The following is a 52,079-nucleotide window of genomic DNA, read 5'->3' on the forward strand; positions in this document are numbered from 1 at the left end:
GTGTGTGTGTGTGTTGGGGTGATTCTGGATGTAAGGGCTAAAGAGTGCTTTGGGAGTCGAGCCAGGAGGGATGTTGCAGCAGCCCAGGCGGGATGACTAAAGCATGAAAGGAGGGTTGGGTAGAGTCCCTTGCGAGGCAGGGAGGGGGCGGGGGTCTGATACAGTGGATGGTGTTGACTGCAAACCTGCAGCAGCACATCCACGATAAAACTGTGGCACAGAGCATATTTAGAACAAAAATCGGCCTCGGTGCAGGGCGAAAACATCCATGAAACAACCACCAACATGCAACCACCTCCTGCATTCGTCTCATATTTTCTATGGCTTAGCTGCCGCCTTCAGATCATTCAAATGCCTCTCTGGTGAATAAAATCCTTCTGCCTTCAAAAAACCCAGCGTTTGTGGAAACACTGAATATTTCAGGCTGTCAGCTGTGCACATTTTCAAACCACATTGAAGCCACAGCATGAGACACATCTTCATTTATTTCAATTAAAAGCAGCATTAGTGTTGCAAGTCTATATTAAATGCAGAAAAACATCCAAAATGTTAGAAATTGAAATAATTTCTGTCTCAGTGCAGCCTCTCTGGGAGCTTCCACTGATCATTTACTCTCTTGTTGGACTCTGCTGTGCAGCTGCTTTGAGTATTGGTGCGTGAGAGTGTGTTCTAATGTGTGTGTGCGAGTGTGTGTGTCCATTCCCACACTGCCATCTTCACAGCATGAGCCAAGCTTCTTAAAGAAAACCCCCGACATCAAGCGGTGTTGAGATTTGCTTTGTGTGTGTGAATGTAAGTCGCAGTGTTTGTGTGAAAAAAAAAAAAAAAAGTCCATGTGTATGTGTTTGAGTGTGCACATATGTGTCAGGGTGTATCTACGCATGTGCCTCATTGTGTCTGTGTGGGTTGCTGTGCATGATAGTCATGGGAGTGTGATCCCTTTGATCACGACAGCAGCATGGAGAAACAGATTACCTTTCGCAGCCGTGGTGACAGAAAAAAAAGCGCGCTCTCAGGTTGACAAACATCACCAGCAAATTTAATATCCTTCTCATTTCGCCGACAAACACCGAGCTACAAGGAGTTTTACGTGGAGCTGGATTGAATTTGTTTGTGAGTATAATGCTAAATAGTTCGACAATTTCTGTCTTATTATTCCATCGCTGGAAAATAGAGAATACAGTGCTGTGCTGCACCGCGCTTTGTTGTGCTTTTAAAAAGATTGAACCACTACATTAAATACAGCTGAGAGGAGATTAAAATGGATCCCCAAACTATTGATACAGCACGAGGATTGTTGGCAGGAAAATTATAGTCAACAACAAGGATGCTGGTTATATGATACTACCGAAGCACTGCCAATCCCTTCAAATTAAAACACACCAAAGAAAGTGATAAAAAAATGGTTTAAATCAAAGCTTTCTGTCATCTGTGCTCTGAAAGATTCTGTTTAGCTCATTTAATTCAGTTATTCACAGTTATACATTCAGTGTTTTACCATGAAATGTTTTCTTGTGGTGGAAATATGATCCTTTCTCACACACATACACAAATGAATGCACTCATTAGTTCTGAGGCTCTGCTCAGAAACAGCATCCTCAGCGTCACCTCATGTCACCTCTGCAGCGTCAGGCTCCCTTTAAAACTACATCCTGTCTCTTTAAAGGTCCAGTGTGTAGGATTTCTTTTTTCCCACTTATCCATTTTATTAATTTGTCCAAATAGATGCAGCACCGTCTTATGTAGAAACAGATTCCATTTCCAAATTTTTTGTTCAGCGACACTTGCTGTATTTCCTCTTTAGAGTCCTCGATCAATTAATACTGAAACTAAAACTCCAGTACCATGTATCAAGTAAAGGTAAAAACCGGTCAGGTCTAAGTTCCTAAACAAACTATACTTTGTTTCTCTTCTAGGACGTCATAATCCAGGAGAAATTAAAAATAACTGTAACAAATAAATTGTTCTGGTTGCGGTTTAGCTTGTCCTATGGTTTTTGTTTACGTTCCTCAATTTTACTTCATTACTTTTCGAAGATGTTTCTGGGAATACCTCAAGTAGGTGGGAAATCTAAAGGATTTTCAGCAGAAAATAATTGATTATACACATGGCACGTGTGTAGGAGTTCACCTGAAAATAAGAATTGCTGTGTTTTTGTTAACTTAGAATGAGCCGTTTATATGTGCATTAGTCTCACTCACCAGACCTTTCTCAAGAAAAGTAAGGTCTGGCTGCGCCAACTCCCATTTTAAGATTGGAGAAAAAAACGCCCCCGCTTTTCGTTCTTATCGTTCTTGGCGGTGCCACGCACACGGTGCGCTTGAAAACTGCTACACAACCGGAGGTGGTAGGGCGGGACTTTAGCGGGTGGCTCGTTCTACCCAATGAGAGGCTGATCTATGCAGCGAACTTCCGCCCACTCAGACTATATGTGCATAGGGAGCAGCCATGTTAGACCGCCATGTTTCTACAGTAGCCCCGGATGGACAAACCAAAACTGGCTCTACTTAGGACAATACATGTTTTCGTGTTGGCCTACGTAGTTAGCAGCCCCTCTGCGACGTTGCAAAACACAGATATTTAAAGTAAAACTGCTTTATTCTGTGTTTTTACCAGTGTAAATCACAAGGTACTGCGGACAATTCAGCTCATGGTAAAAACCTACTGGATCAGAAAAAGGTGAGCACACATGCAGCAGGTGCTGCAGCATTGGGCCGAATAGTATAGGAGAAACACTGATTAATAATGTAAAACTGTTTTTTAATCACCTGGGGTCTCATTTATAAAACAATGCATAGGATCCATACTAAAATTGTACGTATGATCTAAAGTCAAAATTGGTGTGTGCCGAATAATATCAAACCATTTCTACTATCAGGCTTCCACCTCACCATCTGCATCGCCAATTTCCTGTCTCCAGAATGTTCGTAAGCAGAGACCCCATGTCTGTTTATTTTGGAGAGGAAGATAATTCAGCTCCTGGTAAAAACCTCCTGAACTAGCAACACTGAAGGAATTCTAATCCTGAAAAGTTTCAGCTGGTTGCAATCTGCATCCTCACCGCTAGACACCACTAAATCGCCCTAACGCTGGGTTCACATTGGAAGCACCACGAAGTGCACCTATTTTCCTTGGTGCGCTGACCACTTGCTTTCGGCATCCATGTTAACTCATGGGGCTGTTCACACTGGGCGCGGTGTAGCGCTGAGCTACAAGCCGTAAATTAATCTGTCAGGAAAACACTGAAAATGTTAAGTAAACGATCTGACTGTAATGAATGACAGAATATGCATCATTTATCGTGGGCAGCTGTGGCTCAGGAGGTCGAACAGGTTGTCCACTGATTGGAAGATCTGCAGTTTGATCCTGGGCTTTACCCTGGGTTAGATAATGAACCCCAAATTGCTCCTGTGATGTGTGAGTGCATATGAATGGTTACTGAGTAGCAGGCGGCACCTTGTGTGGTAGCCTTGGCCACCAGTGTGTGAATGTGTGATTGTTACTTGAGGTGTAAAAAGCACTTTGAGTGGTTATAAGACTGGAAAAGCGCTTTACAAGTACAGTCCATTTACCATGCTTTCACATATTTGTCAGTTGTGTCTAAACAGAGAGCGAGAGAGATGATTTCACACACACACTCACAGACTACCACGCACACATGTATAGACAACAGACAGAGACAGAGCTCTACATGTGGTCTGAACAGAGCAGCGAGCAGAGAAATGCGCTTCTGGTGTGAACTGCCAAGCGACTGCTGACAATTAACAAATTGGGCCGCCTCTGCGTCCAGTGTGAACCCGGCACAAATCTTACACACTGTTCCTTTAATGTGTTATGTGTCCATACATGTTAGGTGATTCATTGTTCTTCAGACAGGCTGGTTGTGTAAGTAAACAGCAATTTTAGCCTGTATAGAGCCAGAATATTTTCACATGTAACTGAATGAATTAAAGGTTTATTTCAACCAAAGCAGAGCTGATGATCGTTGGAACACTCACTCAATGCTGGACCAATCTCTAAATTGTTGTTTACCATTAGACACATAAACATGGGAAAATAGGGTCCAGGTTGAAGTTATCCTTTAATATTAAAATTGAATCCTGGAGTTCAAGAATTATATTTAAGGGTTTTATATGTTTGTGCAATATCCCACTCCCATATCAAGTGAGAAGCTCCCAAATTCCCGCTGGGACAGTAATAACAGTAGCAGCAGTGTGCTGCTGTAACGCCGGCCACCGTGTCGGCTGCTGCGAACTCATAATCTAGTCGAATGTTGGCTTTTGTGCTTAGCGTTTGATTTCTGTCTAATATTGCGGTTTCAAGAATTAATGGTGGGGATCTGAAGATGCATGAACAGTAAACAGCTTATTGTGGCTGTGATTACTCAGCGGGATCATGGGCGACACGGGCGAGTGCTGTAAACACCGTCTGTAAACACACTCTGGACTTCTGGCAACATGAAACTCATCATGGGGTGAGTGTAATCAAAGGTTGGTGGCACTGCTGATCCTGAAATCTGTTGTGGATTTATATGACGCCGGGGTAGAAGATATGAGATGTAAAAAAAGAAGAAAAAAAGCTGCTATCTAAAATCACACACATAAACCAGCACCTTTTGTTATACATTAAACTGAGTGTGAACCCCTGACACATGTTTCGCTCCTATAATGACAGTTTGGACCTGGCATCCGAACCAGCCCTCAACAGCTGCTGATGTCTGATCTTGTCAGCACGGGGGAGGGCTAAGAACTAAATCTGGCAACCCAGAACAGGAACAGGAGGAACTGTGCTGCTCGCTTTTGGATCATTAGTGCAGCTTCCATCAGAGTTTTGTACTTGCTCTGTCTTCACCTGCCAAGTACAATCCTGTCAGACACATTATTCTCTATCTGTGCTCCGTGGCAGCTTTTAACATGTTATCCATTTTTGTACAGTTATTATAAAACACTGAACATTTTACATATTGTCAGACTTCATTAAATTAAAGTTGTATTCTGACACTTCAAGTAAAGAAAAAAAAAACAAAACACGAGCAGCAGCTGCTGTTCCAGATACGATGTTCTGCTCACTGACAGACACTGACAGTGTTTAAGTGACAGCTTGCAAACTGCATTTTGCCAGTATGCCCTGCGTGTTACATACACAGCTAAAAGCAGTGTTTAAGCAGCGTCTCATCAGCTTATGTGATCTTGTAACCAGAATTTTGCCAATTTTAATTCTCAGATGTCGTAGATCAACTTATGCTGTCCTTTAGTATGACGAGCATGTGTGATTCAGAGCTGGGTCCAGGTCATTTTTTTGTCACAAGTCACAAGCAGGGGCGTTGTAGCTGGGGGAAACGTGGTGCTTGTTACCCAGGCTCCAGTGGGAGGAGGGCCCTTTAAAAGCCTGGAATGAAAAGTTTGTCTGAGGATAATTCCACCTTGTGGCTCCTTAGCTAGTTGGTTAGCGCGGCCATGCTAACATCGCTAGTGGCTGTATCTTCCTTAACTCTTGCTCTGCTTTGCAAATTTAGATGCAACACATTCTCACTTTGACCTCGTCACATGTCCACGTTTGGTCATGGACTTTCCACGTCCACATACGACGTGCAAGGTACCCTGGGTGTGTTGGTTGTTGATGTTCTGGGACACGGTGTCAAGTTCTGCCTGTTACATGCATTGTCTTCCTTCAAAATAAACTTCTGTTTTCACAGGAAATTTACTGTTAACATACAGTCTCTTTCAAAATAAATGCATTATGTCAGTACAGCACCGCAAACTGAGTTACTTTTTTCCTTCAACAACTAAAACACGTGGTTAGGTTTAGGAAAAAAGAACAGGGTTTGGCTTTAGAATCTTACGGGATGGGAACACTGCTCTCTCGGGTGAAAGTTGGTGTTTGTTGGACCCATCCACCACCCCTCCCGCCCGCCACACTCGGACTTTTGCCGCCTTAACTTTTGTCCTTGTCCTGCCATTTTACCCTTTGATGTTGCCGGACACGTATCATGCCAATGTTAAAGGACACCTTTTTTCATTGGGGTGGCAGTAGCTCAGTCCATAGGGACTTGGGTTGGGAAACGGAGGGTCGCCTGTTCGAGTCCTCGTCCGGACCAAAATATGGAGCGTGGACTGGTGGCTGCAGAGGTGGCAGTTCACCTCCTGGGCACTGCCGAGGTGCCCTTGAGCAAGGCACCGAACCCCCCAACCGCTCGGGGCGCCTGACCAAAGGGCACTTTGTGCATGTATAGGTCCTGTTTGTGCATGTGTGTGTCTTTCGGACCTGTGTGTAATTGACAAGCAAGAGTGAAAACATTGAATTTCCCCTCAGGGGGATTAATAAAGTAAATAAACTTAAACCTTTTTTCATTGGCTTCTGACACTGCAAGTCACTGCCCAAGCGCCGGATTTCGACGACTTCAGAGTGAGATCGGGCTCTTAGATGACATGTCTTTGGAGTTTGGAGATATTAAGTTGCTTCACAATGATGTTGCTACAGGTCAGAGAGATAAATATGGACTTTGACAAAAGTGAGATTAAAGAAATGGGAATGGAGGGTAAACACTTCTATTCCTCATCTGCCATCTTGTTTCAGCCTTTAAAAAAAAAAAAAAATTCTAAGTAACAAGTGCCATAATGAAATATAGTTTGATTTAAAGACTGAACTTTGTATAAGCATATAAGCAGTGTGGGGAGGAGAGGCCAAGTTTGAATGTTGTGTTAACAAACAGTAAATTAATTCCTGCACAGTTCACCTTTACACCAACATGTTGTTTTGTGAATGTGTGAAACACACAGATTGTCTGTGAGACAGAATTTGCATTTTCTCTGAGTCATGCAAGAATACGTGTCATACATCGCGCAGACGTGCGTGTGTTGTTTTTCCATGTGTCTGTGAGAACATGTGTGCATGTGCCGTACCGTCCCGGGGTGATTCAGTTCTTTGTAATGCACCCAGCCTGAGGGCCGGGGTTGCCAGGTTGTGTAAATAAATTAAAGCAACAAATTATGTTTAAAAGCTTCTCCCTCAGGCCAGGGAAAACTAAGATCCATTATTCATGGCTTTTACTGCCGGGAATCTAAAGGCAGGTGTGTGTGTGTATGTGTGTGTGTATGTGTGTGTGTGTGTGTGTGTGTTCCAGTATTTTTTGTCAATTATTCAAAGATTAACCGCCCTCACCCCATCACATTATCTTGTTGATGAAATTGAATACCATTTACATTTTGATACCAGTAATAAAAAAACACAACAGTGGATGTTGAACCTCGTTTCTTTGTGCCGTAAATGAATTAAGAAAGATTCTTATTGCAAAAATATTTGAAAGTTGGCACAGCAGTTTTTCAATTTGCATCAGCCATCACCTTTCTGTCAACAAAGGATGACAACATGGGGAAAAAAGTAAAAATTATTTTCTAGCATAATATGTTTTTAAGCTTATTTATTATTTTTTGATTATTTTTATGGAGGTTAAATGTAATTTGAGGTGAGTAATCCTTCAGAAGAGAGCTGCAGCAGTCTTTTCCAGGTCAGCTGAGTTATAATTCTGGCAGCACGTCCTGGCCAGTACAAGAATCTCCCCCAGCATGTAGTTATCTCCAACAGGAACCTTCTCTACACATGGCCACACCATCCTGGCCTCTCTCCTCTTTACTGTGAGTCCACGGTGCTAGAGCCAATATTGAAATGGAAATATTCACATGTAATCCATGCGTAAATTTCCTGAGCTTTCACTTTAAAATAATAGTTCAATATTTTGGGAAATTCATGTATTCGAATTTTGAAGTACAAGATGAGAAGATCAATACAGCTCTCGTATTTGTCAGGTAAGTATGAAGCTAATTGCTAATTGCAAGAGGCTGGCTAGCTTAGCTTAGCACAAGGATGGGAAACAGTTAGGCATGGCTCTTTTAGCAGGTAACAAGATCTGCCCTCCAGCTCCTCTAAACGTGTAACAACACATTTATTTAATCTGAGAGACCGTGCAGTCGTCTTGCTTAGATCATCTACTGTCTGCACCAAGGGCGCAGTCTTTAGCATGATCCAGGCAGGGTTTTCTGATACAGTGTTCGTAAGTTTTCATACTCAAAATAATGCACCAAAATTCCTACACATGCTAGTCATGAGCCAGTTATTTGTGTATAACCCATGTATTTGTGAAGGCTGTGTTCAGGTGACCAATGTGCTGATGGGGGTAAAGAATGAAGAAGGACGTGGTCCTGTAAGGAGGCAGGTTGGGGAGTGAATGGTCACAAAACACAGGACTTTCCCCAGGACACGGGTGTTTGGAACTGTGTGAACTTTAACTTTACAACCCAGTCTCACTCCAAAGTCATCAAAATCTGGCATGGGGTCATTGACCCCAGGTTTCAGACACCAAGGAAATGTGGCAGGACAACAACAAGGCCAGTTTCGCCTCCCGTAAGATTGTAAAGTCAAACCCTGTTCTTTCTTCCTAAACCCAACCAAATGTATGGTTGTTTATTTTGAAAGAGACTGTATGTAAACGTTAAATTTCCTGTGAAACTGGAAGTGTATCATGAAAACAAACAGGGCATGTAACAGGCAGAGTTTGACACGGTGTCCCAGAGCATCAACCACCAACGCACCCAGGGTACCTTGCACATTGTATCTCGATGTCCATGACCAAACATTGGAATGTGACAAGGTCGGAGTGAGAATGTGTTGTATCTTAAGGTACGTCATCATCATGTTTCTTTTCCTGAACCTTACCTCCATGACTTTATGTTAAGTATGTAAGTGTCATTGTCACGTATGATGTATTGTCATTGTCAAGAAGCAGCCAAAAATGTAAGAAGAGAATAAAAAGGCCTGAACTGCATTGCAGAAGTTTGAAGGAGCTGAACGGATTATATTTCATGGGAGTTTGTTCCTTGCATGACTTCACCTGACAAATAAATAAAATGATTTATTGATTGATTGAAGTTATGAAGCTACGTTAGCTGTCTCCTGATGCCCTCAGTCTTTGTGCTAAGCTAAGCTAACTGGCTGTTAGCTGTAGACATGGGAGTGGTATCAAGTTCTCCTCATCCAACTCTGTAAAAAGCGAATTTTATCATGTCCCAAAATGATTACTATTCTAAGTGACAGAACAGTGATCATTTCAGTATAAATATGCAAGCTCATTTCCCACACGACATCCGTTTGTTTAATGTTGTTTGTATAATCAAAGCACACAGTTTAATTAAAAATAGTTCATCATTTTACCTTTAATTCAGCACTAAATCATCATCTGGATGCTTCCCAGCCCCCAAACGAACCATTACTGGAGTGAGAGCGGCGTTCATTTGCTTAAACGGTGATGAGATTGTGTAAATTGGAGAGGATGCTGTGTTTGCTTTAACAAATCAAAGACTCTTTTCAGTATCACCTCCACTGAGAAGAATATGCTTATGCAAAGTGATTATATCTTCAAATCTGAGCTGTTGTGTGCTTCTGAAGAGGTTTTTGAACCATTACACTTCACTCTTTCTGAGGTTGATCTTGATGATTTATTTCTGTTTAAATATGTTACTGAACATGGTCTGAACAGATGATAATGTTTAATGTGATTTACAGGATCAACTCCCCGTACAATCATACAGATTCTCTGCTACACTAATATGTTCACTACAATGTGGTTAAAATCCATTAGAGTTGTAATTAAGATATGATTTCATTTTAATTTAATGACAATTTCATTACGCCAGAAACACATTCCCACAATGCTGCTGATTGCGAGCCGACTCATTTTAATTGAACATGAATGCATTCTTATTTACATTTTGTGAATTACATAAATGTTTCCATTTGAGGCTGCAGACAAAGATGAAGATTATCAGAAATGAAGAGGCAGATGCAGATACAAATATCTGTTTAGCAAATGACAACAATTCACTGCTGTTACTGCCTAATCTCCTTTTATTGACAGTACATAGACGCACACTCAGTCTGTCTGCACAACACTAAAAGGCTTTAGTCTCTCTATGTGGCAAGGCAAGTTTATCTATAAAGAATATTTCAGCTACAAGGGAATTCAGCTTGTTCCACATAAAACATGAAAAGAAAATGCTAAAGAAACACTTAAAAAAGACATTTAAATACATTTCAAATCAGTCATTGAAGAGAGAACAGAAATAAATAAAAAGAAGCTGAAACAGAATAAGACAGGTATAAAATATAAGAATAAAAGTTACATTGCCGTCCATCCATCCCTTCTTCCATCCATTGTCATCCGCTTATACGGTGCCAGGTTGCGGGGGTAGCAGGCCAGATGAGACATGTAATCCCTCCAGCATGTTCTGGGTCTGCCCTGGGGCCTCCTACCAGTGGGACGTGCCCAGAACACCCCCAACGAAAGGCGCCCAAGAGGCATTCTGATCAGATGTCCGAACCACCTCAACTGACCCCTTTCAACGCAAAGGAGCAGCGGCTCTACTCCGAGCTCCTTCTGGATGTCCAAGCTCCTCACCCTATCTCTAAGGCTGAGCCCAGACACCCCATTTTTGGAAACTCATTTCCGCCACTCATATCCATGACCTCATTCTTTCGATCACTACCCAGAGCTCATGACCATAGGTGAGGAATGGGACGTAGATGGACCAGTAAATCGAAAGCTTCGCCTTCTGGCTCAGCTCCTTCTTCACCACAATGCTCCAGTGCCCGCATCACTGCAGACGCCATACCAAACTGCCGATCCAGCTCATGCTCCATTCTACCCTCACTCTTGAACAAGACCCCGAGATACTTGAACTCCCTCGCTTGAGGCAGTAACTCTCTTCCAACCTGTTACAGCGCAATGTAAGACATAATTAAAATATTTCAGTTTCGGTTCAGTTTAGATTTGAAGGAAAGTGTTGCAGCAGACCTGCAGATTTTATTGGTAGTTAGTTCCAGATGTATGATGTATCATAATATATATCTGTACTTTTACCTGAGTAAAATGTTTAATACAGGACATTTGTATGTGATACAGTACATCCCCCTGTCATTATTTAAAGTCTTCATAGTATTTCAATAGTAGTATTTTATCATCTATTTACCCTCTGGATTGCTGAAGTTATATCAGGCTACAGTGAGGTACAGTATTCATACATCTTGCTGGTGATCTGATTCTCATGCTCACAGGCCATTTTTCTGATGTTCTCACCTCCTTCATTCAGCCCCATTTTCTTTTAACTGCTGGTCACACTGTCCTCTTTATCTCAAGAAGAATTATGAATTTGCCATTCTGTGTGTTCTCTCTGTCGCCCACCATCATCTACTTCTACTGTCAGAGCTCTCTGCTGGAGTCAACCCAGTCCGATGCCGGAGGGGCCCACTGCAGGCGAGCGGATCCTTATCTCTTCCATGTCGGCTTCCCCCTGGCGTAACTGTTCATCTCTGCCCGGCAGGCTCTTGCTGTTACTGTACCTCATCACTTGGTGTCGACCTGGGTGCTTATTAGCTATTGGTCATCTCCAATTCAGACCCCCTCCTGTGATGACGGATAGAAAGACTGGAGAGGAAGGAAGAGGGGAAATGAAGGGCTGGGTGCACGATATTTCTGTTACAAGAAGGGCCCTCGTAGAAAAGCTTTCCTCAAAACAATGTGTCCAAAGATGTGTATGAGTGTGTCCTATTCAGGGACAAAAACCTGGTAACAACTGACAAGGTGAAGACTTTAGGTTATGACTAGGGTTGGAGTTTGGTTAAGGTGAAGCCCAAGTCAGACCAAAGGTTCGTGATGAGATGAAACAGTTTTAGAACGTTGCAGAGAAAAGCACATCACCTGTTTCAACAGCCAGTCAGCTTGTAGTGAAATCCACTGGTCAAGTCGAAATGACCGCAGACAGTGTGTTCGCTTGTTGCAGCAGGTGCTCTGTCCCCTCTGATCCCTCTGTTTCCATCCTCACAGTGTGCCGGTGTCAGACATCAGTTTGCTGTGGCCTACACTGTTGTGAGCATTTATACTTGTGCGGTGGTGGTACTGTGTCACTCTCCAAAACACTAGTCAGAGTTTCAAGTTTCTGTGAAGTGCTGTAAAGTTTAGTTGATTCAAAACACACATTAAACACACATTAAACATGGCTTAATAGAGACAATATCAAACACAAGTACACAAATCAGCTTCACTATAACTCGCAGCATTCACAGACAAACACTTGTCTTTATCTGGACACATTTTCCCCACAAATACAACATGCTAACGTTATTAGCACAAGCCTATGGCATTTTACATTATGTAAATTAGCCTAGTAGCGGGCGATCTTTTCCTCTTCTCATATGAAGCCAGGGACAATAGCAACATTTAACAAAGGTAACATTACAAAATTAGACTCTATTACAACTCACAAGGTTCAACGACAAAACAACTGTCTTATACTAAACATGTTTTCCAAACATGCTAACGTTATTAGGACAAGCCTATGACATTATACATTGTATAAATTAGCCTAGCAAAGAGCAGCAGTTGCAGCATGGCTACGTGCGTTAGCCTCACCCTCTGCTGTCACAGCTTAAGTTTCTTAGGTCATGTTTTTTATTTCATTCATTCATGTTGTTTCCTGTTTTACTTTGACATATCCTCTCGTTTCAGATCACTTCACTTCCTGCCCCTGTGTGTTTTCCCTCCCTTTTGATGACTTCACCTGTGTCTGACTGTCTGCCCCGCCCTGATTAGCCTCACCTGTGTCTCAATATCCTTCCCCTCACCACAGTATTTAGTGTGTGTCTTGTTTTCTCTCAGTGCCAGTTCATCTTAGCTCCTTGGTGTCTAGCATTTTGGAGTTAGCCTGTTGATTGACTCTGATTCATACCTATTGGATTTGTTTGCCTTTACTGGTCATCCTTCTGTGTACCCAACCAACCTTTTGACCAGTGAAGACTGTTGTTTTACCTGAGCTGTCTCCAGAGTCATACATTTCAGGTCCACTCTCATCTGGTTCATCAGCTGATACATCTGCACTTTCACCGGCTGGCTCTGAGGTGGATGGTGTGTCAGTCTCTTGTTAAAAAAGTTACAAAACGATCCATTGTGGCTCACAAGAATGTCGGTACACTTGGAATAATAATACAGCTAATTAGCCACTATGTAATTGTTAGCTTACCACTTCACCGTGTTGTTATGGATAAGTGCTGCACAGTGATTTAGCATTAGCTAGCACACATGACTGCACAAGGATTCATGGCTAACAGTTAGCCTATCATCAATAGAGTGCCCCAGGGATGACGCTTTTCTGTAGGCCAACACTTAGTGACCATCGCACTTGTTCCTTGTCCTTAGATTATTGCCGAAAAAAACCTCTGTGGCAAGTATTTTTGATTCTTAGACATTTTGCACAGCAAGATAATATCAAATGAACACCACTTTGATTTTCAGTTGCATAAAAAGACCTTAGAGAAACATTGTAATATGCAATTTATCAAACTGTTGATTTAAAAGATGAGTACTGTCTTTAAGAGTAAATCCAGGGTGTGCAGAATAAAGATGTGGTTAAAGACTATAATGGCGTTTGTATAACACTCAGAGAGGAAACCAAAGCCAAGGTATCGAATTGTCAGTTTTTTATTCATCAAATTCCAATTAACAATAGACAGACAGAAACATAACTGTGATAAACTGTACATCCTACATCTTTCTGTTTCCTTACATCCTCTCTTCTACTTCAGACACTCGTCTCTCTTTGCTCTCTCCTTCGTCTCTCTTGTTCTTCATACTTCTTGTCCTCTCTCCACGCTCCTCTCGTTCAGAGCTCCTCAGAGTGGAAAGCTGAAGGCCAGAGGGGAAAATGAGGTGTTCATCAGTCCAAGTTAGTTCATCAATCTCAGTTATTGCAGGTGTAAATATTAAATCCCAACCTGCAGTTTCTTGGCTGATATTACCATACCTTGTGAGCAATAAATATTTCAGTGGAAACAGACAACTTTTCACCGTGTAACATTTCCAAGTGGTGTTATGGTTGGTGCCACTGTCACAAAGACAACTGGATGCACTTGGACACTCAAGCTCCTCTTTACTGTTTGTGTCATTCTTGTTATTGCTTGTTTTGGACTCTAATTTTAAGCATACATTTTATATAGTTTGTTCAACCTAGTCTGACTCCGAAGTCATCAAATAGCAGTGCTTGGTCAGTGACTTCTGGCGACAGACACAGATGAAAAAAGGTGTCCTTTCACATCAACATTACAGATGATATTCAGGGGGAAACGTGGCAGGACTATAATACATATAATACAGCTAATATGTATTATAGTAGCACAATTATCAGGACTGAGGACAGAAATGAGCTCTACAGTGATCAAGCTGTGTGTATGAGACAGAAAGGGAGCGAAGGTGGAAGGTGGACTATTTTATGCAATGTTTCTGTAAGTTATTAATACTGTAACTTACTCAGAGTGCTACTTCACTACTTTTCGTCCCACCTGCCTGAACTGCCCCAGGGTTTTTATTTATGTTTTGTTATCTTGTGGACTTTGTTTTGGGGTTTTCTGTTTGTGTTTGTCCTTGTTTTATGTTATTAATTTGTGTTAATCTGTTTCCTGTTTTATTTTGTAGATTCTCTCCTAATGTGTCGTGTCTGGTTTTACTTCCTGTCCTGTTTTGAATGTTATGAAAAACGCCTGAAATACACACACACGCACGACCAGGACCTATACATGCATTAAATGGAGAGACGTCAGGGTGAAGTGGCTGCCTTGGACAGGCGCCCTGAGCAATTGGGGGTTCAGTGCCTTGCTTAAGGGCACCTCTGCAGTGCCCAGGAGGCAATTTTGCACCTTTCCAGCTACCAGTGCACACTCCATGCTTGGTCTGTACAGAGACTTGAATCAGTGACCCTCCAGTTTCCAAGCCAAGTCCCCATGCACTGAGCTCCTGCCGCCCCATATCAGTGTATTCATTGTATAATATCATTGTAATTTAAAATCTATAATATTATACAACTGTAGGATTGAAGAAAATGCAATGACTAACAATTCGTAGATTCAGTTTGCTACCGAAGAATAAATCCCACAAAGTCACCTTTGTGAGTGGGTTCTAAGAAGAAAATCTTCAAAGGAACAGTTGGTGAAAGAGGACCATTGTTATCTTAAATTAATATTTTCCATCAAGTTACAAGCAAAGAATCCACAGATTCATTTTACAGCAAAAGCTTGTCTATTTCCACTTTAACCTGACTGTATGAAAGGTTTTTTTCTTCTGTTTTGCTGCTCATGTCTTGGCCTTGAACCTTCTCCTCTGTAAATTAACAGCTCCTTTATGTTTATGATAACAATAACTGTGGCTAACATATCTTTCTGCTCCCCGGTCTTATTCGAGAGCATCTATTTATCAAGTGTTGTATTGTGAAAAACATAAGCCTCCAGTTCAAGTTTTCACTACAGTTAATTAGCAGTATTTTTAATGGGCCGTTGGTTCTGATAATTGAATAAAGAAGATGAGACTGGAAGTTTATTTTATGCCTAATGTATCTGTGCAATTTAGCGGGTTAAAAGGGCGTCATATTAATTATAACTGTGTTAGTCAGTGAGTGATTACGCTCTGACAGCTCCATCACTGCTATTATCTGCACAGCCAGGATTATCACGATGAGCATATAGTTTGCTTTTCAGTGCATTCTCATGCTGATTAATAATCAGTTTATATTCTGAATATCAAAACCTTTCACCCATGATTTGGTGCTTGTAAATATCATGAGTAAGACGTTAAGAATCTTATTCATGATATTAGTTATTAATCATCGTCATGGATAAATGATCAGTTAGTATGAGGTGATGTTTTCTTACATGTGAGGGTTTCAGTTAGCTGGTGAATACCTTCCTCCTCCTCATCAGGAGCTACCAAACTGGCCGCAAAAGTCCAGATCATCTCCAACCAATCGGTGCTCTCCTGAGTGGCCGGGACTCCAACAGGGCTCGATTTTACTGGGCGATAACCAGCTGCATAGAATAAAGAAATGGAACAATATAAGTAAAAGTAGGATGAAATGTTTTAAGAAGTAAAAATTCAACTTGAACAAGTAAACAGGAAGTGGACAAAATATCAGGAGCACCTACAAACAACAGTCTCAAAAAGGTAGTATGTATAAAATAGCATGTATACTGTTTGTATTAGTGCTGCCTCCTTATAGGTGACCAAATGTTAGTCGACCATAAAGGTCATTCGTCGGCAAGATTTCATTGGTCGCTTAGTCGCAGAAAAAGAAACAAAAAAAAAAACAAAGTTGAAACTCTAGTAGGAGCTGCACCTTGTCAAAATATTTCAAACCCTATATGACTGGACCATGTGGGAATTTAATTTGAAAGGACAGACACAGGAAGTGTCCACGCTCAGCAGTCAGACAGGAGTCAGGTTAATTTCCAGGGCTGGTACCTGCGGTTATTCCACAGGCTAGTTAATAACATGTCGGGCAGGAAATCCAAAGTGTGGGATCATTTTGAGAAGGTGAAGGACGAACCCAAGGTGATATGTAAACTCATCTTCATTGGTCGACTACAAACATGACGTATCATCTGAAACATGGAAGTAGCTACATGCCCATTAGCCCACAGCGTCATTAACAGGCGGCTCGCTCAGTGTGTGACGTGCACTTGTAGATAAAATATAGGCCTATATTAATGAAGGTTCATTAGTACGGTTTTGTGTTTCTCTGTAATGTAGCACAGTGTTAACAATGTTACTGATACTATTCTTTCTCACACCTTCAACTCAAACCACCAAAATATTTAATTTAATAATCAAATTGATATCATAAACATGTGGGCAACTAGTCGACTACTGGCCCTAAATGACGACTGTTGGTCGACTAGGAAAATTCATTGTCAGAGGCAGCCTTAGTATATACTCTATGAAATAGATGTGTACATGTTGGAGCTCACACACTGTGGTTTATATATGGACACTGTAAGTCTCAGCTTGGTCAAACAGGTTTACAGATTAGATATATTTAAATTTAGTACAGGTGGTGAATGTGATATGTATGATAGGTCAGGCGTCTCTGCTTGCCTCTAGCCTTCATACCCCTCTTGGCGATGGCGGGAGGAGGAGGGAGACCTGAGGAGGAGAGACACACGAACAGAACGTTAACAGAGAAAGCATGATGTGAAGAGGGACAAAGAAAAAGACACATAAAAGTAGATAAAGCCACACAGGAGAACAACAATCAGAGACCTTCATCGTGACGCATATTTTCAGTCACTCACATACAGCTTTAGATGTATTGTTTTGCAGGCAAACATGATAAAAAGACTGGCACACACTTTTCATCTTACAGAACATGTTAGGACTTACTGTATCTCTCTCTTGATGATGCGGAGGACATGCTGGATGAGAACACAGCAACAACACAGACAAGATTTCAGCAGCATTTCAACACAGTTTTATCAGCAGCTCCGACGCTGACACTGTCTGTCCCAATATAGTGTATATCTCACCACTACAGTGTCACTTGCTAACTTTTGGCTTCCACTCCAGTGGTTTAAATTACCACCTTAAACACACCTGCCAAAAAAAAAAAAATCTAACAAGGCGACCTTTGTAAAAGGTTCATAAGTTTTAACTAATGTCTATTTTAATGGTTAATAAAACAATTAGCAAAGCTTCTCAGATCAGTCAGCTATAAGACAATAATTCAAATAGAATTTAGGATGCAAGGTCTGTGTTTATCCTTCTTCAGTAGCTTTGTTTCTGTAGCTCTTTATTTAATCAGGTAGACCGCTTCAGTGAACAGTTTGAGCCCTGATCTGCTGGGAAACAGCTGCAGAGAATCTGAGGTAAAAATCCATTCATTAACCAATTATTGATATTTAAAAGTGCAGACGTAATGGATAATCATACAAATAATTTATTAATTTATCAAATGACTGATTATCTGTTGTTGGAGGCTTATTAGAAAGCGAGAACCTACAGTGTATGATGTTTACTGACAACGCACTAACATCATAAGCCACTGACAACTCTTCTCAGCACCCTTTATCACCAGACGTGGAGATTTTTAACAAGTATGTAGTATAAAGATCGAGACAGTCTACATGAGGTGGACGGGTCAAACAAAAGCAGGACTTTTAACCAGAGGACCAATGTTCGTGTCCCATATGAAACTAAAAGTTGATTTTTTTTTTAAACGATGGAACCTAGTCATTGATATGTATACCCATCAATATACTTAAAGTAACAAACGTCCCTAATTTAATTCAAACCATGATCTTTTTTCTAAATCTAACCAAGTAGCAGGGTTTTCCATATATCCCTTTATTTTATTTTTGGAGCTCTCTGTTTCTCTGGATTAGTGAACATATAAAACAATCCATTGTTTTTCCAATCTGCATTAGATAAAACCGTCTGCGTTGCCATGGAAAATGCAAGATCCGCAACCCGGTGCTGGGTCTAACCTGTGTAATGGCAGCAACAGAAAGTCTGTTGATCCAGCATACCCCTACTTCCCCATCCATTAGCTAAACATACACCAAAGCAAAGCACCAAACATAGAATCTAATTTTGTGGGAAACACTGGAAGTAGTTGTTGACATTTGTGAAATATGTGCTCTTACTTGTGTATGAGCTTTTATTTTGAAGATGATAATAAAGATTCCACTGCCCTCCTCATGGAGAGTTCCAGTCAAGCAGAACTGATGCCTCAAAGCAGAGTCCTGCACAGAGTACCTGACAGGTAAAGAAGATGTGCAGTTTGAGTGCAATATTTTGGCATCCAAATTACTCTTATCAAGCCGCAATTCCTTTTTTGAAAGTCAATGACACATGTTGAACCTCTGACCCCTTTGACCCCGACGTGGAGGAATCCAGAGATGAAACTTTGCAGCCTAAGGATGAGGTGGCAGCCTTCATCGAATTCAAGACACCCAAGGAGGATCGTTTTGAGGTTTTATGGTGGAGGAAGGAGCATGCTAAAATGTTTCCTAACCTGGCAGTGATTGCACAGAATGTTTTCGCCATTCCAGCATCAAGCACCGACAGTGAAAGAGACTTTTCCTCCGCTGAATTTGTAATTCAAGAACGGAGAACCCAGCTTAATGTAAGCGACTGTAGCCTGTGTGTGTTTAATCACAGGTGTGGGTCGGGTTGCAGGACTTTCATTAACATGCACAGGCAGATGCAGATTTGACTTAGACATAATGACAGGTAAAGCTCTGGTACTGAGCTTTACAGGTGTTGGCAGGTGCGGGTTTTCAAAGATGTACCTGTGCAGGACTCTGCCTCACAGTCTTTAATTCCGCTGTCACTAGTTTTTGGTCTAGCACCAGGCACACACGCCAGAAATGCTGCACAACTCACCTTTGCTAACAGTTTTGTTTCCTAATCTTAAAATAGTTTTGGGTGATGAAAGCTATGTGGGAACACAGAACTAAAATTTATTTTGAAAAGACACGATGCATGTAACAAGTGGAAATTGACACGTTGTCCCTAGATGTCCAAAACTCATGCTAGAGGCTTTCTAAAGCATAACTGAAGCCGAGGGCTGCTGATCTAAACAGCCTTAATAAGGGCTTTATTAGCTAGTAATAAAGCTGTTAACTACAATTTATAAATCACTTTTAAAGGATGACTTAAATGAGAGCTCTATCAAGATATTTACTGATTCATTACTGTTATTATCTGTCTTTTCTGATGACTTCCACCACAAATAATTTTGCGGACTCATTAGTGAATGTGTGTGTTAAATACACACGGCAGGAGACAGGTAACATCAGGGTTCAACGGTTAACAAAGCCGGTAACGTTTCTTGTGCTTAATGATGCAAAGGAGGCATTTTAAAGCAAAGCCAGTCAATTACACCCAAAATTATAATTATTTCAGTTTTATTTTGACACTTCTTTGCTCTTCACAACGGCTTTGTCCCAGCAGCTGCTCTCATTAATTGATCTTTTTAATATTCCCCCTCCCAGGTGGGAGAAGCTTTGTGCCTGTTTGTTGCCCAGTGTGGAGGAGGCGTATAATGGATCCTCATAAACAGCTGATTAATGCACTGACATTTCTTTGATTGGCACTCCACACAGATACACCAGGAATAGAGAGCTAGCTTCCCCCCTGCCAACTCTCTGTCGTCCCTTTACTGCCGTTACTCATTCAGTCAGTCTCTCTTTCACTTTACTTTTCCTCTATCCTTCTTTCTTTGATTCTTCTGTCTCTTTTCTTCCTCTCCACTTTCTATAAATCCATTTTCTGTCTCAGTTTTATTTTCATGCTCTCATCCTGCGTCTCTAATCTCCCGCCTGCGTCTCTCCACCTTGAGTTTGTGTAGTTTAACAGTCACATCAAAATGATAAAACACAAAGAAAAGAGATTAAAAATACAAATTGTGCCGCAGAGATAAAAGAATAAACCCAGAGGCTTCTGAGAAACCGTCAGGAGGAAAAGAGCAGGAAGTGACTTTAAGAAACAAACCAGAGCTGGAGAAGAGAAATGACAGAGAGATTTATTCTCTTTGTTTTTCATTATTTTTATACATCTTTCTTTCTTAACATCGCTCTCTTTCCTTTCTTTGCCTGTTTTTTGCTTCTTTCTTTTTTGTTGTTCTTCTCATCCTTCCTTTCTGTCTCTCTTACTTTTTCAGTTTACTCTTTCTTTCTTCTCTCTTCTTTCTTCCTTTCCTTCTCCTTCCGTCCTCTCTGTTTTACTTCTTTTTTCCTTCCCCCTTCACATCTTTCTTTCTTTCTCTTTCTGTTTTCCTCTTTTCATCCTTCCTTCCTTTCCTTCATTCTTCCTTTCCTCAACCATCTCCCCTTATCTTCCTTTCCTTGTCCTTACTTACTTTCTGTGTTTTTACTTCTGTCTTTTGCTTTCCTTCCTCCCTTCAAATCTTTATTTCTTTCTCTTTTTGTTTTCCCCTTCCTTCCTTCCTTCCTTCCTTCCTTCCTTCTTATCTTCCCTTTCTCCTTCCTTTCTGTTTTCTTTCTTTCTATCTTTCTCTCCTTCTATTTTCCTTTTTCCTTCTTTCCTTTCTTCCTTACTTCCCTCATCCTCTCTCCTTATCTTCCTTTCCTTCTCCTTTCTTTCTCAGTTTTTTACTTCTTTCTGTCCTTCTGTCTTCTTTCCTTCCTTCCTTGACTTCTTTCTTTCGTTCTCCTTCCATCTTTCCTTCCTCCCCTCTTTCCTTCATTCCTCCCCTTGATTCTATCACCCCTCAATCCTCTCTCCTTATCCTTGTCCCTTTCTCTCCAGTTTTTACTTCTTCCCTTCTTCACATCTATCTTTCGTTCTTTCGTTCTTTGTCTGTCTGCCTTTCACTTTCCTCTGCCCCTCCCTCAAGCCTCCCTCTTTCCTTCTTTGCAACTTTTCCCTTCTCCTTCCTTCCTTTCTCTTTTCTTTTTTTACTTCTTCTCCTTTTCTATCCTTCTGTCTTCCTGTCTTCCTTCCTGGATGTTTTTCTTTTTTTCTCTCTTTCTGTTTAACTCCCTTCTTCCATCCTCCTGTTTTCTCTTTTTGGTTTCCTTCCTCCCCTCCTTCTTTCCTCTCCCTGCTTTTACTTTTTCCTTCTGTCCTTCTTACCCTCTTTCTCTCAATCCTCTCTTCTTATCTTCATTTCTGTCTGTTTCTCTCTTTCCTTCCTTCTTTCTTTCTTTCCTCACACGTGTCACTCTGACACTGAACAGTGATATAGTGAATAAGTTTTAACACCCTCGTCATTAACGTCTGATCTCAACTAGAAAATAAACATTGGATGCTTTTAACATTTCATCTGTCTCAATCTAAGTAGTTTCCCTTTTCAAAAATAATCACATACATTAGGAGGTACTCAGATTTTTCTGCGTCTCTGTCAGAGAGAGAAAGAACGAGAGTTTGATTTAAGTGTTGGCAGTGCTGCTGCTTTGTCTCCACGCACTCTGTCTCTGACATAGACTGTGTTTTTCTATACTGTATGTCTACGCAAGTGTCTTTGTCTCCCCATTTCTATACTATCTGTAGGCCTATTATTTTGATGCTGCTTCTCCACACACACACACACACACACACACACACACACACACACACACACAGAGCTCTATCTCTGCTCTTTCACGGCGACAGGGAGAATTGCATTTCTTCTTTATTGTCCAAGAATGTCTCCTCGCTGTTTCATTTACACACACTGGCCTTTATTGAAATGTCATGATGGGAGAAAAGCCTTGTGATTAAAAACGCAGCCCGGCATTTTGTCATTGTCAACTTGCAAATATTTGCCTCAGAAAATGGAAGATAACCACAACGTACAGGAGACGCTTTGCCTTTCATGTGCATTTCCTCCTCAGCTCAGCACTATCCTCGGCCCTGGGAGGAACGTTTCCTCGACTCAGAGTAAAGATTTCAAACTTTTATTGATATCGCCGCCTGACATATGGAAGATAAATGAATCAATCTCATTCAGGGACTCTGTATTCTCTTCTCTCCGTTGAAGTTTTTATGGATTATCATGTTGGCCACATCAGCTTAAATGTATTTTTCAATGTCAGCTGTCACCACAAAATAAATCTGCAAAATTACACAAATGATTCGGTTTGAAAGATTTACTGTCGTCATTAGACACAGTAGTTGTAACCCAGCTCTTGGATGTCTGCTGTAAGCTTGTGTATCACACGGCTTCTTGGTCGTTGACCATTGTTAGCAGGTCCAAAGGAAACAAAGACAAACATGCAATCAACACCAGTAACCCATGCACACTTTGAGTTGTCATGCTTTAAAAAAAAAAGGATATAAGAATACACAAACTGGAGACAAATTAAAGACAAAAAACCCAAAATGAATGAAACGTTACAACTAAAGATGCTTCCATGCAGTAAATTTACCTAATTGCTCTCCACCACCATCATCAAAACACAAATAATGGTGTTCAACCCTCTCAAACAGTGTCAGATATTTGGGAGAATTTATTATAAGTACTGAATATTGCAGTGACTGAACACCTTTCTAGACTTTGATGTTATTTCTTCCCTTTAATTTGCCGTCCATCTGTAGCTGAGAGGCTGATAAACAGTTTACATTTGAAAGCAGGCCAAAAAAACCCACATCCTGAGCAAACAAGTTAACAAGTTTCACATCAGGAAACTTCAGGATGCTCAAAGGGTAAATCAACCCTGAACACAAGAGCTAGCATGGCTAGTAAGCTAGTCACGCATGGTACTATGCAATTGCTCCGATGGCCCATTACACCAGAGCCCCAAAAGTTTGAAAATGTTCCACTGGAGTGAAAGCCCATTTGTCTAACAGGGCATTTTCTGGAAAACAAACGCCCATACACACTCTCCCTGCAGTTAGAGAGATTCATGGCCTGCAATCAGTCGGCCCTGCCGCTGCATGTTTCACACCCTCTGTTCAACTTTGGTGATGTTTGACTTGCAAATTTGCACTGTTGACCAATAGTAAGCTACTTTAAAGGAGCTACCCTTGGACAAAATGGTGAGTTGGACAGTCAAAAATGGAGGACGCTATCACAGCTTGTTGCACCAACAAGTATAATTAAACTCTCCTCTACTAACTGCTCCACAAAAAGGAAATGGGTTTGCACTTGCTAAATTATAGTCACGTTAGCGACTGAGCAAAAAAAGCTCGTTAATTGGCATTCAGTATTGACTTATTGTCCTGTCAGCGACTGAACTATTGAGCTAGCCAACTGACGTAGCATTTTAAGACTTAGCCTTTTGTCCTGTTAGCAACTAAGCTATTGAGTTTGCTAACTGACATTTGGCATTTAGACATTTAAACGTATTGTTCTGTTAGCGACTAAGCTATTATGCTAGCTAACTGACAGTTAGCATTTTTTGACTTAGCCTATTGCCCCCTTAGTGACTGCGCTAACGAGCTTGCTAACTCACATTTAGTATTTAGACATTTATTGTCCCATTAGTGGCTTTGCCAACAATTGGTAACTGACATTCAGCATTTACTTAATTTGTCCTTTTAGTGACTAAGCAAAAAAGCTTGCTAACTGAAATTCAGTATTTAGACATTTATTGTTCCTTTAGCGACTAAGCAAACAAACTTGCCAACTTAAATTGAGCATTTAGATGATTATTGTCCTGTTAGGGACTGAGATAAAAGCTTACTAACTGGCATTAAGTATTTACTGTCCTGTTAGCGATTAAGCAAATAAGCTTGCTAACTGAAATTTTACACATTTATTGTCTCTTTAGCGACTGAGCACACAAACTTGCTAACTGAAATTTAGCATTTAGACATTTAGCAACTTAGCAAAGGAGCTTGCTAACTGAAGATTAGTATTTAGAAATGTTTCATCACATTAGAGATTGAGCTAACAAGCATGCTGACATTTAGCATTAAGACAAGTACTGTCCTAATAGTGATGAGCAAACAAGATGCTAACCGAAATTTTGTATTTAGAAGTTTATTGCCCCCTTCAGCGACTGAGCTAACGAGTTTGCTAACTTAAATTGAGCATTTAGATTTATTGCTTTGTTAGCGACAGAGCCAACGAGTTTGCTAACTCAAATTTGTCATTTAGATATTTATTGTCCTGTTAGAGTCTGAGTAAACAATAATTCATTGTCTGTTTTGCGACTGAGCAAATAAACATGCTAACTGAAATTAAAGTTGAAAAGTTGACAACTGGTGTAAACAACTGATGGTGGAAAGTTTCAACCAACTGAGAACACGCACATGTATAATAATACCTACGTTGGATACCAAGATGGCGCCTATTCACTCCTATGAAATTGCTTGCCTAATGCATATGCCAAAAAAAGTTCTAACTTCCAGGTTTACCTCTGTAGTGTGCAACCCACTGAATATACACAGCAGTGTTTCTCTCACTGGCCCTGCCCGTGGGTTTCCCTTTGGCTCATAGACTTAATATTGTAATGATGTTAAATGACAAAATATAAAACCACAATACATCAAAAAACCATGATAAAAAGAATCATAACTGACCTTGTTTGCAGTTCGAGGTGTCCTGTCAACAATTTTACAAACGTTACTTTTACAGTTGTGGTCTATGTGGAAAATGCTTTTTGGGCCGCAGTGGATTTTTCTGCTGTGATACTGCGAGTGGCCACTGGGAAAACTGGAAGCAAAGCTGAGCTGCTTACCTGGGGACCTGAAAGAGCACCAATATTTGTGCTGATTTAGAGTTGATTTACCCTTTAAAATGTGACATACAGAGTCGTACATTTTATAAACTGGACACATAGAAGACAGATCATGTATATCTCGATTATCTGTGGTCTGATGCAGGCAACGCTCTAGTACAAGCAAGCAGTGCAGTCAAACTGTTAGTGGTTTTGCTGTTGTTGTTTTTACCAGGAGATAAACACACGGGGTCGTCACAGTATGATGTGTACTCTTTGGATGAGATGGCAGGTGATTGACAGCATGAGGATGGAGAAGAGGTGAAGGGTTGGGGGTGAAGGAAGGAGGAGAGTGAAGAGAGGAGTTAAAGATGAGTGTGTTGGATGTGTGAGGCAGGACTATCCTCACACTGTAGGATAGTCCAAATACATGGTGATGTGTGGGAGTGAAAAGGAGTAGATATGAGAATTGATAGAAAGGTCATTATCACAGTAAATGAACTGCACACTGGAATACACCTTTTACAAAATCAAAGTTATTGATTTCCTGCTGTGTGGTTGGAAGATTGGAGGCAATTTGACCTTTGTGTGTCAGGTCTATTCAGATCACTACAGTGCATGCTATTGCTTTACCATTGTGCTCATGAGACTTAAAGGTAATGCTTTGTTTTACAGGTCCGTTATATCTAAATAATTTATCATTTCTAAGAGGTCTTATGGAAAAAGCAAGGTAATTTGTTACTTATTAGTGTTAAATAAACAGTTCTTTCCTCCCTTCTCTCCCATTGGAGAACTGAAAAAGGTCAAGGCCAGCTCAGTTTTGATTTGAAGCCCAACATACTGTCTGTAGCAACAAGGGTCGTGCGTCAGTTTGTAGCTTCATGTCACCGGCTTCTGTTAAAAATTACCTGTAGCCTGTGGTGCAGTGTTTGGCATTGTTGCCCTACAACAAGAGGGTTCCTGGTTGGGGGTTTAGTAATATAACATGTTACCAACAGAATTTTGGGTGATATTACAGTGTCATGTACTGTGTTACCACCCAAAATAGTTTTTTGTTTTTATTTTTCATTCATCTGAACTGATTCACTTCCGTCGGTGCGCCACCAGAAAAAAACACCCCAAAAGATTGTTTTGTGTTGTCATGTCGCTACAGACTACGTTATAGAAGGGTACCAGTCATCAGCACATCTGGGTCATGGCATACAGTGCGTTATCATGTTCAGTGTGTTTCTTTTAATAAAGCGACATACACCATATCCTGTTCTGCTTTTGCATCCTAAGGCTGCCTGAATACAGCGGGGATAAGGAGCTGGCCTCCAGTATGCTATTTCCTCATCCCAGTGATCGGCACATCTGGGTGATGCTAATATGTTGGATGTGTTTCCACTCACATCACCTACAACTCATTCTCTGAACCCATTGGCTGTATTTGGCGTCTGACTTCCGGCAGACGGTGATACAGCCTCTGGGGGCAGACCCGCGATTTTTTGGCATTCCGGTTTAATTTGAGCGGAGGAGGCGAATTTCCGTTTCCGACTTCCGTATAAGTAAATATGCTGAACCACTGCTTTGGATTCAGAGTTTGCAGTGACGCCAATTATGTTCCGCCTCGTTAGTTCACCGCACGGACTGTTTAACCTGGGAACAACTGCAGATGTGATTGGTCAATATCACGCGGACTACAAACAGCCTACAACCGGAAACCAGGGCTCTTCCGCTCTTCTTCCGGAGGCAAGATCTCCGGGGTTTGCCTACAGACTCTACATTCACTTAATGTAGAGTCTGTATATAGAGACTACCTACAACTGCAGAGCAACACAGTCCTGTTCCTACTCATAACTCTCTCTCCGGGAACTGGCAGGTGGGTCTTTCAGCCCTGGTGTTTTAATTTGCGCTCGTCATAGTGAGTGACTCACATCCCATTCCGTTCATTGTGCTAACCTCAATATTTGTTCATTGAGTCTCATACCATAGACCCACAAATATTTATCCATATCTGATAGTTATCGGGCTTTGATCCTCTGCCTGACCCTCCCTGTGTCCAAGGATATTCATTTATTTAAGTAGTAAGTTAGTAACTTAATACTCTGCACAGAGAGTATTACTATAAAGTGCTTTATTACGTTCAAATGAAGGTAACTAGTAATATGTAGTATAGGCTATTACATTTTGAGAGTAACTTGCCCAACACTGGTCGCTCATAGTGTGAACACATGATGGACAGATATGGGAGTGAGTAAGTGTACAGTATTTCCCGAAATGTCTGACATGCTTTATGTGTAAAGTAAATAATAACAGGAGTATCATCATGTCAATATGGTGACATTTTTGTTCGGTGTTTTGATTTCAGGGGTCATTAACAACCCAGATTCTGCATTCACCAAAACGTAACTACACACCAAAGAGCGCAGCACAGTTGCTCCCTCTTGATTTCTCATGTTATGCAGCTTTTCTCTTTATCTCCAGCTATAAATGAATGGCCTTGTAAGCCTGATCACGGCGCCAGTGAATAGGCAGTCTTAAGCAGAACTGAAAATGTTTGAAGGAGATCTTGACTGCTGCTTTTACTTTAATCAATCAGTTACATAGCATCGTTCTCAGGGAAATTCATTTTCTGTTATCTCACGACAATGAAGTAATTAAAGTCTGATCACAGAAAGCGGAATTTGATCACTCGAGACAATTAAGTTATGAGCTGGAGATAATAGGATTAGAAATATGTGAGGAAATAAAGCTGATGACAGTTTCTGTAGTGCAGCAGGCAACGTATGGAATTTTAAAGAACATGTAAACCAGGGAAATCATAACTTTAAAATAAATAAATGTTTTATTTAAAATAATAACTGCATGTTAACACCATGAAGTGCCCTTTCCATCCATTCTACCAGTGTATGATGTATAAGTGAGAATGAGAAGGAGTGGAGCATGTACTCAGCTGTATTTCTACACTGGTACATAAACTGTCAGCTGGTGGACTAATATATGTTAGAGTCAAGGTGAATGTGAGTGTGAGAAAATGCTCTCCTTAAAACAGTGTGTCATTTTCAATACGTCCGGCTGTCAAGTGAAGGGAAGCACACAACACTTAAAACACTTTAAACAGTGTTAAAGGTCCAGAGTGTAAGATTTAGAGGGACTGAGTGGCATCTGGAGGTGAGGTACATTGTACATTACTATATTTACAATATAGTCTTGGGATCCCTACCCAGACGACTTAACACCCATTAACACCTGGACCCATCTAACCCTCACGACACACGATGGCCAGGTGGCAGGTGTGAACACAGCAATCACACTCAGGTGTGCACCAAAACAACCAGACTGAGACCTTCTTGAAGAGGTGGTCTCAGTCCGGTTACAAATGAACTCTGGTGCGGTTCGTTTGTGGTGAAAACGTGTTCCGACCTGGATCTGAACCAACTGCAGTCACATGACACATTGTTTGGGTTAAACATGAGCATGTTACAGTCCTGGAGGATTATTAATGTGCACCTCCTCCTGTACTGCCTTAATATGCACATTCAGCACATCCAATGCATCAAAACATTGTTTTCTAGTTGGAGCCGCGCCTCGTTTTCAAACTGTATGGTTTGACTAAAATGAACAATGACAGCAATATAGTCCACGATGAGCAGCGCTAAAATCAACCTGCGTAGTTGTCCCTCCATTGTGACATTAGAAAGTGTCACATTTATCTTGCAAGTGTACTCTTCTTCAATGTTTGCTTTACTTCCTGGATTTTTCCCGCATGGAAATTCTGACCAATCAAGAGCAGCTTTCTCACACAAGGCATTTGATCTGGTCCACTTGTAAATGCTGCCGTTAGAACATGAACCAACTCTAGGCAATTATACAGCTTTGTCACAAAATTAGTCCTTGATTCAGACCAAAGCAAGAAAACTCTAGGTCTGAAAGCATCCATAAACGTCTCATTCTAAGGTAACAAAAACACCATGATTCTTAGTTTCAGGTGATCATACACTAAAGAAAACATACTCATTATATTATGTTACATTTCTGCCAATTTATCCTCCTAAATCCTACACTGAACCTTTCAAGCAGCACAGATGTTGAGATATTATCATTGACATGTTGAAAAGAAAAATTCAATGGTGTGTCCCCTAATTCGACACATGGACGTTGAAAATAATGACCTTCATGAGAGCGTGCCCACTTTTGAAGTCTGCTTCAAAAATGCCTGAATGGTTGTTGAGAGATGCTCAGATGAAACGTGGATATGTAAAGGATATGTGAAGAATGGGTGTGAATGAGTTGAAGGAATAATAAAACATTACAAGCCCATAATAATCACATTATGATGGAATTATTGAATGACTGTTGAATTGAATGGTGCAAATAATCTATGAAAAGATGACAGTCACCATAAAAATTAATAATCAACAGTGGCTCGTGTTACCTGTCAGCGTTTTATAGTCGAGCAGATCAAAGAGAACGATGGCGACTCCCGACCATGTGATGATCAGAGCCACAACCAGCAGCCAGGCCATCGGTGAACTGAAGGTCAGAATGACTTCATCCAAGAATGACTTCTGATTGGTCTGAGCAGGAGATGCTTCCTCCCCACCGTTGGTTTGACTGCTCATTGTTAAAGCGAGCTGAGGACGGGAGAGAAGTTTGAAACATTAAGACGTGAATATGAAAAATAAAGCAAGAAAATAAAGAGAGACATTAAAGAAGTGTAGAAGAAAAGTGGAAGAGGCTCAGTCTGTATGTCCTTCGCATATCTCAGGAGCCATTCATCAGATGCACTTCAGACTTGGTGGCTGTATTACTGGAGACCAAAAAGACATGAGCTGGTGCATTTTAGACATGTGACACATTCAGTATCAATAAACTTTGAATAAACACACAACCAGCACTCTGTACAGCAGCGGGGGCAGGACGAGTTCACTTTTGCTGCTAGATGCTGTATACTAATGTTAAGACCGAACTCAAAAACTACTTGGCTAAGTTTATTAAAAGGATTATGTTTTAAAATAAGAACATTTGTTACCTAATGTATATATGTAATAGAGTGACATCCGTGCATAACGATGAACAGTAATGAACGTTAGTTACGTAACAATGTGACAAAGGTACGTAAATTAGGTAAGGTTACGTTAAAATTACGTTGATTTTTGGTTTCAAACAGGACACGAACAGTCCTCTGGGTCAAAGTCTTGTTTTGTTTAGTGGAGCACTCATTTAAAACATGCGTTCAGCGTTTTTTTTTGGCCACTTGGTGGCAGCAAAAACAAACTGTAAAGACATATTATCACCTTTTAGGTTAATATGGTGAACTTGCAAACTACTGCTTATTTTCACATCTAGCATACACAATGCAACTAGTTAGCATGTTTTATTATTCTGTCGTAGCTGTAGTTGGAGCTAACCAAAACAGTTAAGTTGCCAACCTGAAAACCCAAACAATGAGCTGAAAGACAGTAGAAAAGCTATGTAGAGCTGACAGGATCTGCAGAGTCTGATGGTTATTTTTGTGGGTGCGTCACTATGAGCAACACATTTTACATGCAAGTAGTTGTTTGATCTGTCTTTTATATAATATATTGATTATAGCAGCTTTATACTGTGGGGAGTGTCTGTGTGTGAGAGTGTAATCTTGAAATCAGGTTTCTTATTAATATGCCCTTTAAACTTTTTTTTTTTTTTGCTGAGACAGCAGTTTCCTATATTTCTCTAAATTTGCTGATACCACCATTAAAATTGTCAGTATCTATTAACATCTATAGGAATTAGAGGGCAATGCAATTCGCATTTGATTTGGAAGGTTATGATTAAAAGAGATTTTTGGCTGCAGCAACAAACTGACTGACTGTGCTGGTGTTTCATGAGGACAGGAAGGAGAATTTGCTTTAAAACAAACCTGTTACACAGCCCAGTCACCAGAAGAATTGGCATTATATGTTTCTGCAAACCATAAATACTTTACATTTGCACTTTTCTTACATATCATATCAGTGTTTCTAATGTGGTGTGATACATAAGCTGACCTTTGTTATCAGGAGCTGGAGGGGATGGTGGATGGTGTGAGACTCAGGCGAGATGCCTGCCAAGTTGCAGATCATTGCAGACCACTGTTCAAGTAATCTCTTAAAACAGATTCTGCAAAAAAAATAATTTTTTTTTCTTTTTTTTACCGATGGATTTCCAGATTGCTGTTCAAGACCAACAACATCGGCTGTTTTTTGTCAACTCTTTGCAGTGTTTCCCAGCTGCGTTTGTGGCACTGAACCTGGGTGTTTCTTAGCAGCACACTGAATTGTTCCCCAGTGGTGTCTGAGCCTATTAACCTGGGTGTTTTTCTACTGACCAGTCCCTCCTTTAAGCAGCTTTTGTGCCACTAAACGTGGGTGTTCAAACCTCCTGAGACCTCAGCTCCTATTTGGTATACATGTTTAATGTCTCCTAGCTATCTGGGATCAGTAGGGCCTGATACATATATAAAACAAAACAATGTCTTTGAACAGGAAATAGTTTTGAAGAAAAAAAAGATGTCCTCATATGGGGTGTGTGTAATAAAGTATAAAACTGATCACCTGAACATTGCTGTGCAAAAACTAAATTACAAATAATGCAACAAACCCTCTGTGATTTGTTTATTTAGAAACTCTGCATGAATTTTCCTTGATCCATACTCCAAGCTAGGATTGTCCTTATGTCTGAAGGAACAGTCTGTCGCACCTAATCAGTCCCAACGTCCTCAAATAAGAGGATAATAAAAGCTTGTTACTGTTGTAACAACTGTACTGTACTGTTGTTGTTACTGTCAAATTTGTTGCCATATCAAACTACAAACATTATCAATCATAAATAAGCAAGTTCCAACCATAAAATGTGATCAGGTTTTGGACCTTAAACACTTTGGTGTCAGAATCGGCTGCAGACTGACTTGGCAGAGATGGCTGCCATCTTGTTTTTACATGGGTTAGTGTATTGTGCTCTTACTACCACAAGATGGCACAAAAATGTGTCCATGAATGAGGACAAGAGGTCTGAGTTAAGTAGAATGTAGTTTAAGGTCCAACAAATACAGAATGTGATGTCCTCAGATGATGGCACAGGGTCTCAGGAGGATAAGCCGTAAACGTAGAGTTTCAGCGTATCCACTACAAAGCAGTGCACACATGTAACGCATTCCTGGATCGCAGAAACGTACAGTGCAAATATTTTTCTCTGGCAACTGGGTTGTATTAAAATAATTCTAAATAAACTACAGAAACTTTTGGAGTATTGTGGAGATGGAAGGTTCACTTTGTATTGATGCCTCCTGGTGTCTAAACCACAGACTGTATAAGATAATGGACCACCCTGACGTCACCTTTTGGTTTGTGATCTCCCGGTTTGAAGCCTTTAATTTGACATTTTGGTCATCGCCATTTTGGTTTTACAGAGCCCCACCCTTAAATATGCATAACTTTAAGCCTTAATAAAATGCAAACAGGTGGGTCATATAAATTAAAAAGTTGTCATGAAAGTTAAAATTAACTTGAGAGACCAACATCGTTTTTTGTACCAGCCTGTAAACATGTTTATTTCTGCTGTAAAGCTGGGGGTCATAACATGGGGTCTGTGGTGATTGACTCACTTTTGAAGCCAGCCTCATGTGGCCATTAGAGGAACTGCAGTTTTTGGCACTTTTTAGTGACTAGCCTATATTTTAGCTGCGTTGCTAACTGGCCGAATTGTTTGGATGTGTACACAGAAAATTACTTCCAATCTTTATCAATGCTGAATATCATTACTTGTTTATTTTTTTCACCACTGTCTTTAGTATAACCAGTATAACTTCCCAATGATTATCAACACAAACTTACAGTAAATACAGCTGTATACATTTTACTCCAAGCATCAGCAACACCTGTGCTTACTGGCATGAACTTTAATACTATGGTCTGCCTTAGCCAATGACATAAGCCACCATGGTGGGATCCTACATTTCACACTAATCAAACATATGGCTCCAACAGCGTAATTTTTCATCTCTGGAGGTTGTGACTTGATCACATCACAGGATTATAGACCATAATGGTGTTGATATAAGCCTGACTTGTGATACTGAAATCTTCCCACCATGAATTCACTGCTGAGTCCAATTTGTGTTCATTTTAATCTGTGTTTGGTGAATAATATCAGCATATGTAAAACAGACATGTCTGTTGCAGTCATGTGTCTTTTGATTAATGCTCCCAGCAGCTGTTTATTCACACGGATGTCAGTGAATCACTCAAGTATGTTTTCTGCGAGGATGAGATTACCCGGGGTGATGAGGAGATTAAATTCCATCTCACTTTGAAAAATCTGCTCTACAAGACGAATTACTTCTCTAAAGAAAGTTTTCATCATTGTATGGCAGCGGGGCCGCGCGCCATAACATGATTATGTCCCCACGTTAGGTTGTTTGTGTTCATTATGCGCCGTGCTGCGATCAACGCCTGAGATGATTTATTTTTCCTTCTGTTTCTCCGCCTGCCTCTCACACAGCTTATCTGCAAATATAAAGTGATCGCTACACTGTTGTGGAGATCTGAATTAAAATAGGGACTGACTCACTTGGAAGAAATATGCCCTTCTCAAGGTTATTAATGAGGCCCCTGAAGGATGCTGATCCACGTGAGTCCTGTAAGCTCTGTGTCCAGCTGAGGCATTTCACACCGTTCATTATGACAGCCTCGTTGACACAATTAGGTGGCGGCTTGGACTCTAATGGTTCTCATCTTCACCGTCAATTAATAGAAGCTGACTGTAGATTGGTGACAATGTTCCCCTCTCTCCTCATTAAAAAAATAGCTGTACCTCGAGGCACATTTCAGGCTTTTCCTCAACGTATAAATATATACTTCCACTTGAGTAAATTTCTTAGATGATAACTTATGATGTAGCCTGTGCACTCAAACCCAGCTGACACGCTCGGCTGCAGAAGATCACGATTAATCAGAGATTCAGCAACAAGTATTAGAGCTTGATGCAAAATGCAAGAGCGCTTAAGCACGGCTGGATCAACCTGTTAGAGGGCCTGAGGGCAGAATTTCAATATTAGGCCCCAAAATCCCTCCGTCCACCCACAACCCACCCTCTGTGTACGAATGCCTCCAAGCTCCCATCAATGGAAGTGCACTCATTACACTATACGTGGCAGAATTAGATTATCAGAATGAGTTGTTTTGTTTTGTTGATTCCCTCCTCGTGTATCATGTCTGGTTTTACTTCCTGTCTTTGTGTTTTCCCGCCTGTTTTCTGTCACACCTGTCTTGTTAGTCCTTCCCTGTTCCCAGAGTCTTCCCTTCACACCTGTTCTGTGTTAGTCTTGTTTGCTCCACCCTAGTGTTCCCCACCACACCTTTGTTGTTCGTCAATCCCCATTTCCCTTTCCCTTCCTTTTGCCCGTGTCCTCCTACTCCAGCAGTGTCTCGTTCTTTCAGTTAGTTTTCTAACAATATCAGGCTAGGTACCTTGATGAGACGCCTGTCAAGCTGCAGACCACTGTTGGAGAATGGCAACAAACCTGTTTTCACTGGGGATAGTGCAATATAAAGCACATCGCTGCAATTCCTGCTGAGATGATCCCATGAATAACCATAGTTTTTTACTAGGGCATCACTGTGTTTCCAGCTGGAATTGTGCCACAAACTGTTTTTTTAAGCCTAAACATGATCTTTTCCTAACCATAACTAAGTGGTTTTTGTACCTAAACCTAACCACAAGTTAACCACAGCACTGTTGAAACATAAAGTTTCATAAAAATGTGCGACTGTACAACACGTTCTCATCCCAGGTTGTCACATTTCACCGTTTTGTCAGTGGCCATCCATGTCTACATATTATGAACTAGGTATCCTTCTGTGTTTGCTGTTGATGTTCAAGGACGCTGCTACCACTGACGAGACGTCAATAAAAGCACATGGTTCGGTTTAGAAAAAAATATCATGGTTTGGCTCTGCATTCATACAGGAAGCAAACACCAGGCTCTTGGGTGAAAGTCCCAGGTTTGTTGGACCCATCCACCACCCCTCCCACCTGCTCTAGGGACTTTACAGTTATATTAGATTGTTACTGGCAGCGTTTCAATCTGACGCCGTTCACCACTGATCATACCCCTGTGACAGGTGCTGTCCAGCCGCTTTAGGAACTAACGCTGTCCATCCACATACACTGCCGTGACAGCTGCCATTCGGGCGACTTACAGCATATCATAACACTGCAAAAGGTTACTTCCAGTCGTGTTACATACTGATGCCACCTGGCAGCATATCATACTGCCGCTAAAGGTCTTTCTTATTCCAACAACTTCGTAATGAGAACGGGCTGAAATGTAACGTATCTGTGTTGTGCAGAAATATATACCAACATTTTTTCTTACATTGTTAAAATATGATGTTTCAACGTATCCACCACATAACAGCATGCAAATGTGACGGATCCGTGGATAGCAAAAACATACAATGCCAACATTTATCCTGGTGATGGGTTACCCATAACAAATCTCACCGTAACAGAAGGGGGCTAATCCATTAAGGTTTGTTTATTAAAAAGGTTTTGTGCCACAGGTAGTGGAAGGCATGGTTTGATTGCACAGCTGATTAGGTGACTTAGGCCTAATCCCAATACCCCCTCCCCCCCCCAATACTACCCCTTGGCCCTCAAAATGAAGCAACGACGGGTAGGGGTAGAAATCTTTCCCTAGGAATTGGGACACCACTCACTACGTCACTGCATCAGTTACGTTCAGGCATACGTAACTATTCTAAACAGGAAGCTGCGAGCCATTTAGATTTTCATCCGGCATCTACAGTGTCAGTCTCATCCATCCTACCGATCGCATTTGCCACATTCATCATGCTTCATTTGATGAACGACAGACGACAGGGGACTTCTGCTAGCTAGCTAACCAGCTAACATTACGAGGCAGCATAGTTATACTAGCAGGCATGTTATCGTATCAATTTTGCAGAACAGGACAGATGGCAGACGCCAGATAGTGCGAGCTAGCTAGCTAGCTAGCTAACAAGCAACCTGACGACAGTAACGTTAGCTATGTATGAACTTTTTTCCCCGTCTCTTGCTCGGTGGTAGCCATGGCGGCGTCTACCCCTTGCTGGCAAGTCAGCATCTGAAAGCCCTCGTTTCTTAGGGCTAGTTTCATACCCACTACCCCTCGTTATGCCCCCTACCCCTACATGCAAAAAGCAATTGGGACACCACTACCCCTCGCGGGAACGCGCAAATGTAGGGGTAGGGCCAAGGGCTAGGGCTAAGGGGGGGTATTGGGACGGGCCCTTGATCCGGCTGTGTTTTAGGCAGCATTTATACCTGACCTTTTCCTGGTGTCAGACTGTTGGGTGCCGAACAGAAGGGAAGTGTTACTATTTTGGTGGCAGGACACCTTCCTCTGTGGATTGTGACTGTCTGCTTTTTTTCTGTCAGTGAGATGGGGAGCAGTTAGTCAGTAGCTGTTTTTGGAACAGCTATCCCAGGGGCATCCATGAGTTTTTGTGCGTCGCCTATTGCAGTTTGTTTTACAGACTCACTGGGTTCATGCTTCATCCACCTGCCGAAGAACCACAGGAAGACTGGGGTTGAGTTTTAGCTAGCTCAGGTAGGTAGTTAGGGAGAAACTGTCTGGATCAGCTGCTGTAAAGATCTGACCATAATGACATTGAAGTCGCAGAGAAAATATCTAGAGATGAGATTATAAATGAGGTTTTGTCATCTTTGATTTAACAAGTGTTGTAGAGAAGTCAGCGCCTGTGTTGTTGTCTTTGCCAGCAGTTGTGCAGACAGCTGGTTTGACTTCTGAGCAGCAGAAAGAGCTGTTAGCTATGCAGTTTGAGCAGAAGTCAAAGTTAAAAGTAGACGGAGAAAAGCAGCTTGAATTAGAGAAACTTCAGCAGGCAGAGAAGCTTGAGCTGGAGAGGCAGAGCACTGAGAGGATGCAATTGGAGTTGGAGGAGTCTAGATTGCACTTAATCAGTGAGGGGAAGCACTCTTGGGGGGTCTAATACAGAAGTTTCTGCTCCTGCTGGGTCTGCACCGAGTGGTGTTGATGTTATTGGTAATCTGCGTTTGGTGCCCAAGTTTAATGAGCGTGATCCTTATGCTTTTTGTTACTTTTCACTGTTACGTCATTCTGTTCTCAACAAATTATACTATGTGAATAATTCATTCACCAAGATCTGATGTGCGATTTTATCTATCTATCTATCTATCTATCTATCTATCTATCTATCTATCTATCTATCTATCTATCTGGTATAAATGTGATCCAGGGTGGTTGTGTAATGTGAACAATTGAAGTGTTTTGATTCAGCAGCTGTTCTCTGGCTGACCTTTCTGTTGCTGCATTCAGATAACAAACTACAAAATCAATTTAACATAATTCTGCCCACGCACACTCGAATGTGCATTTGTGTGTGCATCTGATTCAAGAAAGCTAACCATTGATCGTGTGAACAACACCCGGGGTGTGTGTCATTTCAGAAGTAGAGCTGAGAGCGCCTGCGTATGTGTGTGTGTGTGTGTGTGTGTGTGTGTGTGTGATATAAAAGCCAACCATTGATCTAGTGAAGCCCTGGCAACGGCTGGTCAGGCCAACACATTGATCCACAGCAGGTAAAACAGTCACGATGTCACAATGACAGAAGGTTGGAGCGCAGTGTGAACGTCCTACAGCAGAGAGAGGAGGGAAAGCTGCACTGTGCAATCATCCACTTCACCGCTCTGCTCCAAAGTGTCTAATTACAGTATCGTTCTCTTACGTAGGACTGTGTTTTATAGTTAAGTCAAAGTGTGAGTCACTGTCTGCAAACATTTTTCCCTTTTAGTGCATTATGTGTCTGTCCTGATGACCCAGCCCACCTGTTGCTACCACAGAGTGCTTCACACACACTATACACACACACACACACACACACACACACACACACACCAAACACACACAAGGACACCACCAACTGCTGCCTCCTCCACACCAAAGGAATGAACAGAATTAGAACGATGTGGGTGCAGGCTACTAACTGGTGTTTGAGGGCAAATGAAAGGCGACAAAGGCGCCATGGAGAGTGTGAGTCATTAAAAGCATCCGCTCTTGATACAAGTGCAAAAACTTAATGACAAATATGCATGGTGCTGCTTATGAAGACGTGTACATGTCAGTGGGAAATATAACACTTTTAATTCTACATTTATCTGACAGCTAGAGTTAGTTAGTTAGCATTTAAAATTATATGACAAGATTACAAAACAAAATTTCCCCAGACAGTTTCAGTCAGTCTTCATTTCATTAACCTCTTTTTCCATGACAAAGACAAGACGTTGACAAGCTAAAAATAGATCTTGGATAATAAAAACTATGACGAAATCTATGTTTAGTTTTCACTGATGAGATGAGACAGGACTAAAATGTCAGTGGACTATCGGTCACTCAAAATAACCCAGCTGGCAGCGGATGTCAATGTGATGTAAAAAGACATTTGACTCTTACTTTGGACAGAGGTTAAAGTTTGGTTGGAATGAAAGTTTGGCAGTTGTAGGGCTTTGTTCTCCATACCACACATCTAAATATTGTTTTTCTACGTCAAGATGCTGCTGGCATTAGACGTTTGGAAGCTCTAAATGGTCAGGCTCCGATATATCTTAGTGAGCTCATAGTGCCATATTATCCCACCAGAACACTGCGCTCTGAGAACGCNNAGGCCTAGTCTGCCGGAGGACCCCCCTATAATACACCGGGCAACTTCTCTCTCTCTCTCATGTCCTATTACTGCATGTCACTAACTTGGCCATACTGCATGTCACTAACTCGGCTTCTTCTCTGGAGCCTTTGTGCTCCACTGTCTCTCAGATTAACTCATATCGCAGCGGTGCCTGGACAGCGTGACGTGTGTGGTTGTGCTGCTGCCGTGGTCCTGCCAGATGCCTCCTGCTGCTGCTGTTATCATTAGTCATTAGTCATACTTCTACTGTTATTATACACATATGATTATTGTCACATATGTATACCGCCAGATATTAATATATACTTTCAACATATTGTACCACAATAGCCTGTAATATTAATTATATTATTACTTTCATTATTGCTGTTGTAAGCTACTGTCATTACTAACGGAGACAATAAAGATCTTATCTTATCTTACTGTCTCTGTCTCACTGTGTCATACGGATTACTGTTAATTTATCATGTTGATCTGTTCTGTACGACATCTATTGCATGTCTGTCATCCTGGAAGAGGGATCCCTCCTCAGTTGCTCTTCCTGAGGTTTCTACCGTTCCTTATCCGCTGCGAGGGTCCAAAGGACAGAGGGATGTCGTATGCTGTAAAGCCCTGTGAGGCAAATTGTGATTTGTGATATTGGGCTTTATAAATAAAATAAAATAACCTCAAAGGTACTACATGCTCAAAATATAAGCACACCATGGTCAACTCAAGCCCAACAAGCAACAACAGATGGACATATTGACCTGAATGTAACACTGCTTAGTGATACTAACACAATGTAGTGTCCAACTTTACACTCGTAAAGGTTAACTAAACGTCCCCTGTGTTTTAAGCAGCTCAACGTACTCCTGTGGTAACTCAGTTCACATTGACAGTAAATGCAAATAACTCGTCTTGTGAGAACCATCAGGCAGTGCTTTGAAGCTGAACTTGCCATTCAAAAGACGCCTTTCTTTATCCATGTCCGCTCACAGAGGTTTGTCCCTGCTTTCCATCCATAATGCTACTGCTGCATTGCTTCCTGGTTTTCCAAACTACAGGGTGGGCCGAGGGTCATAATTACAGAAGGCACGTGTTAATCGTGCATCAGAATAATTAGTGGCATTAATAGGAATTTGTGTCGACTCGTTAACTTTGACAGCCCTATTAACACAGCTAAAGACCAACAAAATAAAAAACGTTATCTGTCATTATTCTTTGTCAAACTGACGTTGGCATTAGACGTCGTCCTGTCATTAAACCTTGGTCAGCTGATGTCACAACCTACATTATACCAAATATCAACATCTAATGTTGGTGGCCAGTTGGGGAGAGGAGAGGATAATTGTAAATAACATTCATTCATTCATTCATTCATTTTCATTCATTCATTTCTTGTAACCGCATATCTTGTTAGGAGTCACAGGGGGGCTGGAGCCTATCCCTGCTGACATTGGGCGAGAGGCGGGGTTCACCCTGGACAGGTCACCAGACTATCACAGGGCTGACACATAGAGACAGACAACCATTCACACTCACATTCACACCTACGGACAATTTAGAGTCACCAATTAACCTGCATGTCTTTGGACTGTGGGAGGAAGCTGGAGTACCTGGAGAAAACCCACGCTGACACGGGGAGAACATGCAAACCCTGGGTTCAAGCCAGGAACTCTCTTGCTGTGAGGCGACAATGTTAACAACTGCATCACTATTTTAAAAATGGCTTAATGGCCGAGAACAGCCGTGCTTGCGATTATTTCTATCGCCGCATAAGCGGTATGAGATAAGACCGCCACCATGTTGGTGGTAGATAGCTGGAGCCAGAATGCTAGCCTGCAATACACTCACACCTGAGTAGCATCAGCTGCTTGCGTGAGCTGTGAGCTGTAATTCAGTGGTAAAAACACAGCCGTGTGGTCTGACTGTGGACGGTGGAGCTTCTTAGCAGAGTGAGCAGCAGGACAAAGTCCAGTTTTAATCCTCACCCCTGAGAGAGGACATGAGTTTAAAACTCCAGATGAATATTTCAGATTTAGAAAGAATTCAGGCTGAAATAAAATTACTTTTTAATGCTGCTTAACAGTGAGATCAATAAGTCAGAGCTTACAATGAAGCTGGGCACAGATTATTGTCTCAAATTATTTATACTAGTTTGAGATGATCAACAAGTCTGTGCTCATAAATCAGCCATTAAACCTTTCAAAAACCCTGCTGAAGAAATGCAGGGGTGTGAGTGAGTATACCTTATCTGTAGTTATGGATAAAATTATGCCCAAATTAAATTTTAACGTGATACAACCTGACAACTTGATTACAATTTCAAGTACCTTAATTAGTGGAATTGAATTAGTTAAAGACAAAAAAAACATTTTGACTATGGGGTGTCTGTGGCTTAGTGGATAGAGCAGGCGCCCCATGCACAAGGCTGTTGCCGCAGGGGGGTTCGACTCCAGCCTGTGACCATTTCCTGCATGTCTCTCCCCCCTCACATTTGTCTGTTGTGTCAATTAAAGACTAAAATGCCCCAAAAAATATCTTTAAACAAAAAACATTTTGACTAAAACTTGACTGAAACTGTACTAAAAACCAAAACTAGACTCAGATTACGGAGGACAAAAATTAATAAAATGTCACTAAAACTAAAGACTAAGACTGCATCAAAAATAGTTGATTAAAATTAACATTGATTTCACTGAAATAACTGTTTCAAGGCCCAAAGACGTAAAATTATTTGATATTTCATGAAAATTAAAGAATAGAAAAAACTGCCAAAGGTGATCACAAATTCATATAGCAGACCGTCTCCCATTAATCATGTCCTGACCCCTTGGTGTTACAGCTGAGTTGATGTGTTCAGCTTATGTGCACTGATAAAAAAAAAAGCCATTTGGTTACATCCGAGCAATTACACTATGGCACTGTTAGAAGACAGAAATAAAAGAGAGAAACAAAAGGTAACAGATCATTAAAAGATCACATCAAAGCAAATATTTCCAAATGCAGTTGTTTCCCACCTGGGGGTCGGGACCCCCTTCTGATCCCAAGACACATCTGAGACATCCCAAGATGATACAAGAGAAAAGAAAGAAACAGTATTACACATTTTCTCATGAAATACTGAATTCTTTCAACTCCTCAGGTCTCTAAGAATTCCTGATATTAAACAATTAGTCTTTGATTGAACGGGGAACTTGATCTGTGTAAAGGAGGAACAAGCACCGAACACACTGCCTCATTTTAAGGAGTCACAAGCCAAAAATGTTGGAGACAACTGGTCACAACAGGTGTGAAGGAAAATGAGGAGTGGACTGTGAGTGAGTTGCTTTTCTCAATACATTTTCTACTGATAGTGTGCAAGAGTGCAACCCTTTTTAACTGATCATTTAAAAAGGTTTTGTTAATCTCTTGTGTACATTTTCGAGATGTAATAATCAAATATTTGATGTAATAAATGTACTACAGTATGTAAGTGGCAACAGAGCAACGATTCAGCGTTTAGTCATGAAGGGAAAAATATCAAAGTATATTTTGTTCTACAAAGTTAAAAAATAAGATTTTTTTAATGTTTTAACGTTAATTATTATAATAATTAACACTGATTAATTGCGTTCCGTGGTGCCCTTTGACCCGGTGCATCACTGAAGGCCACACTGACTTTGTCACATGATGGAGGCGAGCCAGGTCTCACTCCAAAGTCATTGAAATCCAGCGCTTGGGCAGTGGCTTACAGCGTCAGAAGCTAACAAACAAAGGCATCCTTTAATGTCGGCATGATACACGGCTGGTTGCAGTTATAGTTTAACAGCGCCTGGGGGCGTCAGGGAGAAACACGATGGGACGAGGATGAAAGTTAAGGCAGCAAAAATGGGGTGAGTGGAGGGTTGGTGTATGGGTCTAACAAACGCCGACTTTCACCCGAGAGAGAGGTGTTTGTGTCCCATAATATTCTAAAGCCAAACCCTGTTCTTTTTTCCTAAACGTAACCACGTGCTTTTGTTGTTGAAGGAAAAGAAATGTCAATGCATGGTGTAGTACCGACATAATGCGTTTATTTTGAAAGAGACAGTAAATTTCCCGTGAAAACGTAAGTGTATCTTGAAAGAAGACAATGCATGTAACAGGCAGAACTTGACACGGTGTCCCAGAACATCAACAACCAACACACCCAGGGTACCTTGCACGTCGTATGTGGACATGGGAAGTCAATGACCAAACATTGATATGTGACGAGGTCGGAGTGAGAATGTGTTGTGGAGGCAGACGATAAGACGCTGTTTGGCCCCATGAATGAAACATTTACATTTACAAAACGCCCAGATGGAACTGTAGATAGGGTTACCATTCTCTGTGAGTACGAAATCTTACCATCGGAGTACGTCAAGCCTGAAATTTCCCCTCAACACAAAGCATTTAGCAGCAAACCCGGACGTCCGGGCTAGCACAGCCTCTGATGCTAGCGTTAGCAGCCAGCCTCGTCAAGCCACACTCGACCAGTTGTTCAGACTGAGTAAGTCTATGCAGACCAGTTTCGGAGGTAGAGGACAGGGGGACAGTTGTGTCTGAAAACCAGCAGCTTTACTGTGAAACATCTGTCAGAATTAATACTTTCACAGCAAAAGTTGATGTATATGATTGATTTAGATTAATTAATCACAAAGCATTAATTTAATTAGATTAATTTCTTTAATCGCTTCACAGTTCTAGTTGTTACTTCACATTTTATTTCTCTGCTTGACGACTTCTTGAAATCCCTGTTTTTAAATATTTGGTTTTTCTTTTATTGTATTGTATTTTTTAAAGCAACTTGTGACTGGTTTTTAAAGGCCCATTGTTTGTTGTTTTTATTATAAATGTGAAGATAAATCAATGTGACTTAGGTAATGTGTGCAGCACACTTCAACACCTAAGAGAAGACATGATTAAGTATCAACAGGAGCTTTATATAGCTTACATGTACTGTTATAACACAACTAGTCATTCGTTTTGGTTTATTTGATTGTAACATTAAAATTCCTTAAGCACCATTAAAGTTGCAGTTCCTGACTTTATAAAGTTTGGGTGTATCTCATCAGTAGCAGCTAACCTTTAACAGGTGTTTAAAATGGCAGTAAGGCAGAATAACTGCACAGACCTCCAGCATTTTATAACATCAGCGTCAGATCATTATTATAAAGTTCAGCCACAGTGACATGGATTTTTACACTACCTTGGGCTTTGAGTCTGCTGGATGTTCAGTGATAACCTTCAGTCCTTCAAAGGCTCTGGAAATACACCGTTACCATAGAAACGCGCATGTAACTCCTTCGTTAAATCCTCTTTGGCCCCGGTTGATTGTGAGAAAAAGACGATGGAGGCAACACTCAAATCCGGCAGCAAAAAGCGCACAGCAATTGTGGTTAAGCTGGATCACAGCAGGTCTAAAAATACACTAAAACCTTCCCCACAGGAGAAAAATCCAAGGAACGAAATCCAGTAAATACTTCTTTGTTTTTTGCTTTTATTGTTCTTGTTAATTTCAAAATTCTGCACGGTTTCAGCTTGTTTCCAGGAAATTCTTGAGTCAAAGTTTCAGAGCTTAAGCTGGTTAATTGCTGAGCGAGTGGGACAGAAAGAGAGAGGCCGACAGAGAGGAGAGGGGTTGACCTACTGAGAGTCACCCTGCCCCCTCTGAGGGTCCAAAATAGAGAGACAGTGGGAGTGAAGGGAGGGGAGAGACAGAGGAGTGGAAGAAACCCGGGTGTATAGGAGCAAAAGATTAAGAGAAGGAGACAGGAGGAAAGAATAAAGTGAAGACATGAAGGTCTAACAGTCTCCTGTGCTGTGTGTGTCGGAAACACAGAACGTATTAATCATGTTATAATGATGGAGGCAGCCAGCGGCAGCGAACAGCTGATGTTCCATCAGTGTTTCCTCCTCTGAGAGGCTCATTACTCCATTCCTGACCTCACCTTTACTGACCTGTCCAATCCCCATACACCTGTAAAGTGACTTAAGTGGTGCCATCATTAATTTTCTTTCATTTATCATAGTATTATTTGACAGTGTTAAAGGTCCAGTGTGTAGGATTGGGGGGGATATACTGGTGGAAATGGAATATAATTGGTATATTTTCTTAATATTAGATAGGACAGTTTAAGTATAAAGGAGGGGGGGGTAAGGGGTACAGGCTGTAATTGAACCCACAGCCACAGCAGCAAGGACACTGCCTTTGTACATAGCACACCCACTCTACCCACTCACCTAGTGGGCGCCCCAGACAGAACAAATTCAGGCTTTAGAATCTTACGGGACACAAACACTGCTCTCTCGGGTGAAAGTCTGTTTGTTGGACCCATCCACCACTCCCCCCACCCGCCCCACTTGGACTTTTGACGCCTTAACTTTCGTTCTTGTCCTGCCGCGTTTCCCTCTGACACCGCTGGGCGCATTTAAACTATTATGGCAACCAGCCGTGTATCATGCCGACGTTAAAGGACAGCTTTTTTCAACAGTCAAAGTCACTGCCCAAGCGTTGGATTTCGACGACTTCAGAGTGAGACCAGGATGGCCAAACAGCATCAAAGAATCACTTGGATGCGAAACTGCTTTATTCAGTGTTTTTACCAATTTTAATCACCTGGTATATTTATTTTAAAGAGGACAACACCTCCCTATAAAAACCTCCTGAACATCTGGATCAGAAATAACCTGAGCACACATTTGCAGGTGCTGGGCTAGTGGCCTAGTGGACAAGCCAAAGAGCGTAGCAGAAACACTAATTTGTAACGTGGAACTGCTTTGTGAAATGTTTTTACCGGTTAAAATCTACTGGTCTGTTTGTTTTGGAGAGGAAGAAACCTCTGTGGATGCTCCTGGTAAAAACCTCCTGCGTAAATACTGAAGGAATTCTAACCGGGAGAAGTTTCAGCTGGTTGCAATCTGCAGTTCTCACCACCAGATGTCACTATATCTCCCTAAATCTCACACACTGTCCCTTAGAATAATTGGTAGGTCCCCAAATAACAACAGCACCAGCACTTTTTACACAGCAGGAGACCAGATATATTAATTTGTGCCCACAGCTACAACTACAACAAAAATAAAGTCCTCACAACTTCAAACTTCTAAACCTCCCCTCCATTCTTGCACCTCCTCCAGGGGAAACTTATTTCCTCCTAAGTGCCCTGCCTTGTCAAGCAGAGGTCAAAGTGAGGAGTAAATAAGTGAATAAATATCTAGTTGAGCCCCATGTGACTTCTTAAGCCCTGTCAGAACCTGTTTTTGAGGCCCAGTTTAAACGAGGGAGGGTGTGTGTGTGTGTGTGTGTGTGTGTGTGTGTGTGTGTGTGTGTGTGCAGTGGGAAGAAGTAACCTGACCCCCAGTCTTGCCCTGGGAGCCTGCACTGCAGAGGCTATAATTAGAGATACAGACAGCAGCTGGTGTTAACATTGGACTGGACTGCTTTATATGTAGGGCACACAGAGGGGGCTGAGGGCTGGAGGACACAACACACGCACACACACACACACACACACACACACACACAAAAGCAAACACACAAAAACCACATACACACAAAATTTAGGTCCTATCTTGTGTAAGCTCGTACACAGTAAAAAGTTAGGGACTGTGAAAATTATCAGAGTGGAGCTTAACTTTATGATTCACTTCCCAAACATTATTAAAATGCAGTCAATTCAGATTTCCTTCATTTTCAGGCTGGTTTTGTGGATTTGGAGCTAAATGTTGTGCCTGGGGCACGTCGTGTATTAATGATACTCGTTACCTGGAGAGGTTGGAAAAAGATATACGTTTCTTCCCTGTTCCAAATCCAAAATCAAACCCTGAAAAGTGTAGGGTTAGCTAGCTAGCTACTGAAGATATAGCCTACTGAATGTATACACATGCTGCTTTTGCTTTTTAATGATTATAACAGTGGAACAAAGACCCACCCTGCTGTACAGGAACCAGTGAAGGGAAGCAGGGAAACTTTGCTGATATTCAACCAGCTGTGTGTCATCACAGTGTGCGCAGATGAACATGTTTGACTTTGACATGTCAGATAGCTGCCACACACACACACACACACACACACACACACACACACACACACACACACACACACACACACATACACCCCAACACCCGAGAGAGATGCTCTGATGAAACCAACCATCCAAAGTAATTCTGATGAAACTAACAGCAATCAACAAGAACAACACTCGTATCTGTGCTACAGTACTCTGTGTGTGTGTGTGTGTGTGTGTGTGTGTGTGTGTGTGTGTGTGTGCGTGCGTGTTGGTTCGACAGAGAGAAACATCCTGAATTATTCTTCCCTCCATGTGTAACTGGAGATATTAAAGAGTTAACAACAGAAACGTCCTGGTAGCTCTGAGATTTTGAAAGGTTTTATGATACTTTCCTTCTGAGCATCACTCTCGGAGTTGAAGGATATTTTTGTCTCTCTGACGTTCTCAGCTCTTCACAGCTCCTTTGGGCCCTGTCGAAGGTTCAGAACCTCGGACAGCGGCAGAGATATCCGGTCCTGCTGATGCCTGTTCATGCATTGGAAGCTGTTCTCATCATTTTGAAATACTAAGTCGTTTTTCTGAGAAAGTTTTTCATATATTTAGAGATTCTGAGTCACAATTTTAAGAAAGTTTCTCACTATTCTGAGATACTGAGTCAATATTTTCATACTTAGTCATTATTTTGTGAACGCTTCTCATTATTTTGAGATACCAAGGTATAATTTCAAGAAAACTTCTCATTATTTTAAGAGATTTCTCACTATTCTGAGATACCGAGTCATTATTTTCACATGGATTCTCAAGTTCTTGAGATACTAAATAATTTTTTCAAGGGCTTTTTTCATTATTTTAAAACACTAAGTATTTTTTTTCAGTGAAGTTTCTCATTATTTTGAGAAAGTTTTTTATTAATCTAAGATACTGAGTCATTATTTTAACAAAGTTTCTCGTAATTTTAAAACACTATGTAATTTTTTTAAAGGAAGCTTCTCATTATTTTTAGATAATTTTAAGAAAACTTATCATTATTTTAATAAAGTTACTCATTATTTTGAGACAATAAGTTTTTTTTTAAAGAAAGTTTCTCATTAATTTGAACAAGTTTCACATTGTTTTGAGATACTTAGTCATTATTTTCATACTAAGACATTATTTTGCGGAAGCTTCTCATTATTTTGAAGTACTGAGTGATTTTTCAAGAAAGTTTCTCATTAATTTGAGATACTAAGTCAAACGTTTCTGTCATGATCCTGTGTTTTCGTTTATATTATGTTATCCTATGGACTTTGTTTTCTGATTGTGTTCCTTGTTTCATGTTCATTATTCATGTTTAATGTGTTTCCTGTTTTATTTTGTAGATTATCTCCTCATGTGTCATGTCTGGTTTTACTTCCTGTCTTTGTGTGTTTTCCCGCCTGTTTTCTGTCACACCTGTCTCGTTAGTCCTTCCCTGTTCCCTTCACACCTGTTCTGTATTAGTCTTCTTTGCCCCACCCTAGTGTTCCCCTCCACACCTTTGTTGTTAGCCAATCCCCATTTCCCTCCTTTTGCCCATGTCCTCCTACTCCCGCTGTGTCGCGTTCTTTCAATTAGTTTTCTGTATATATATACCTGTGTGTTTCCCTTTGTTCCTGGTCAGTTCATCTGTGTTCATCCCTGTGTTCTTGGTGTCGTTCCCTGCTCCGTTTTACACCGTATTATCCCAGTTGGTTTTCGGTTAGTTTTGGGGGGTTTTGTCATTTGGACTTTCTGTAACCTGCCTGTTCTGGATGTTTTTTATCAGCTTTATTAAAGTTTGCTTTTTGTTAAACCTCAAACCTGCCTGCTGCTCTGCATTTGGGTCCTTCCTGAACTGATTCGTGACAGTTTCTGAGATACAGAGTCATTATTCTATCAACATTTCTCATTATTTTGAGATACTACGTAATTCTTAAGAAAGTTTCTGATTATTTTGAGATACTGAGTCATTATTTTTGTTCTAAGTCATTATTTTGAAAGTTTTCACATTGCTTTGAGATACTGAGTCATGATTTCAGGAAAGTTTTTTATTATAAAGACTTATAGGGTCTTTTCTTTAATCACACTGTCTTCCATACCTTTCAGCAAGCTTGAAGGTTACAGTGTTAACCATACATGTTCTTGTTTGTCGCTATTGACATGACCTTAAGTGACACCTTTGAGACTCCAATTACTGTTTGTCCAAACGTCTGAGTCCACTAAAAGCTTTTTTTGTTGGTTACCAGTGAGTCAGAAAATTGATTTTTCTACTTTTCTACAGAACCTGACATGTGGTGTGGACCCTGTAGAACACGAAGGTCTTCTGACTTGTGTCTGCAGACTGGAGGGTTAATACAAAATGCTAGTACCTTGTGGTGTCATGGCCACCGAGTGGTTAAGGTGCACATCAGGGTTAAGAAAGGGGAGCTCTTGTCCAGTGAGGGTGGGGTGGTTTCCACAGACCACACTGTTACAGATTTCATATAGGGATTATTTTATAAGCAGGATGGAGAAAATTGCAGACATTGGATGTTGGATTGTCCAAAATAATTTTTAAATGATGTACCACAAACTAAATCCATTCACTTCCACTGTATTGGTGGAATTTCAGAGAATCTGAAATTGAATCTGACTATCTAAATATGGGGTGCCGTTTGTAAACTGGTTCATGCTGAAATTAACAGCAACATTTTGCCACATTTAGCTTCAAACGGTTAAAAAAGTTTTTACCATATTTACAGCAAAATTTGAAATATGTTAAATATAATGTCACTGTTAAATCGAAATATGAAATGTTAAACCTAAATGTTAAATCGAAATGTTAAATGTTAAATCTAAATCTAACTGTTAAATCTAAATGTTAAATATTAGATCTAAATGTTAAATCTAAATCTAAATGTTAAATGTTATATCTAAATGTTAAATCTAAATCTAAATCTAAATGTTAAATGTTAAATCTAAATGTAAATGTTAAATCTAAATCTAAATGTTAAATGTTAAATCTAAATATGAATACTAAATCTAAATATAAATCTAAATGTTAAATCTAAATCTTAATGTTAAATGTTAAATATAATTATTAAATCTAAATGTGCTTGGAGAAACTAAATATTTAGCTAATAAGCAAATGCGCACTGCCAGTCAGCGAAAGTACCAAAATAAAAGCCTGGGTGGTCAGACTGTGTTTATGCCAACATGCCAGCGATTAAGCTGAAAACATTGGAAGGGCTGTTTTGGCCACAATTCAGAGATTCAGCAGTGTATTGAAATGTGAAATGTGAAATTCAGCAGCAGTATCCACCATTATATTTAACATATTTCAAATATTGCTGTTAATGTGGTAAAAAGTGACTTAAATCACATCCCCAGTTCCAAAAAAGTTTGGACACTGTGCATTTAAAAATTTAAAAAGAGAGTGCTATCATTTGTAAATCCTTGTTGACATGTACAGTATTCTTAGGAGGTATGCAGACATAGAGGGATGACGCTGATGGGTTGGTTTATGTATTTATCTGGGCTTGGTTGAGCTGGGGTTTGTTTATTTAATATCTAAGGCAAGTTGTTGACAATTTCCTCTTTAAATGAGACGTGAATAGTGAGAAGGCGGTCAGATTATATACGTGTACGCTTCTTCCTGCTCCTTTTGAGCATGTCTGTTGATGTTTGTTTTGTTTAAATTTTTTTGTTTTGCTCAAAATAAAGGCATTCATTCATTCAAAAGATTTAACGTTGCTGAAACTGGGATCAGTGTAAACAGCTCATCTGTGCAGAAAAGCATTTAGCTTCACAAGGGCACCGTGAGATCACAGCACCATGTGTAAGTTCACTTGTAATGGATAAAAGCAACCGCAGTGTTGATGAACGTGTAAACTTTATTTTAAGTGTAACTTAATGAGACGTTAAGTCTCCTGTGAAGCCCAAGATGAGCGTGTGATGACATCTGCTGCAGTTGAGCTAATCTGATAAATTGCAAACAGTCACGAAAGGTTTTGTTGTACCTGTTAGAATGGGAGACATCACACCTTTAATGTTCATTCATTAAGTTTGTTAACTTGAGCGGAGGTCTTAATACCCACAGCAAGTGAAAGCACCGGAGCACGGCCTTTAAATGGAACAGAGCCTCATTAATATTATAAGTTACACCTGCGTTCTTCCTGTGCTATAACACGTCAAAATAAAGGAAGACAGAAGTAGATGAAGAAAGAAAAGGTGTGTGGATTGACAGACGTCTTTGTCACTGTGACATGAGAAGAGAATAAATACGGCACATCATTAATTATCTGGTGAGACTGTTCGACAGTATGTGATAATAAGACTGTGACAGTCTACAGGAACATGATGAAGTGTCACAGTAATGAGATCTTTTTCTTCTCCTGTCAAATTAAGACATATATCATAAAGTATCTCCATTTCATGTAGCTTTATACTTCTGCAACACATCTCAGAGGCAAACATTTCACTTGTCACTTCACTGCTTTTGTCTAGTCACTTTTCAAATTACAATTTTTCATACCCCTCTTGTCCAGTGAAAGCTGTGTATTTCTAAATTTGATGCTTTTGAATTTGATATTTTCTGATAAACTGAAGGATTAAATGTTTTATATGTTGTTGAACAGCAAGCACTTGAAAATGTTTTAAATGTTCTTCTCATTATCACTGTGATTGTGTGACAATAAACTAAACTTGAACTTGTGAAAATAAGCACAAAGTTAAACATCTAACACACGCATCAAAGGTTTGAGAAGGAGGAGGAGAACAACTGACACACCTATAGTAAATCATTCTCAATTAGAAGGTGGAGCTGGTGGAGCAACAAGTAAGTCCAATCCCGTGAAAGTGGTGTGGTTGCTCGTTTCAGGCACATACCCACTGCCAGAGTTGAACTGTTTTGAACTTTTTTTTTCCACGTAGTGCAAATCAATGGACGAGAGTATGTTCCCTGCCATTTGTGAGTTTCCTGAACCAACAACCCCCCTCCTGCCCTTCATCACAACCACCAAGGAGTCAACGAGATGAGACAGACCCCATGCCGCTTCCTTAAACATACCGGCAATCTTAAATAGCCGGTGTCATGGTCAAACACATCTTGAAATTGAAAAGTATCAGCCAGAGTCATCTCCAAGGTCTGTCATTCCTGTTTTGACTAGCATCAGGAAAAACAATGTGTACTCGAAGCGCAGAGCTACTCTATCTAATCTGACTCCAGTTATGCGTCAGCCACAGACTGTGTCAGACAATGTTAGTACACTAAACTTAGCTTTATTAAATATCAGATCTCTGGCTGGCAAGTCACTATTAATTAATGATTTTATTATCAAGAGAAACCTTGATTTTATGTTTTTAACTGAAACTTGGTTAAATGAAAACAACAGCGCAGCAGTAC

General features: G+C 40.7%; 1 protein-coding gene across 3 annotated transcripts; it reads right to left on the bottom strand.

The window, feature by feature from the left end:
* Positions 1-13,515: 13,515 nt before the first annotated feature.
* Positions 13,516-44,353, bottom strand: LOC126398537 (triadin-like). 3 transcript variants are annotated; one of them, XM_050057966.1, is made up of 6 exons: positions 43,897-44,353; positions 29,390-29,588; positions 25,205-25,246; positions 16,964-17,011; positions 15,775-15,897; positions 13,516-13,729 (listed from the first exon to the last, which is right to left on the bottom strand). In XM_050057966.1, exons 2-6 carry the CDS (start codon positions 29,574-29,576, stop codon positions 13,707-13,709), a joined length of 423 nt encoding a protein of 140 aa, XP_049913923.1. In that variant the 5' UTR covers positions 29,577-29,588; positions 43,897-44,353; the 3' UTR covers positions 13,516-13,706. The 3 variants fall into 3 exon arrangements, with proteins under 3 accessions (XP_049913923.1, XP_049913922.1, XP_049913924.1); XM_050057965.1 differs by having other exon boundaries at positions 15,745-15,897; XM_050057967.1 differs by lacking the exon at positions 25,205-25,246 and having other exon boundaries at positions 15,745-15,897.
* Between the last annotated feature and the right edge of the window lie 7,726 nt (positions 44,354-52,079).

Source organism: Epinephelus moara, chromosome 12 (genome assembly GCF_006386435.1).
Source record: "Epinephelus moara isolate mb chromosome 12, YSFRI_EMoa_1.0, whole genome shotgun sequence".
NCBI lineage: Eukaryota > Metazoa > Chordata > Actinopteri > Perciformes > Serranidae > Epinephelus > Epinephelus moara.

Coding starts and splice junctions, on each gene's coding strand:
- LOC126398537 (XM_050057965.1), bottom strand. CDS start 29,576: ATGAGCAGTCAAACCAACGGTGGGGAGGAAGCATCTCCTGCTCAGACC. Junction 15,898..16,963: donor GAGGGGTATGAAGGCTAGAG/GCAAGCAGAGAC, acceptor TATTCTATGCAG/CTGGTTATCGCCCAGTAAAA. Junction 13,730..15,744: donor GCTAACTGAAACCCTCACAT/GTAAGAAAACAT, acceptor TCTGGCCTTCAG/CTTTCCACTCTGAGGAGCTC.